This window comes from Gossypium hirsutum, chromosome D13, assembly GCF_007990345.1.
Source record: "Gossypium hirsutum isolate 1008001.06 chromosome D13, Gossypium_hirsutum_v2.1, whole genome shotgun sequence".
Lineage (NCBI taxonomy): Eukaryota > Viridiplantae > Streptophyta > Magnoliopsida > Malvales > Malvaceae > Gossypium > Gossypium hirsutum.
The window spans coordinates 9,389,753-9,461,841 of record NC_053449.1 but is presented as its reverse complement, the minus strand read 5'-3'; the positions used below and the strand labels follow the sequence as shown (position 1 = coordinate 9,461,841).

The 72,089-nt window shown below is 34.1% G+C and overlaps 4 protein-coding genes and 1 non-coding gene across 7 annotated transcripts; all 5 read right to left on the bottom strand.

Moving 5' to 3' along the window:
- Positions 1–20,575: 20,575 nt before the first annotated feature.
- LOC121225893 (small nucleolar RNA R71) lies at positions 20,576–20,682 on the bottom strand. The gene has a single exon (XR_005923796.1). It is a non-coding gene; the product is annotated as a small nucleolar RNA R71 (small nucleolar RNA).
- A 12,167-nt stretch (positions 20,683–32,849) lies between these two features.
- On the bottom strand, positions 32,850–33,693 carry LOC107918773 (calcium-binding protein KRP1). The gene has a single exon (XM_016848356.2). The coding sequence runs from the start codon at positions 33,414–33,416 to the stop codon at positions 33,054–33,056; it is 363 nt and encodes a 120-aa protein (XP_016703845.1). The 5' UTR covers positions 33,417–33,693; the 3' UTR covers positions 32,850–33,053.
- Positions 33,694–45,152: 11,459 nt separating this feature from the next.
- Positions 45,153–49,140, bottom strand: LOC107919425 (G-type lectin S-receptor-like serine/threonine-protein kinase At4g03230). Its single transcript, XM_041108582.1, has 8 exons — positions 47,793–49,140; positions 47,102–47,617; positions 46,895–47,033; positions 46,586–46,820; positions 46,229–46,439; positions 45,903–46,140; positions 45,664–45,817; positions 45,153–45,582 (listed from the first exon to the last, which is right to left on the bottom strand). Exons 1-8 carry the CDS (start codon positions 49,111–49,113, stop codon positions 45,277–45,279), a joined length of 3,120 nt encoding a protein of 1,039 aa, XP_040964516.1. The 5' UTR covers positions 49,114–49,140; the 3' UTR covers positions 45,153–45,276.
- A 1,816-nt stretch (positions 49,141–50,956) lies between these two features.
- On the bottom strand, positions 50,957–53,144 carry LOC107919609 (putative F-box/FBD/LRR-repeat protein At4g03220). Of its 3 annotated transcripts, none has more exons than XM_041110213.1 (3): positions 51,982–53,144; positions 51,489–51,674; positions 50,957–51,341 (listed from the first exon to the last, which is right to left on the bottom strand). In XM_041110213.1, the coding sequence occupies exons 1-3, from the start codon at positions 53,044–53,046 to the stop codon at positions 51,042–51,044; spliced, it is 1,551 nt and encodes a 516-aa protein (XP_040966147.1). In that variant the 5' UTR covers positions 53,047–53,144; the 3' UTR covers positions 50,957–51,041. The 3 variants fall into 3 exon arrangements, with proteins under 3 accessions (XP_040966147.1, XP_016704527.1, XP_040966149.1); XM_016849038.2 differs by having other exon boundaries at positions 51,489–51,671; XM_041110215.1 differs by lacking the exon at positions 51,489–51,674.
- A 4,001-nt stretch (positions 53,145–57,145) lies between these two features.
- LOC107920632 (xyloglucan endotransglucosylase/hydrolase protein 9) lies at positions 57,146–59,158 on the bottom strand. Its single transcript, XM_016850439.2, has 4 exons — positions 58,833–59,158; positions 58,577–58,677; positions 58,038–58,231; positions 57,146–57,739 (listed from the first exon to the last, which is right to left on the bottom strand). Exons 1-4 carry the CDS (start codon positions 58,999–59,001, stop codon positions 57,319–57,321), a joined length of 885 nt encoding a protein of 294 aa, XP_016705928.1. The 5' UTR covers positions 59,002–59,158; the 3' UTR covers positions 57,146–57,318.
- Positions 59,159–72,089: the final 12,931 nt, after the last annotated feature.

The following is a 72,089-nucleotide window of genomic DNA, read 5'->3' as shown; positions in this document are numbered from 1 at the left end:
AGATTTTATTTATTTATTTAATATATTTTTTGAAGTAGCAGTAGTGTAGGACTGTTCTTTGGTTTACTTGGGTTAACCGTGACGTGAGGCCACGTGGCATGAGTTGAGCGCCGAGATTCTGATTCTTCTTCCCCGTCCTTTAACAGTTGCAGGGTGGAGAGTAAGCCACGTGGCTTGGTGTTTGATTAGGATCCATGGCGTGTACTGTACGGCTGGTCTCCCGCTGTTTTCCCATTTATATTGGTGGACTCTCTTTATCTTGATAACCGCTGTTGATAAATAAGTGGACGTGATTTTAACATTTTGCACTCCACTCCCCCATTATCTATCTACTATAATACTAAATAATGTTATCATATCTCTTTGCTAGTTTTTTAGCTTGTATTTATTTTAAAAAAAAATTAATTTTTTTGAGTGAGTTATAAGAGAAAGATAAAGCTTTAATAACAACGCGATTAATGAGGTTCAAACCCAAGCTACACTTGAGGCGATGAATATTTTATCCATTAGCCCAACACACAGAGTTCCATACAGTTATTTATTTAAACATATTTGTAAAAGAATATAAATGAGGTTTTGGTTGAACTGATAAAATGAAAATATTGATAACAATGTTTTTCTTTTGGTAATGATATTTTAGGCTTAAATATCAAATATGTGTATTTTATATGAAAACACTTAGAGTAATATTTATTATTTTATAAAATGTAAATTTTATTTTTATAATTCATGATTGAATTAGAATTCGGTGGTTGATGAGTGATATTAATTCAGTAAAATATTTAAACAATAGTATAAATATATATTATTTTAATGATTTATTTTAAGTAATATTATATTTGTATTTATATGCTTAAGATGCCCTTATTTTGTTATAATAACTAAATAGAATAATTTGTTTATTCATATTTTTGGGTATTTGAGTTTCACAAATTAATATGTATGATTTTTTTAAATTAATACTTGAATTTAACAATTGTAATCACGAAGTGGAGTAATCAAGAACATCAATTGATTATATGGCATGTGTGCTATGTGGCTAAACTCAATTTGTACATGTCATCCAATTTTAAAAGATCAATCTAAAAAACCCAAAAATACTAATTTAAAACATTAAAATGAGCCTTGAATAAATCAAAATTCGAAATGAATTCCCTGGTGAAGCCCAAGACTCCCTAACAAATATAAATTCAATTAGTAGTCATTGGTCGGACGGTCCAATATCCAGAGGAGGGCTCATCACCGTCAATTCTTAATAAAAATCGATTTTACCGGTTTTTAAACAAAAATTTCAGTTGTCGATTCTTAATATTTTATTGCCTCTAATTCTCTAATTTTTGAGGATGCATCATTTGCAACCAACAAATTAAGTAAAGTGGGCGGAACAAATTTCAAGTATATATCGAACATTCAAACATATTAGTTTTCCTGCGCTTAAGAACACCAAATACCAGATGCAACTTGCATTCTATTTCGTGCTTTGAGATTACATACTACCAGACTCAGATTGTAGGAAATGAGGAATGAGGAATGACCAAGGTGCATGATAGACAAAGGAGTACTTAAAACCCTTTCTGCCATCTTATGTTGCAATACAATTTTGATTTTGTTTTCTGCTCTTCAAGGTTGCTTAGCTAGAGATAATATTACAATAAAAAGCTGCCTTACAGATGGACAAACTCTTGTTTCAGCTGGAAATAGGTTTGAATTGCGATTCTTTAGACCATCAAGAGGCTCTAATGTGAGCAGATATGTGGGGATGTGGTATGCTTCCAATCCACAAATAGTTTTTTGGGTTGCTAACAGAGAAACTCCAGTTTCAGATAGGACTGGAGTTTTATCTATTGCAGATGGCCAATTGAAGTTATCCGAAGCTTAACGATATTGGAAACTTCATTCTACTCGATGAACGGTTGAGGACAAATCTATGGCAAAGCTTTGATGATACCAACGTATACGTTTCTTTCTGTATGAAGATGGATGCAAAATTTTCATTAATTTCATGGAGTAGTGAAGAAGATCCATCACCAGGGAACTTCACGTTAAAGCAAAATCAAGGAGGAGGGGGCAGCTTGTTGTAATGGGAAAGAGTAGCGTTTACTGGAAACCAAGTAGAAATTGTGAGACTTATGGCACTGGACCAAAATGGGGTGATTATTGGAACATTTTCAAATATTTATAGTGTTCCAATACCTATAAATGAATGAGTGTAATTAATCAAAAGTTATATTAATATTAAATGAATAATTATGTGTTTATTTTAAAGATATTATTATTCAGAAAGACACTTATTGAAAGATGTCTCTATGAAGAGACATGAAAATTCTTATAAATAGGAATGTGATTTCATTTGGAAATCACACCAACAAGTTCTAATATTCTTTCTTTCCTTCCTTCATTTTCTAATATTATTAGATTATTCTATAAAGTATTACTGCAGAAATCCTTTGTAGAAATTGAGCTTCTTGTTATACATTATTCAGTGCATAGTGGACTATTCTCGTCAGTGCAAAACGCAAATAGTCATTGGCTTCATTGTATCATCGATATTAATTTGCTTGGAACTCATTTGCACACCGAAGTTAGGTGGGGCGAATATAACCTTAAAGATAGTGACTTGATACACGCCTTGGAGCATTGTCCTATTTCTTCTTTTTCTGTTCGAGTTCCGTTCGTGTGTTCGAGATTTTCCTCACCAAAGATTTGTACTAACAAATTTAAGATTACATTTCATGATGACTACTACAACACATAAAAGTGGAACATTAAGGGAGTTGGCTTCCAACTTTGTCAAACTTGATCGGTTTGATGGTGGCAATTTTCGACAATGGCAGAAAAAGATGCACTTCTTATTATCAAATTTGAATATTGCTTATGTTTTGGATACTCCAAGACCTGAAGAGAATGAAAATGAATCTGTTGCTGCAACCCAAGAAAGGAAAAAATGGGACAATGCTGATTACATGTGCATAGTCCACATATTGAATGGTTTATCTGATGGTTTGTTCGACACCTACCAAAACGAGCTCACCGCTAATGAATTATGGGACAAATTGGTGACAAGATACATGACCGAAGATGTTACAAGTAAAAAATTTCTTGTTAGTCGTTTCAATAATTATCAAATGGTTGATGATCGTTCTGTTATGGAACAATTTCGTGATATTGAAAAGATGCTAAATCAATTCAAGCAATATGATATGAAAGCGGATGAAATGATTGATGTATCCTCCATAATAGACAAGCTTCTTCCATTTTAGAAAGACTTTAAAAGAAGTTTAAAACATAAGAAAGATGAAATATCTCTTGAGGCTTTAGCAAATCATCTTCATATTGAAGAGGAATATAGAATGCAAGATCAGAACCTAAATTCTGAAAATGTCAAAGTTCATGTTATGGAGGAAGTACAAACTACTAAACCATTCAAGAGAAAGTTTAAACAGACTGATAGAGCACCTAAGTTCAAAAAGAAACAAAAGGGCTCATGCTATCATTGTGGTAAGCCAGGACATTTCAAGAATGAATGTCAATTTTTAAAGAAGAAATCATCTTCTAAGGCTGATAATAACAAAAAGTTCGTTGCAATGATATCTGAAATTAATATGGCACAAGATGATAATACAAGGTGGATTTATACCGGAGCGACCAAACATGTGTGCAAAGACAAAAGCATGTTTACAAAGTTCACACAATGTGAAAATGACAATGTCTTGTACATGGGAAATTCTTCCACCGCAACAATTAAAAGCAAAGGGTCTGTTGAACTACAATTCACTTCTGGAAAGGTTTTAACCTTAAATGATGTATATTATGTATCATAAGTTAGGAAGAATTTAGTGTCTGAAAGTTTGTTGAATAAGTTTGGTTTCAAACTTGTTTTTGAGATAGATAAATTTATTTTGTCTAATGGAGGAATTTTTACAGGGAAAGGGTATATGTATTAGAGTATATTCAAACTCAATATTATTAATAAGAATAAAAATACTATTTCTGCTTATATGGTTGAATCTTTTTGTTTATGGCATTATAGATTAGGTCATTTGAATTATAGAAAATTAAATGACATGTATAAGTTAGAATTAATTCCTATTTTTAATAATAATATTGAAAAATGCAATGCATGTATGTTGACTAAAATTACAAGAAACCCTTTCCGTAAGGTTAACAGGAAAACAAAATTGCTTGATTTGATACATAGTGATTTACGTGACATGCATAATACTCCTACATTAGGTGGAAATAAATATTTTGTTACTTTTATTGATGATTGTTCTAGATATTGTTATGTGTATTTATTGCATTCAAAAGATGAAGTGCTTGATAAATTTAAAGTTTATAAATCTGAAGTTAAACTTCAGTATGAATCATTTATCAAGTGCTTAAGATCGGATAGAGATGGAGAATACTATAATCCAAGTTATTTTGAATCCACAGGAATTTTCCATCAAGTTTCAGCCCCTTACACACCACAACAAAATGGTGTAGCTGAAAGGAAAAATAGAGTTTTGACTGAAATGTTAAATTTAATGTTATCATATTCATGTCTTGGACAATGTTTTTGGGGAGAAGTTGTTCTAACAACTTGTCATATATTGAATAGAGTTCCTAATAAGGAAACTTAAATAACCCCCTATAAACAATGGAAGAAAAGGAAACCAAACCTTAACTATTTGAAGGTTCGGCGTTGTAGAACTATTGTCAAAGTTCCAACACCTAAGCGTAAGAACTTATGTAAAAGATGAATGGAATGCATATATATAAGATATACATATAACAGCAAGGTATATAGGTTCATGATAATTGAACCAAATGATTAAATTTCAATTAATATTGTTTTTGAATCAAGAGATGTTATTTTTGATAAAAATAGATTTAATTCTATTTCAAAACAATTACAGCAACAACAATTGATTCATTCTTCAAATGAGAATGAGATTCCATTGGAACAAATTGATAATAATAATGAATCTTGTTAAGAACTAAGAAGTAAGAGGATTAAAAAAGTTAAAGATTTTGGACCAGATTTTATTATGTTTCTTGTAGAAGGAAAATGTGAAAGTATATGCAATAGAATACCTTATTTTTATAATATGGAACCTGATCCTATTACATTTGAAGAGTTAATAAAATCTCAAGACTCTATTTTTTGGAAAGAAGCAATAAATGATGAGATTGATTCAATAATAGGAAATCAAACTTGGATCTTAGTTGATCTTCCATCAAGTTCCAAACTAATAGGTTGTAAATGGATCTTCAAAAAGAAAATGAAGGTTGATAGAACCATTAATAAATTTAAAAGCAAGGTTTGTAGCCAAAGGTTTTACACAAAAACAAGGTATTGATTACTTTGATACCTATGCTCCAGTAGCAAGAATTGTTACAATTAGACTCTTAATATCACTTACCTCTACATATAATTTGGTTGTTCATCAAATGGATGTAAAAATTGCATTTTTAAATGGTGAATTGGAAGAGGAAGTGTACATGGAACAACTGGAAGGATTTTTTTATTCTAGGACAAGAGCATAAAGTATGTAAGCTTGTTAAATCTTTAAGCACCAAAATAATGGCACCAAAAGTTTGACAAGGTTGTTTTAGCTAATGACTATAAAATAAATGAATCCGGTAAGTGCATATATAGCAAATTTGAAAATGGAAAAGGTGTCATAATTTGCCTATATGTAGATGAAATGCTCATTTTTTGCACGGATTTGGAAGAAATAGAAAACACAAAGAAATTCTTGTCAAACAAATTTGCTATAAAGGATTTGGGTGTAGCAGATGTTATTCTTGAGATTAAAATAACCCGAGATAAAAGCACTAGCGCTTTATCACAATCACATTATATTGAAAAGGTGCTTAAAACGTTTGATCTTTTCAACTATATACCAACATCTACACCCATGGATCCTCAAATAAAATTAGTATCTAATGTTGGTAGGAAAATTGATCAATTGAAATATGCAAGTCTGATTGGTTGTCTTATGTACATAATGACTTGTACAAGACCAAATATTGCATATGTTGTTGGGAAATTGAGTAGGTACACAAGTAATCCAAGTAGTTTGCATTAGCAAACTTTGAATAGAGTACTTAGGTACTTAAAGAAAACTATTAACTATGGATTGTGTTATAATAGATATCCTCCAGTTTTAGAAGGGTACTTGGATGCTAGTTGGATTACAAGTTTGGAAGATCATGCATCTACTAGTGGATGGATCTTCATTCTTGGTGGATGAGTCATTTCTTGGGGTTCCAAGAAACAAACATGTATTACTGATTCCACCATGGCAACAGAATTTATTGCATTAGCCGCTGCATCTAAAGAAGCAGAATGGTTAAGAAATTTACTTTATGATGTACCTTTATCGCCTAACTCAATTTCACCTATTTCTATCCGTTGTGATAGTGAGGCTACTCTAGCAAAGTCATATAGCCAAGTATATAATGGAAAGTCTAGACATATTGGATTAAGACATAGCTATGTCCAACAATTAATCTCTGATGAAGTGATCACTATTAATTATGTGAGGTCAAGTGAAAATTTGGCTAATCCTTTGACAAAAAGTCTTGCTAGAGATGTAGTAAAAAGGATCTAAAAAGGGATACGACTCAAGCCCATTAATTAAAGTCACCCATGATGGAAACTCAACTCAAAGCTTGGTATAATGTCAAGTCTTAAGTTCAATGAGACAAAGTACACTATTAGTAAATGATTGTTATCACTATAAATAAATCCATCCTAAGATTAAATTGCTAGGTACCTGTAATGATAAGGAAAGGATGAGTAATGTACTCTTAATGGACCCATAACATAAATATGTAGAGTGTTATAATTACGGGAACACTCTTGATAGGATCTACCTATGTGAGTGGAAGTGTGGCCGCTTCTAAGAGCTCAAGTGTCTGGCTCTGACAACACTCATGAAAAGAGGGCATAGACATATGGCCATAATGGTGTCCCTAGATACTATGCATTGACTGATGTTGAAATCATTGTGTGAGATGTGTTCGGTTAATCAAATGGAATAGTTGGTTCAAAGCTTAGTCTACCATGCAATTTTGATTAACTTTAACATGTTTACACTAAGTGAAGGTTCAATCGTAAAATACCTTCATTTATGCAAATTGATTTTCAAGAACATCAAAATCTAAAATATTTTGAAAATGGGGGGAGATTGTTGGAACATTTTCAAATATTTATAGTGTTTCAATAACTATAAATGAATGGGTGTAATTAATCAAAAGTTATATTATTTGATTTTTTGAAAAAGAATTATAACTATTTAAATAATATTATTTGAATAGTTATAATATTAAATGAATAATTATGTGTTTATTTTAAAGATATTATTATTCAGAAAGACACCTATTGAAAGATGTCTCTATGAAGAGACATGAAATTTCCTATAAATAGGAATGGGATTTCATTTGGAAATCACACCAACAAGTTATAATATTCTTTCTTTCCTTCTTTCATTTTCTAATATTATTAGATTATTCTATAAAGTATTACTGCAGAAATCCTTTGTAGAAATTGAGCTTCTTGTTATACATTATTCAGTGCATAGTGGACTATTCTCGTCAGTGCAAAACACAAATAGTCATTGGGTTCATTGTATCATTGAGGTTAATTTGCTTGGAACTCATTTGCACACCGAAGATAGGTGGGGCGAATATAACCTTAAAGATAGTGACGTGATACACGCCTTGGAACCTTGTCCTATTTCTTCTTTTTCTATTCGAGTTCCGTTTCTGTGTTCAAGATTTTCCTCACTGGAGATTTGTACTAACAGTGATTCAATGTACTTCAGTTTCAATTGTGATATTAATATAAGTGAACTAAGCTTGGTGACAACTAATGGCATCTATAGTGTTGTTAAAGTCGATCTAGAGGCTTGAACATTCGTCATCCAAGTGAAAGTAGAAAAGGAAGATAATTGTGCTGCTCTGCATTCATCAACGAACAAAATTCTACAGTTTAATCAAATATCACCATTCAATGTGACCAGCAACTTCAGTGGTGAACTTGGCAACATAACTTCACATTCGACTTGAAATGAAATTGGAAATGGACAAAGAATGTGCCTTTTCAATGACAACTATCATTGAGATGGTAGAGTCTTTTTATAAAAGCAAGCCACTCCCTTTGATCCTTAGAATATTACTGCCAATTGAGACGGCCTTTTTGTGTGCTGCAGTTTTGATTTACCTATGGAGAATAAAGGTGGTAAAGAGGTGAGGTAAGTGTTTAACATAAAAGAAACAATGCTTTTAACAATGATTATTGCTGCACTTGCCAAAATGATTGTTACTTTTGATGAATTAAGAAAAACAAAGTTGTTCTTCATATGTATGACACTAAAAGAGGGGTTAAAGAGTTAATAGACTTGAACCAATTCATGGAAGAAGATCATAGGACGGGCATAGACATACCTTTCTTTTACTTCGAAAGCATACTAGCTACAACAAACAATTTCTCAGAAGAAAACAAACTTGGAAAAGAAAGGTTTGGGCCTGTTTACTTGGTACTAACATTTCATTTATTGTTTAATGTTATGTTGCTCGAACTCTTATTTTTCTTGAAGTATTCAAGTCTAACACATCAAGACGAGGATATCATGAAAAAACATAAAAAAAGTCTAATCATAAATGGGTCAAACACATAGCCATATCTAACACTTGCATTCGAGCATGAGTAACTTAGCTTTGATGGTTCTCTTATCTTATAAAGGCTATGAAATGATCCCAAGGTAAATTTTCAGGTGGTGAAGAGGTCACTGTAGAGAGACTCTTGAGTGTTTCAGGACAAAGCTTGGAGGAATTTAAGAATGAAGTGATGTTGGTCGCTAAACTTCAACGTAGGAACCCTGTGAGACTATTGAGATATTGCATTAGCGGAGAGAAAAAGATTCTTCCCTATGAATATATGCCCAACGAAAGCTTAAGACTCTTTGCTATTTGGTATGTAGCTGTTGAAACCTTGATTGTTATCTTATTTAGATTATAGGGTGAATGATATGTGTTATGGTGTTTGATGAAAAACTTTTAAAGGTGAATCATCAAGTTAGCAATTGGATTTGGCAACACGTTTCTACATCATTTTGGGAATTGTTAGAGGAGTGCTTTATATTCACCAAGATTCGAGGTTAAGAATCATTCACATGGATTTGAAAACTAGTAACATACTATTAGAAGCAGAGATGAACTTGAAAATATCCAATTTCGGCCTTGCGAGGATGAACCAAGTATTGGTGTGTGAGAATAAAAATGAATTTATGAGAAATTAATGAAAGCTTCAAAGTGTCTATCAATGTTACTTTCTTTAAGGTTCTATTCGCCTCCACCTATATTATGGTGTGTAAAAGAGTTACTGGCAAATAAACCTCGAGAATACAATGAAGCCCAATGACTTCTACATTTTGCACTGACGGAAACAGTCTATTGAACACTAAGCGGAGCATAGCAAGGATATCCCTTTTTATAAAAAAAAATTAATGCAGAAATTCTTTACAAAACAATCTAAGAATATAAAAGATGGTGGGAAAATAGAAAAAAACTTTTGATGTGTTTTTCTGGTGTGTCAGACAAATGAAATTTGGCTCCTATTTATAGGAGTTTTCATGTCTCTTTATTAGAACACAGCTATTTAAATGGATAGTAAAATCTTTTAACAATAATCATAATTATTCAATAGATGCAAGGGCGAAGCCATAAAATTTTTGTGGGGGGTCAAAATTAAATTGTATATTTTTACAATAGTAAAAATGCAATTTCACCATTTTAATATCTATATCTTTATAATTTTTAAAGGTTTAAATCAAATTTTTATCATTTTTAGGGGGTCAAAGTGTAATTTTATCTTTACTAATTTAAATTTTTATAAATTTTAAATGAGCCTAAATAGAAAATTTTCCATTTTAGGAGGGGTCGGGGCCCCTACTAGCCCCTGGCTACGCCCCTGAATGGATGTATCCCTATATAATCATGTTCATTGTTAATAATTAAGTAATATAATTTTTGAATTTAAGAGACATAATTCATCACTATGAAATGTGCTCACTCTTGGTTAATAACCAAGTATTGCGAGGATGAACCAAGTATTGGTGTGTGAGAATAAAAATGAATTTATGAGAAATTAACGAAAGCTTCAAAGTACATCAATGTCACTTTCTTTAAGGTTATATTCGCCCCTACCTATATTATGGTCTGCAAAAGACTTACTGATAAATGAAACTCAAGGATACAATGAAGCCCAATGACTGTTTACGTTTTGCACTAACGGAAACAATCCATTGAACACTGAATGGAGCATAGCAAAGATATCAATTTTTATAAAGAATTTATGCAATAATTCTTTATAGAAAAATCTAGGAATATAAAAGATAGTGAGAGAATAAAAAGAAACTTTGTATCTATGTTTTTGGGTGTATCATACAAATGAAATTTTACTACTATTTATAGTAGGCCTCATGTCTCTTCATAGGGATATAACTACCCAAATGGATAGTCATATTTTTAGCAATAAACATAATTATTCAAGAAAAAGTAAATATCTAATGAATAATTATGACTATTTGTTAATAATCAAGTGTCATAACTTTTGAATTTAAGAGACATAATTCATCATTATAAATAGTGACAACTTCTTTTTTGGTGGAAAAAATTACAACTAAAATAACAAACATTAAGAGTAAAACATCGAGATAAACATTAAGAGTAGAACATCGAGATAGGGTCCTCCATCAATCTTAAACCAGTTCTTCTGTCTTGTATTATTTTAATAATCTTGTCTGCGACTATATTCTCTTCTCAAGAAATATGTTTAATACTCTAGTGACTTAGGAGTTTCAATAATGAATGAATTCTCATTACCAAGGCCAAATTGGAGCTCTCGCGATCACTAACCTGAATGATGTTGACTGCTTCAAGACTATTTGTCTAAATTAAGACTTTCTTGCCATCTAGTGCAAGTTTCAATCCACCTGAAATGCCCGAGAGTTTAGAGTCAAGTACAACACAATTGTCTAAATATCTGTTAAAATCAATTATCCATCTCCTACTTTGGTCACGTAAAATCCCACTTGTTGCGGCGAACGCATCTTTTGCTCTAATCGAGCCATCTGTATTCAAGCTTATCCAACTATTAGGCAAATGAATAACAATCGATCTTGAAGGCTTGAGCGTATACGGGTTCGTCACAGAAACAAATTATTTTACCCAACTGAGAGACTTTGATAACTATGTCAACATTCCAAGACATACCCTAAAAGATGTAGAGGTTCCAATTCTTCTAAATGCGCCAGATAATGATCCCAAGCATTGCTAATTAACTCCTTCCATAAAAGCATCAGATTGTTTATTGCTGAGATTCTACTCCATCCATTCTTGGAAAGTACTTGAAAAAAAATTACCTGTTTGAATTAACTTATTCCAGATATCTCTAGCTGTATTGCAATATCGAAGAACATGCAACATATTTTCATACTCATGCCCACAAATTCTACAAGCAGGACCCGTTCATATTCCTCTTTTTGTCCTCTCTGCATTAGTTAGTAGTCGTTGCTTAAGGGACAACCATATGAATACTCTAACCCTTTGTGGACCTTTAAACTTCCATGATAGCTTCTAGGATGCTTCCTTCAAATTCCACTACCCTTCTTGTAGATTCTTATACACACTTTTAATAGAAAAATAACCAAATGGAGTACCCTCCCAAATAACCCTGTCTGTGCCAAAATTTGGTTGAGGTGGTGGAATCCCACAATTTGCTGAATGACCTCTTCTGAAACCCAAAACTGAATAAATTCTAAATTCCAGTCACCATTCTCTATAGTCACATCACTAAGAGTATATTTCATATCTAGATTAGAATTAAGAACTATTTTTCTACACATAAGCCCAATATTTGGAGCCCAAGGATCATTTTAACAGTTAATACTCCTACCATCTCCAATAGACCAATGAAGGTTTTCCTGAATAAGAGGTCAAACTTGTGAAAGCGATATCCATAAAAAAAACTTTGTCCTCTCGATAATGTCTCTAGTAAACCAATTTAAACCCTATAGTTTGATCGTAGGACACTAACCTACAGAGCAAAAGAATTAGACACAATTTTAAAACGCAATTTCATCATAAATGAAGTATTATGATCACAGAATGACTTTATACCAAGCCCACCATGTAATTTGGGTTGGCAAACCGAATCCCAACCAACCAAGGCTATCTTTTTAGAACCACTAGAAGAACCCCAGATGAATTGTCTAATAATAAATTCAATCTCATTGCACAAACCTTTTGGAATTATCATCGATTGCATAAACTAGTGGGGTATTGAGAGTAAAACTGACTACGCTAAAGTTATTCTGCTAGCTAGAGAAAGCTATCTAGCATCTCAACTACACAATTTTCTGTGCATCTTGTCCACCATAAAGTGCACAATTTTATTAGTTACCTTGTTATGGAAGAGGAGAATTCCTAAATACGAACCGAGATTCTGAATAGTCTAAAACCCAAGTGAATTGCTAATGCACCTTTTAAGAACTTCCTCAACCCCTCTAGAAAAGAAAATTCTTGATTTTTGCATGTTAACCTTATGACCCGAATAAACATAAAACATATTCAACACTTCTTTAAGGACTCTCACTTGATTTTCTTCCACCTTTCCAAAGAAGATGAAGTTATCTTAAAAAAAAGATGAAAAAGAGATGAAACTATGATAACTCTTGAAAAGAGTTATATTTCATGCCTTTAGACTTAACTAATTGCCTGTACTTAAGTACATTTAGTTGCACTTTAGGACATTTCATTAGTATTTTTCCTTAATCATCGCATTAGGAGCTTGGACTATTTTTAAATGTTATTTGTTACTTTTAATTGCCTGTGGAAGGGCTGTGTTTGGTGGATTTACAGGTGTAGGATAAGAAACAAGAAATAAATGAGTGAAGGTTTGTCGGGGTAAAAGGGTGGACAGTTTGTCAACTTGTATGCCGTGGAAATTCGTGATTCCAAGAGGAAGACCGATTCAACACTCAATGCATACCAGTTTTAGCCCAACTGTATTTGTACTAGAAAAATTTGCCCAGAAAAAATGAGACGATAAATCATGAGCTGTTGGTTTTTATCCTAGAAAAATAATTTAAAAAGAGGAAAAAGATCATGAGATCATGAGTTGATAACCACCTATCTTAAAGGTAGGGATTTTAAACCAAAAAGAAAATCTAAAAAAGAGGAAAGTATAATATTTGGTTGTTGGATTTATCCTAGGGAAAAGCCTATGAAAAGCCAAATGAGGAAACCTAAAAAGACAAATAGAATAAGAGGGGAGCAAGAAAAAAATGAGAGATCCTTGGGCAAAAATAGAGGGTAGTGGCTGAGTAGAGAAGGAAAGAGAAAGACGAAGGCAATCCCTCTCAGCCACCATAGGACATTACGCCTTTGGAGTGTGAACTAGACACGCGAAAGCTATCTTTCTGAAGTCTTTCAAATTTCTTACTTTGTTCTTCCGTGAATTGAATGATGAAAATGGTGTTGGATAATATTTTGGTGTTGAATTTTATTTGCCAACCCATGAGCTAAATCTCATAGGGTTGGGATTACTATGATAAAACCTTTATTTTTCTTTAATGGATGAAGCATAAATCTGCATTAGGTTACTATTTTATTCAAGTTATCTTATTTCTAAATTGTAAGTGTGCAATCGCTAGACATAGTCGACTGTGCAGCATATCCTTAAATTAATCTAATTCTGGAAAGGTTGGATTAGTCAGACCGTGGTTCAATGATATAAACAACTACTCGACAGATACTTGTAGTGGATTCTAGACATAGAGCAACGATCATATAGAAGAAAACAATATAGGATGCTATGCTAAAGGCCTATAGACATATATCGTCACCAGTAAGGTAACTTGAGGTTTTTGCTCTCGAAAGAAGCATACCACTTTAGAAATCTCTGAGCAGCAGATTAAGTACGATTTTGCTGATGCATTATTAATGGTAAGGGTAGATTTCTAGTAATCCCGACAGTCTAAATCAACATCGTATATCCCTAAACCTTTGTTGTAGTATCTTTACCATAGCATTCTTAGTTGTTTATTTGTTCATTTATATATTATTTTATTTACGTAATCATTCTTGTAATTGTCATTGTATTTTTACTCTTGAAATTGCCATTGCATTCTTATTACTAATTTGCCATAGCATTTCATTATAATAACTTAACCATCTTTGTGCCTAAATCCGATCCTCGTGGGAACGATACTCACTCATCACTTTATTACTTGAATCGACACGTACACTTGCATAAAATAGCACATAATTTTACACGTGACAAACTGTTCTAGACAATCAAATAGGAGACCATCTACTAGTGTCCATAGTTGTACAAATACCATGCCCCAACCACTCCATGCATAAAAAAAGGTACGCGAAAGTAGGCATCTTGATGAACTTCTCTTACCGACCTGAACTTCTGAGTTGCCACACCATTCTAAAGAATCTGCATAGAGGAACTAGACATAGCTAACATAATAACATTACAAAGTAAAATAGGAATACATGCAGCCTAGAAGGAATCATCTATGAAATCTTAGTGGACATAATTGTAAGCTTTCTCGAGTTTGATTTTGATGGCCATCTACATTTTATTCTTCTGCTTACTTCTCATGGAATGAATGACCTCTTGAGTAATAATGATATTATCATTTATATTCCTCCCTACTATAAAACCAGTTTGTTCAGCCCCAATAATATTCGGAAACACAACCTTAAATCTATTAGCAATGACATTCATCATCAATTTGTAGAGGACAGAGCAAAGACTGATAAGTTGCAAATGGGTGAAGCATTTTGGATTTTGGACCTTAGGAAAGAACAATAAGGGAATTATTAAGATCAGGATCATTGTTATCCCCGAGAGAAGATTCTTTTAACCCAATCACAAATAGAAGGACCAACATACTCCCACTGACTCTGATAGAACAAAGCATGAAACCCATCACTTCCCAAGGCCTTTAAGGGGGCTATATCAAAGAGAGCCACATTGATTTCCTCATCAGAAGTTGGTTTGCTAAGAAATTGAACACACACGGCTCTGAAGTTGGAAAGGAACCAAGATGTAAATTGCACATGCTACCTGGATGCTTACCGTAAAGACTCTTATAAAAATTAACTGCCCCTTGTTTCAACTCTTCTTTATCCAAAATCCAGTCCCTCGATTCATTTTTCAAAGTATCAATATGATTATGCTTTCTCTTCTACAATGTTCTTCTGTGGAAGAATTTAGTATTTCGATCTTTGAAGGATAGCCAATTGCACCTAGCTTTTTTGCACCATAAGAGTTCCTCAGTATGTAATACAAATTCCTGTTCTTCTCTAACCTTAAGTTCCACTTGATCCAAATAAATCGAACTCCCGTGATCAAGAACTTTTTGGATGTTACACAATTTCCCGATCAGCTGATTTTTATGAGAAATAATGTGACCATACACCACCTTATTCTAAAACTTGACTTGACCAATGAATGTAGAATGGGCTTCCGACATGTTTCTAGAGAATGACCGTTTCTCCTTAACAAGGTTAGAAAAGGTCGGGTGTTTAACCCAACCTGCTAAGAAGTGAAAGGGCCGCCTAAAAGTGGATTGATGATGTGGCATCAGATATAATCTCATAGGTCTGTGGCCTGATTTGAGCCCTGGTAAATGGGTAACTCTAGAATATGGAAACCTAATATTCCAAACATAATTGCAAATTGCTCTATCTAACCTTTTAAAGACTCATTCTCTATGCCATATGAAATTCAGACCACTAAACCCCAAATCATGAAAGTGCATAGAATCCATGAAGTCATCAGAGAGGAAGCATATTTTCCTAATGACCCGCCCCCTCTCTTCTCACAAGAAGAAAGAATGACGTTAAAGTCTCCATTAGCTTACTATGGAGTCCCATCCATCAGAATAGTACTTTTCAGATCGTCCCATAATTGTCTACTTTTTCTACTATCTAGGTTCCCATAAACAAAGGTAACAAGGAATGATCATTTAAATGAATTACCAAAACTCTAAGTAAAATGAATTGAGGGTGATTTTTTAGAATTTCTACGAAATCTAAATCTCTCCACCCAACCCAAATACCACTAGAAAAACTAATTACTTCCACACGATAGGAATATTAAACACCAAGTTTAGCTATAAATGAATCCGCTTACCCTTGTTTCCAATAGACCAATTAAATCTGGCTTATGCTCCCTATTATACTCCCAAAAAATACGAGGGAACTTTACACTGGCACACCTCTGACAATTCCAACAAAAAAAATATAATTCATAAACACATTGACAAAAAGTAAGGAATCAACTATTAATGCACTATGGTAGACCCAACGCTGCCATTATGCCCCTCAGAATTTCGAAGATCAACAGTATCTCCAAGCGGAACTTTAGAATTAATAAGGTTTATCAGGGAATTCATGGCCTCCGGTAAAGGGATTTGTGAATTTTTAAAACTTTTGAAATGACCTCCATTTTCTCAGATGGTACGATTAAACGAAACTTCAACTTTGCTACTCCCACTTTTACTCTCCAAACCACGACTTTTGGAAGCAAGATTAGGTTTGTTACCATCACCCGCACAACCTCTATTATTACCTTTAGGGGTCCGAGTTATTTTTTTTGAAAACCATAGCCGAGTGGCACTTGGGATCAAGAGAATTTGCATCTAAAATGACCATTGATTCATTGGGACCATTAAACACGGGATTATTGTGAACAGAGTTAAATCCCATGGCTTCTATAGAGCTTGTATCAACATTAAAAATTTCCTACCCAGGGAGAGTGCTAGTAAAAAATTCATTGCAATTAACAAAAGGTGTACATGATTTAAAGTTTTTGTCCTGCTTTTGATCCACTAAAGCGCAAGGGGAAGGTCCAATAGTGAGAGGAGTAAATGGTTTACAAATTTAATATTGTTATTCTACTCCCAACCCTTTCACTATCAGCCCTTTTTCCTTCAAGACCCGATTTTTTAAAAACAACTTGCAGTCCACTTGAACCAAATGGGTTTACAAATTTTGGGTTGTTAGAATCCTTAACCAAGGCCTCCTTCTTGATCCCATTTCCCTTGGCCTTTAATGCCCTAAAGAATTCCTTTTGTTGAAACCTAACCCCTATTTCTTCAATTTGAGCCATATCCTCCAGATTCTTTCCAAAATCCATCATTGTTAACGACTCAAATCAAGAGCTTGACTATTTGTTTGTCGAAATTAACGCCTTATTTCCATTGTTGTCCATTTTATTTTGCTTAGCCCACCGTTCAATGATCATCCAGTGGCCATAGGGAGACTCTTACACGATCATCATCGCATCTGCTTTCTCCACTTCCACCATCACCGTGTTTAATTTTTTCGTCAAAGGGGTATTTTCATTTTCCTTACTAGTAAAGATGTTAAACTCAGCCATTGCAAAAGGGCATAGATTTTTAACCTGACCATAACGACACATGCAAAACAAACCACCGGTAAGGCTTCAAACTCCACCCTTTAGATTCTATCGTTAACCAACACCTATGATATAAGTGGTTTATCTAGATCTACATGCACAACCATCCTTGTGAATCTACCCCTGGTTCTGTTATCTATTTTCAAATCTAAATGAGCCACCTTACCAACCGGACTCCCAATTTCTCCAGAATCCTTCTCTTGTATAAAAAGCCTCACAAACTAGGAAATTAGATCTAAGTCAAAACCATACTTGAAAAGTTTTTTGAGGGATTAAAGTTTGTTGTCTAAGGCTAGACAGTGACATAGTGCCCAAACACCACCTAAGGTCCCTAAGACAGCACCATATCATAATCTCTCTTGTTTTGGAATTTAACAAGGAAATACCCATTTTCCACGTCATTAGATGAAATGGTTGGGATGGTTTTCAAAGGATTGAAATCCAAATGAGAAGTGTATGGTGTTCAATGTTTCTCCCTAATAATTTCACTACTACAGTAGTGGCCATATCCTTAACTAGAAGGTGTTGAATTTGCTCCAAGAAATCAATTGTCGGAGTACCATTAACATTGGATTGCATATCTCTTTCTACAAATTCAAAGTTCTTATTGTCTAATATGTCAGAGCCTAAAAAGGTCATCAAACTAGGAGACCTTCCGTTTAAGAATTTATCCTTCTAAGAGGAGCCTGCCACCGGGATCGGATCTACAACCATATTTCCATCAAGATCTTCTCCAATATCCTTAAATTTGAATTTTTTGTATTACTATCATCATTGGCACCAACACCACCCCCTCATTCATTAGACAAAACTAGATCGTTCATAAAAAAAAAACAAAAAGAAATTATTTAATTATAACCTTAATAGTTTAGTAGACTTTTTCTTTTAGTATTTGGATCAAGTTCGCAAAAAGTAATATTGACAACTTTGGGTTAGTAACCAAGTGATAACTTTTGGTTACTTATAACTTTTCATTTGCAGCTATTGGAACACCATATATATTTTGCAAATGTTCTAACAATCTCTCATCCCCTACTTTCAAAATATTCTAGATTTTGATAATATTGGAAATCAATTGCATAAATTAAGGTGTCTTATGATTGAATCATCACTTAGTGAAAACATGTTAAACTTAATCGAAATTGCATGGTTGATAAACGATAAAACTAACATATTTTCATCCCATTTTTAATGTATTTTTGGATTATTATTTATTCAAATTGGTGAATTTGATGCTCCTAATCCCTTTAATTCATGTTTTTTTATACTTAAGTGAACATTTTGGAGCAAAAGAAGGGAAAATCGGAGAAAAAGAGCATATTTCAAGAGCCATACGGGCTAGACACACGCCCATGTGCCAGCCTATGTCAATTTCGCACATTGCTTCCTAAACACGCGAAAAAATACAATTTTTAGGCTTTTTAAGCATTCTAAAGTCTATAAATATCAAATATAATAGGAGATATGGGGGCCATCAGAGAAGATCGAAGAAAACACTCAAGGAACACCATTAAAGCCACTTTTGAAGCAGATTTCCATCAAGATCGAAGACCTCCTTTTAATTTCTTCTGAATTTTTTATGAGTTTCTATGTTTCTTGTGGTTTTTTTGACTTTGAGATATTTTTATTCAGAATTATAAACTAATCCCGTAAATACCTAGGGGGATGAAACCTATGACGAATTCTATTATTTAATTTCTATTTTACATGATAAATACTTGATTATTGTTCTCAATTATGTGTGCTTATTTCTTGTTTTAATATTTTTGGGATATTAATTCATGCTTAATGTGCTTAATTCAGTGAAGCAAAAGTCTCTGTTTCAGAGTAGATCTAGCATAACTGAGTAGAGTTGCATGCAATCTTAGAAATAGGACGACATAAATCTATTGAATTAGAGTCAAATCTAATAAGGGAATCTATAGATTGAGTTAATGCGACAATAGGAGTTTTAATTAGAAAGTGATTTTAATTAATCAACCTAGAGTCCATTGTTTTTACTCTCGAAAGAGATATTAGCATAATTTAGGAATTTCTACGGATCAAGACACCAAGTGAATAAATCATTTAAATCAAATTAATAATAATAGAAGGAGTCTAGGTGGATTATTTCCTAGGTTATTGTCTCTCTCATTAGTTATATTTCGATTATTTTCTTGATTCGTTCTCTATTGCGTTCTTAGTTAAATTAGTTTAGTAATTTTAGATGAAAACTCATTGCTCCAAACTATCGACTAAATAATAAGAAAACATTAATTACTAATAATTTTAGTCATCGTGAATATGATATCTCTACTCACCGTAGCTATATTATTGTTCGATAGGTGCGCTTGCCTTTGTCGTAAATTTTAGTTAGTACGGAATATGATATCTCCCATTCATCAAGTTTCTGGTGCCGTTACCGGGGACTAAAATATTAGGAACACTTTATTTTTATTAATTTAGCCATTTTTTATATTTTTATTTTTATTTTTATTTTTATTTTTACATTATAATTTTTCTTTTGTTTGCTTCTAGTAGGTTCCTTTAGTTTATGACTAGAAGAAACTATTACTTTTCAATACTGAAATTGAAAGAACTGCTCGTAGAAATTGTAGAGAAGTAAGACAAAGTCGACAAATTATAGTAGACGAATAGGAGGACATCATTATTAATATAGAGATGGGTGATAATCAGAATATTCGGCTACCTCTTGTAGTTGAAGAAGCTCTTGTTGCTTATACTATGTACGATTATGCCAAGCCCACTCTGACTGGCGCTGAATCGAGTATTGTGAGACCCACCATTATTGCAAATAATTTTGAACTAAAGCCGAACACTATTCACATGGTACAACAGGTTGTATAGTTTGATGGTTTGCTAGACGAAGATCCAAATACTCATTTGGCTAATTTCTTGGAAATCTGCGACACTTTTCAGATAAATGGCGCCACTGATGACGCCATTCATTATGGTTATTCCCTTTCTCGTTGAGGAACAAAGCTAAATAGTGGTAACTCTTTACCACGAGATTCTATCACTACAAGGGCTCAAATAACCGAGAAATTATTGCTAAATTTCTTCCCATCGGCTAAAACATTTAAGTTGAGGAATGACATCTCTACCTTTGTGCAGATCGATTTAAAGACTTTATATGATACACGGGAGAGATGCAAGGACTTATTGAGAAGGTGCCCTCATCATGGGTTATCTTTATGGCTACAAGTTCAAACCTTTTTATAACGGTTTGAATCCTTCAACTAGGTAGTTAATCGACGTAGTAGCCGGTGGAACACTTAACAATAAAACACCCGAAACGACTTATGAATTTATTGAAGAGATGGCACTGAATAATTATCAATGGCAAGTCATAAGGACAAAACCGATGAAAGCAACCGGTGTCTTTAATTTAGAGGAAGTCATCATGTTATCAAATCAGGTAAATGTACTTAATAAGAAAATTGATGGTTTATATATTTCTACACAGGTATATCTAGTGATGCAATCCAATACAAATGGAGATGGAATAAAAAATCCAGAATGTTTACCCTTCACCCTTAGAACAGGGAACGAACAAATCAATTATATGGGTAATAATTATAGGTCTCAAAATAACTCTTATAGTAATAAATATAATGCAGGTCAAAGAAACCATCGCAATTTCTCTTAGGATGGTCAAGGAAATAAGATAGCACAACCCCTTCCAGGATTCCAACAACCACCTTATCAGCAAGAGAAGAAGCCAAACCTTGAGGAGATGTTGACAAAGTTTATTTCAATGTCAGAAACACATTTTCAAAACACTGATACAACATTGAAAAATCAACAAGCATCGATTCAAGGGCTCGAGAACCAAATAGGTCAGCTTGCTAAGTCAATTTCAGAAAGACCACAAGGTAGCTACTTCATGCAATTACTGTTTGAGATGAATAAGGGTTAGTTGAATCTAAATAAGAACCAAGGCAAGAAATTATGGTGAATAACTATAAGGTTGAGGTAAGTCAGAAAAAACAAAAGCCGGTTGCCAATGAATATAAACCTCGAGTGCCATATCCTAACGTGACAAAGAGAGACCACACAAACGAACAATTTGGTAAATTTCTTAAACTCTTAAAAAAATTACATATCAACTTACCATTTGTTGAAGTTTTTTCGTAGATGCCCAATTATGTCAAATTTTTAAAGAAGCTGTTAGCGAAAAAATGGAATTTAGACGATTTGTTGACTATAGGGCTTAATGCAGTTTGCTTGGCCATCTTACAAAATAAACTACCGAACAAACTGAAAGATCCAAAGAGTTTTACTATTCATTGTTTAATTGGTAGTTTAAATATTGATAATGCTTTGGTTGATTTAGGGGCTAGTATTAATGTCATGCCCTATAAAATGTTTAAACAACTAGGTCTTGGAAAACCCAAAAAAACTAGGATTAGTATTCAATTAGCGGATAGAAACATTAGATATCTTAGGGGTGTTACAGAGGATGTGCTTGTAAAAATCGATATATTTATATTTCCTGTTAACTTTGTTGTATTAGACATGGATGAGGATAGTGAGATACCCTTAATCTTAAGTCACCCCTTTTTAACCACTGCCAGGACTATTATTGATGTTGGAACAAGTGAATTAGTACTTCGTGTAGGTGACAAAATGATTACTCTCCAAGCACGTGATTCTGTGAGAACATTTAGTGATCGAGATGATTTTAAATGTTATGTTAATGTTAGTGACTATGTGGCTCAACCTTCTTTGTAGGAAATTCCTCAAGAAAACATAATGGAGCCATGGTACAATCAAGGTGACGGAAATCGAACAACTTATGAAGAGAAAATGTTGCAAATCGATAAACTAGATGAATGGTGGATGCATGCTAAGGACATGATGAAGAGCCAAAGTGACGCCATGATAAGCACATGATGAGAACAAACAAAGTTAAGGTTAGGGAAAAAGTACTGCTGGACAAAACGACCGATGAATCTCCCAGTTGTAGCTTGAATCAAACAGACCAAACCCATTTACGGTATTGAACATCTTCTTATACGCCACAGTCGAGGTAACTCATTCTAAATTCGGCACATTTAAGGTAAACAGTACTCAACTTAAACCTTATTTTGGTAATAACATTGTTGACGAGAAAGAGGAGCTTCGGCTCTATGAACCACCATAACCGTGTGAATATAAGGTAAGTTGAGCTTAGACTCTAAAAAAAGCAGTTCTCGGGAGACAACCCGAGTTTTAACTTTTGCTAATCCTTTTAATTCCACTGCATGCTAATTTAAAATCTTAAATAAAAAAATAAAAAAATGTGTTTTTGACCCACACGGCTTGGATACATAGGCGTGTCCCAAGATGTGTGCACAAATAAGGGGATCAATAGTGAATCACACAACATGGTGACATGGTCATGTAACCCACACAGCTTGGAAACAAGGGCGTGTCTTTGGCCGTGTGAGTCTTGGGAAATTATTTTTTCCAAATTTTGAAGATAACATGGCCTGAAGACACGGCTGTGTGGCACACACGACCTGGACACACGGGTGTGTCCCAGACCGTGTACTAGAGTTATTTTTCAATTTTAATTTAAAGTCAGTGAGTTACACGAGAAAGAGACACAACTGGGACATACAAGCGTTTGTGAGACGGTATGCCCTACACGACCTCGCATATGGGTGTGGGAGAAGCGAAAAAAATTACACACGGTTTTGTAAAGATTAGGTTGGAATTTTGAGTCGCACACGGACGTGCGACACGGTCGTGTGGCCCAACACGGACCTCTACATGACCGTGTCACCCTTTAAAACCCTAATTCCCTCTTCTTTTTGTTTTTGTCTTCTTCTCTCCCAACCTATTCGTCGCTCGCCCAAAACTCCTCATCACCATTGTGGCCATTGTCCGAACGCCTCCTTCACCCATCGTCGCCCTAACCCTTTTCCCCTAACCCTAGCCCCCACGACCTCTCCACTTCTGACTGTCGCTCCCCGATTCCCTTCTTCTTTCCCCTTCACTTTCTTTATTCCTCTTCTATCTCTCATTTTTCCCCCTCGTCGAGCCACACACAAACCAGTTACCCCATTCCGACCCTCTCTTCTCTTTTGAACCGTGCCCTTCCCCTTTGTTGGAGCTCCACATTCTTGTCATTGATCCACGCTTGTCCTGCCGTGACCACCATCGTACCACTATCGGTCCTTCCCTTTTGCCCTATATTTTTATTATTTTCTTTAATTTATTTATTAATATGTTTATTTATTTTATTCTTATAATTAATTTTATTTTTTATTTTACCTTTGGTTTTATTATTACTTTTATTTTTAGTTTGGTAAAGTCTGTTTAAGTAATTATTTATTATTATTATTTTTGTACTATTATTTTTTGTTCAGAAATTTATTAGTTTCGTTTAATTATTTCAATCATATTCTTATTTTTAATACTGCTTATTCTTAATTGTTTAATATTACGTCATTTTTTTGGTATTCTTTTAGGATTATTGTTTACATTATTTTCGTTATCGATTTATTTTCTTTCGTCGACTTATCAATTTTGACTTTGATCATTGCATGAGTTATTAGATTGCCCTTACTATGTTGATTCGTCCATTTACTTCATGTGATATTGATATTTGGTCATTTCATTGAAGATTTTTCATGACAAACATTAGAGGGAAACCCAAGGTCGTCGTCCCCGTTTCAAAAAAGCGAAAGACCCCAGACACGACATCTTCGTCAGGCGCTTTCACCGATGCCCGCTATCTAATCTTATGATTTTCACAAGGTCCCCAGGAGGACTTATATCAGCATATTCGACAAAGGCCATTTGGATTAGGTCGATGTATTGATTGGGCCACTTTGGAGCAGGATCAGTTAGCTGATCAAGTTCGAGCCATCATTGTTACAACTCCTTGGGACCTATTCTTCTTCATCGTCGAGCCCAGCTATTTGGAGCTGACCTTAGAGTTTTGTTTGACATTTCTCTTACAACAGGTGATGTCGACCCATGACGAGCTGCGCACTATTACTTTCTGACGCGATGGTACGACGCGACATATGAGTGTTCCAAAGTTTGGAGCTACATTAAGACTCTACACTACAAAATTCATGAGTGCCGAGGGGTTTCTTTGATTATACCAGCACATCCACTACTCACCATCTCTTTATTGGGTAGGCCTCATGGCAAGTACGATGCCTTATGCCCAAGTCGATTGAAGGTGACTTCTCTTCCTCTAGCCTTGCGCTACATTCATGCCATCTTGGCTCACACATTGACCAGTAGGAGAGAGAGCACTGGAGTCGTCGGTACAACCGGCGCATATTTTTTGTGGAGCATGGCCACTGGGCACACATTTGATCTTTGCTTATTTCAACGCCCTAGCTATCCGCCATCAGACAGAGCACATTAAAAATGGTCCTATCTACTTAGGTCCTTACATGACTCGACTTGCATGTCACTTCGGTCTCCTCGACATATCGGAGCAGTCCTCTTCCTTTACACTAGTTGGACAGATGTCCCCGTAGGGATTATCCAGTATGAGTCACATGAGAATGACCGAGCGACTGCATGGAGTGGATCCTCCTCAATACCGATTATCTCATTCTGACCCTCAGAATGAGCATGCGGACTTCACCTATGATGTCCTTTTCCACTGTGAGGATTCACATCATTCTCCATCTTAGAGTCACCATCCTACTACATCTACTGCGACCTTAGCAGACCTCTCTGAGTGGTTCACTCACTTCAAGCAGCACTGCTTTCAAACGATTTGACAGTATTGATGCGACCTTGCAGCAAATCTGTTAGCACCTCTACATTTCCTCTTCAACGTCAGTGACTTACGATACCGATGCCTTTGACGATGAGGATCATTGATTTTATTTGTTTTATTTCTCTTTTTCTTTTTATGTTTATGTTTATTTTTATTTTTAGTTGTTTTATTTTTATTTTCTTAGACTTGTTTTTTTAATTATCTTTTGAACTATATTTTTATTTTTATGGTTGTTTCTAATCGAGTTTGTAACCTCTTAATCTTCTTTATTATTTATGTTTATTTTCTTATTAGTTTGCTCAGAATCTTGCACTACATTTAGATTTGCCTACAATTTCGCTTTTCACCATTCTGGTGATTTCATCCAATATTCAGGGCAGTTTCAGTTTTCTCCATCTCTTATGATATTCTGTTTATATTATGATTATATCTATTTCCACATTGAGGACAATGTACATCTTAAGTGCGGGGAGGTTATTTATATAATTATTAGAAAATCCTTGAATTATTTCTTGTGTTTAAGTAATTTTCTCATACTTCCATTAAAATGAATTTTTGTCGATTTGGGATTTTTGTTAATTTTTTTTGGATTAATTTGTAGATATTAGTGAATTGGTTGATTTAAAATTTAAAACATGAGAGAATCAAGCATGATAATTTATTTTCCAGAAATTAAAAAATTTTAGGTTGTTTCCTTAAATTGAAGTATTATCTTGAAGCTTGAGATTTGCAAGTTTGACATCAAAATCATAATTTTTTGTGAGATTTTGAGCCTTTAGAGCATAATTTTTCCTGTTCATTCTATTATTGGTTATGAGTGTGTCAACTTGATTTGTTATTCTAGAACTTGCTTTAATTATGCATGTCGAGACCACACCTTTGATTTGATTACTAAGTTGATAAAGACACTTAGGTTTTAACTCACTTATCCCATAAAAAGCCTCCCTTTTTAAATTAACCCTTAGTGAACCCCGTTGAGCCTAACATCCCTTTTCTTGATTAACTTGTGATTTTTACCCCATGACCTATTTTTTTCGTTGTGATTTTTTCTCGTTTTATTAACTCTTTTTTTGTCGAGATTTGATTTGGTTAATTGTCTAGCTATGTTCTTCTGTTTGATGTGCTGAATTATTTCTTATTGTTCTTAAAAAAAAGAAAAAAAGATCGAAAAAATATTAATTTTTAATTAGTTATTTGTTAATTGAGCTTGAACAATTAAATTCATATTTTGAGAAGAAGCTCATTTTTTTGTTCTTGAATAGTTCGTGATTGATGCACTTGTTTTTAATTCAAAATTTGTTTATTTTTTCTAGTTTGGTAATTTATCGACTCGATCACGACCATAACCAACTTTTTTTTTGTTTTTCTCCACACCCTTAACTTAAGCCCCATTACAACCTCTTAAAGATATTTTGATTGGTGTGTCATATCATCTTTTTTTATGGTGGAGATTTGATTTTCAAGCAAGCTTATGGTAATGACATTTCTTGTTCGACTGTTGAGTGCTTATTCTTGAACCTTAAACACTTTGAGTGATTTGAGTGAATCTTTAGTGAGGATGTAAATTCTTGTCGATTTTGAATTAAAGGTAATTACTTAGATAAGGGGAGATACCTGTGTTTTTGTGCTTTAAAAATTTTGACTTGGATTGTTTGAATATTTAGTGCCCTTTTAGTTGAATTGTTAATGCATGATTATTTGCGAATTATTTCGAAACATTATTGATGAGAGTTATAAGTTGAGAAAGATTAATTTTAATATTAGTTAAGGATTTTACTTGAGGACAAGCAAACGCTTAAGTACGGGGATATTTGATAAACTATAAAACTAACATATTTTAGTTTTATTCTTAATGCGTTTTTGGATGATTATTTATACAAGTTGGTGAATTTGATGCTCCTAATCCCTTTAATTCATTTTTTTATACTTAGGTGAGCATTTGGGAGCAAAAGAAGCAAAAATCAGAGAAAAAGAGTAAATTTCAAGAGCCACATGGGCTAGACACACGCTCATGTGATACACATGGGATGGACACATGCCCATGTGCCAGCCCATGCTGATTTCGCACCTTGCTTCCCAAACACATAGAAAAACACAATTTTTCGACTTTCTGAGCATTTTAAAATCTATAAATATCAAATAGAATAAGAGATATGGGGGCCATCAGAGAAGATCGAAGAAAACACTTATGGAACACCATTGGAGCCACTTCCAAAGTAGATTTCCATCAAGATCGAAGGCCTCCTTTTAATTTCTTCTGAAGTTTTTATAAGTTTCTTTGTTTCTTGTGATTTTTTTGACTTTGAAATGTTTTTATTCAGAATTATGAACTAATTCCTTAGATACCTAGGGAGGATGAAACATATGGTGAATTATATTATTTAATTTCTATTTTACATGATAAATACTTGATTCATGTTCTCAATTATGTGTGCTTATTTCTTTTTTTAATATTTTCGAGATATTAATTCATGTTTAATGTGCTTATTTCAGTGGAGCAAAAGTCCCTATTTAAGAGTAGGTCTAATATAATTGAGTGGAGTTGCATGCAATATTAGAAATAGGATGACATAAATCTACCGGATTAGAGTCAAATCTAATAAAGGAACCCATAGATCGAGTTAATACGACAATAGGGGTTTTAATTAGAAAGAGATTTCAATTAATCAACCTAGAGTCAATTGTTCTACTCTCGAAAAAGATATTAGCATAATTTAGGGATTTCTACGGATCAAGACACCAAGTGAATAAATCGTTTAAATCAAATTAATAATAATAGAAGGAGTCTAGGTGGATTATTTCCTGGGTATTGTCTCTCTCATTAGTTATCTTTCGATTATTTTCCTGATTCGTTCTTTATTGCGTTCTCAGTTAAATTAGTTTAGTAATTTTAGATTAAAACTCATCACTCCAAATTGTCGGCTAAATAATAAGAAAATAGTAGTTACTAATAATTTTAGTCCTCGTGGATACGATATCTCTACTCACCGTAGCTATACTATTGTTCAATAGGTGCGCTTGCCTTTACGACAATGCTTTGAACCAACTATTCCATTTGATTAAACAAACACATCTCGCACAATAATTTCAACACCAATCAATGCATAGTATCCAGGGAAATTATTATGATCATGTGTCTGTAACCTCTTTTCATGAATATTGTCAGAGCCAAGCCCTTGAGCTCCTAAAAGAAGTCACACTTCCACTTACAAAGGTAGATCCCATCAAGAGTGTTCTCGTAATTAGAACACTCTCAAATATTTATGTTATGGGTCTATTAAGAATATAATACTTTTATCATTTCCTTATCATTACAAGTACCTAACACTTTTTACCTTGGGATAATGTATTATATATTATTTTATAGTGCTAGCGGTCACATACTGATGATGTACTTTTTTCTCATTGGACTCAATAATTGACGTTATACCAAACATTGAGTTGAGTTTTCATCATTGGTGGCTCAAATATTATAGGCTTGTACCTCATCCCTAAATTTTAAATTTTTAACACAGCTATGTTAATTATCTATATCACATGGTGAAACTTTATATTTATTTGTGTCTTGAAAATTCACAAGACTAACATCTCCACCATGTTCAATTACCCATTCTTTCGTAAAAGAATGCTATCAATGATATCCTTTCTTCTATTGTCAAATTACAGTGATCACTTTATCTTTTCTTATCATGAAAATTTCATATTTGGCTACTTTATTTATGTTTGTAATATCCAAGAAATTAATTTCACAATCACCAAATATATGAAACCATGCATCATGTCTTTTTCACCAAGTTGTTGTAAAGAGGCCTCGAATCCCTTGGTGAAACTAGACAACATATTTGCTATTTGTCATAGCTTCTTTTCAAAGTCAATACATGACTTTAAAACTTTTTGTATTTATAGTCAAATAACATTATTTTTCTTAACACACCATATATATATATAAGGGTGTAACATATTAAATTACCATAAATTGTCCAATCAAGTGAATATAAAATCACACATTTACTCACCCTTCACCATAGACATTATCAATTATGTTTTACTGTGATCAAAGTCATATCTATCACATAAATTAGTCAAATAGCATTCATATTATTATTTCCATACTCACGAGATTTTTGATTCACGGCTTCCAAAGTAAATTTCAAAATTTACTAAATCTCAAAATTTTAAAGAACTACAAGATTGTAGATCATATCCAAGCCATATATAAAAAATGACATGCACCATTGTAAATATGCACAGTATGGTCTCGATTTCAAATATATGATTATCATGTTATATATTCTCATTAGAAGATTTCATACCAGAATAGTAATCTTATTTTATAAGTCAATGTTTTCCACTATTCTACATTGACTAGAAAAATATGCTTATGACTTATTTAATTTCTAGTTAAAACCACTTCTAGTCCAAACTTTATAACATAGAATAAGAAAAATGTGCAATCATATATAAAATTAATTTAATTTAAGGTTATTTATAAAAACAACAACCAAATTATTTATATTATATGATAATCTACAAACTTTCATTTTTAGCAATGAAACTGATGTCTCATCAATAACATCCAAACGATAGTTATTAATATCATGATTTAAATAAATAAATAACTTCATATCTCAAATTAAATATATGCCATAAAAAAGAAAGAATGCTTTTGTACTAAAAATTTCACTGACAAATTGGATGGAACAAATTAAATTTCAATTCTCCAAATTTATTGTCTATTTATAATGCACCAATAGGTGCCTAAATGACTCTTTAAAACGATATCACTTTTCAAGTTGCACTTTTTTTTATTCCAGGAAATCATTTCAACCCAACATTTTGAAAGTAATCATTGGATTCAATAACACAACTTTTTGGTTTGGGAAAGCTCTCTCAATTTGGTCATAATGCTTCTATTGGATAGAAGATTGTTCAACTAATATTAGAATAACGTCATCACCATTCAAACTAAAAGTATTATTTCGATCCATTAATAGATCTTTTCCCAACCGTGCATTTTCATTCCATCCATCTTTCTTCTTTCTAGCATGATATATAATATATATTATATAATTTTATGCCAATAATAATCATGCATCTTAAAAGGTCATGCATACAATGAACTAGCATTTGATTATTTTTTTCAAGTAATTGATGCAAGAGACAACCACATCTTTTGCATAATGAAATTCAATAAACACATAACAATTGAAATCTAAATCACGCAATAAGAGTAAAACAATAAATTTGATATACCTTTTCTTGCGATAAAGATTTCTTCTAAATCAAAATTTCACAAAATCACTGACCTTGATGCAATCACAATTGCCAATATCCATCCTTATAGTACCATATTTGTAGTGGCATGTGAATGCGCGGTGAACAGACAAGCCTTTTTTAATTTATCATAAATTGCAAAATTAAAACCTTAAAATTGTTGGTGTGGGGACAAAAAATAAATTTATGAGAAATTAACGAAAGCTTTAAAAGTGGGAATAAAAATGAATATATGATAAATTAACGAAGGCTTCAATTTAAGGTTCTATTCACCCTACCTATATTATGACGTGCAAAAGATTTACTGGTAAATGAACCTCGAGGATACAATAAGCCCAATTGCTGTTTACGTTTTGCACTAATAGAAATAGTCTACTAAACACAGAGTGGAGCATAGCAAGGATATTAATTTCTATAAAGAATTTCAGCAATAATTCTGTATAGAAAAATCTAGGAATATAAAATATGATGGAAGAATAGAAAGAAACTTTGTTTCTATGTTTTTTGGTGTATCATACAAATGAAATTTCACTCCTATTTATAAGATGCTTCGTGTCTCTTCATAGGGACATAACTACCCAATTGGATAGTCGTATATTTTGCAATAAACACAATTATTCAAGGAAATATCTATTGAATAATTATGATTATTTGTTAATAATCAAGTGACATAACTTTTAGATTTAAGAGACATAATTCATCACTGGAAATAGTGAAAACTTTTGTTTAATAATCATGTGACATGAGTTTTAGCTACTTATAACTTTTCATTTGAAACTATTGCAACACTATATATATTTTGAAAATGTTCCAACACCAAGGAAAACAAACCGAAGCAAACATAGTAAGAGTAATTGAAACACAGTGAGTTAACTGCAGAATTTCATGTTTAGAGCGACTAAAATTTGTATATGTTTCTAATCATAATAATAAGTGTTATAACATGCGATGGATACATGGCGCCAGAATATGTATTAGATGGACTTTTCTCAGTAAAATCTAATGTTTTTAGCTTTGGCATAATGATGCACGTAGCGGAAAAAAGAAACATGAGATTCTATCAGGTGGAAGATGATGCCCCAAGCCTAGTTGGTTATGTAAGTAGAGATTATTTAAAAAAGTACCTAGTTTCCTTATCCCTATGTCACTGCCAAAGCATTGCAATTTTGATTATTTTGTTTTAGGGATGGAGACTGTGGAAAGAAGGCAGGGCATACGAGAGAGTAGGGTCAAGTTGTAATGGAACCGAATTTATGACGTGTGTCAATGTTGGGCTATATTATGCATGCAGGAAGATCTCAGTGAGCGATCCAACATGGGAGATGTTGTTTTAATACTTGGTGGTATCCAAGGTTCAACGCTTCCCATACCTAAACAACCAGCCTACCTTACGAGGAGACCCCTTTCTGTCGCAGCTTCGTCATATAGTAATGCAGAAATTAATACTGAAATTACTTCTTTTATCAAAAAAGGTCGATAGTTTGTGAAGGCTCTTGTATTGTTTTCTTTTTCAGGGCCTAACTCTTTTAAAAATTAAGATAAAATTTCTCCCCAAGCCTATTTTCTAATCTCACATTCTTGTTCGAACCATTTAAAATAATAGACGAGGGTTTAGGCTAGAGAAATAAGCCAACCTTTGGATAAGTTTGTTGTATATTTTCAGTGAGATACTTCCCAATTGGATTTGGACATCTTCTTCGAAGAAGATGAAATGAGCTCATACGTTTTCGTATTGTTGCAAAATAAGCGTGAGTTTAAGAGGCATTGAAATTTGTTATTCAAGATAATCTCTTATGCTTATGATAAATATAGGTAGCTTTCACTTAACGAATAAGATGAATGAGAGAGAAAAGGCCCTTAAGGGTAAATTGCCTACGAATTCCTTCAATCCAAAGGTTTCTCATCATTTGTTCCTGTTTGTAGAGAGGCTTCACATAATGGGCTGGTTTGTATTAGGCTAGTGTTATTTTCTGAAAAATAAACATAGATAGAAATTGTTCAAGTGAAATGACTTGATTGATTTTTTTTTTTTGGTATTGGTTCAACAATTTGATAAATTAATAAAACTTTTCAATTTAGAATTGATTGGGGGTGAGAAAGTTAGGGAAATTTTTAAGTTTTTGATGGAAGGAAAAAAGTAAAGAGGGAAAATAAAATAAAGTAACAAAAACAAAAAGATAAAGAGGCACATGAGGACGTCATATGGTGGCGCGCGATTACCCAGCGTTGTCATGCCAGCAAAAATTTAATATTGTTAGTCTCATGTACTAATATAGTGGACGAAAAGAAAATTTGGATACCAATTTGAAAAAAAAACCATAAATACTAATCTAAAAAAAGTAGATAAGTTTGAATACAAATTTTATATTTAACCCAAAATAAAATTCATAAACAATTTAAAATTTTGAGCCAACTTTTGAGGATGTGTGGTGGTATTAAAAAATATTGTATTAAATAGAAAAAAAAACTCTAACGAAATATTAATTGAGTATTGTAGTACCCTATTGTTATGTATGAGTAATAAAAGGGTGGAAACAACATAAGACGATGTTAGAATCCAGCAGTTTTGAGCTGGTCTTCAAGCATCTCTTCCAGCAATAATCGGGACTCTTCCATCAACCCAGGGCTTAATCTGAACATCAACACACAAAATTCCATTTCACTGAGAGCCCCATCGCCGTCGAGATCACCTTCCCTTACCATGCTCGCCAGCTCATCGTCTCTCAAATCTTGCAACCCCAGCACGGTAGCGTTCCTCTTCAAGCTCGCCGCAGTGATCACCCCTGTCTCCTCGTCCATCAACAGCTTGAACCCATTACACAACTCCCTCATCAGCCCGTCTCCCCCCAGCTTCTCCGCCATCGCCGGCAATAAGTCCTCAAAATCTGGAGCCGTTTTACCAATCCCTGCCATCGAATCCTAATAACAATATACGATGTTTTTCAAAGAAATTTAAAAGTTTGTATGAATGTTGAGATGCACTGGGGAATTTATAAATAGGAGGGAGAAGATGGATGAGGTAAGGAGGTTTTTTCTTGGAAAGGAGGGGGTCATGTTTTCCCTATGTATGACAGCAAAGGAACAAGAAATCTTTATGGCGGATCAGCTGATTCTTGTAGAGCTGGAAAATACAGCCCCTGTTTCGGAGAAGCTGTTGCCCCCGCTTTTTCTTTTTTTATTAATGTTTGCCTTCTCTGCTTTTGACTTGGAGACACAATTACCCAACTTATATTTTTTATTTTATTAAATTCAAATTTATTTTATTATAAGGTTATTTTTTAATCACATGACTATTAAGTATAAGTTTTTTCTCTTCAAAATATGGTTTAACCAAAAAAATAAAAAAAATATTAATAATTAGACTTAAATTTTGAAATATAAAAAAATAGAAACTAAATTTTAACACATTTTTTAATCGAAATATGTCTATATTTTTTTATTACTGACTTACTATTATAAATATTAAACTAGTCATTAATTAACTTGTCACATATAATTTATTGAAACGGGATTTGGAGTATCTAAAACGTCACCTTTACTATTAAACCAAAACTTGATTTGATGAACAGTGATAATCCATCACTACCACTTGATTCTATTTTTGAAATTGTTGTATGTTATGCGATTATTTTGTTTAATTAAGAAAATATCTTATAAAAAATTGAATTTAAATATTAAAAAAATAATTGTAAAAAATTATGAGGTTGAATAGTAAGATTCAACAGGAGAAGCTAAAAAATAATTTGGTTACAACTTATCATGTAAAATTATTGCTATTGCAGACCAAATAAATTTAGCAGTCGGTGGCTTCCTTTCCTTGACAAAATTGGGTGTTTTGTGAAATTTCATGGGCAATTTAAGGACTTTCTTCTTCTGAATAATTTGCGAGATCTTTCTTTTGGACAATGTATCAAAAATCATGAGAATCTTTCTTTTTTCCTTGCAAATTGCCTTTGTAATAATAGGGTAAATGGTTACTCAATTATTTCTGCTTTCCTGACTAACTAGTATAATAACGCATTTAGTCATCACTACTTACACATTTATTCAATTTGGTCCTAATTCTAAATAATTTAATAAATTTAACTCTTCGCATTTATAAATTCTATCAATTTGATCCTTACACTTTCTAGCCAAAGCTTTCAGAAAGCTTTGACAACAAAGGCATTCTAAAACCCCAAAAAGAAAAAAAAAAGAACTTCTCCAACCGTGCAAATATAACATACTTTACGAGTTTTATTGAGAATTGAACTATACATGAATTTTAGTTTCTGGGTCATTTAAATTTCTACTTTTTCTTGTATTTAACGGTTACCCAATTTAATCCTTACCTCAAAAATAGGTTCTTTGCTGCTAGAAGAACTAAAAAAAATAGAATTTTTGGTTATTAATTGATTTTATTTTGTCTACCAGATCATTCATAAAGAAGAATTGCAACTTTGATGTTAATTATTCTGGATTTTATTAAATTAATTAGTACCTATTGCTAGATTTTATTAAGTTTTTTTTCTTTTTGGGGTTTTACAAATTTATAGATGTGGAATGTCTCAAATCTAAAAGCTGAAAGCTTCAGTTAGGAACTTTGAGGATCAAATTAATAGAATTTGTAAATGTGAAGAGTTAAATTATTGAATTATTTAGAATTAGGATCAACTTGATAGAATATGCAAGTATTACGGGCTAAATATGTTATTATACCAATTAAAAAATATTATGTCACTATTTCTATTATCAATTTAACAACGAGTGATTAAAATAAGAATGAATACAAAATTTTGAGAATCTAAACTAAAAAATTTCAAAGTTGAGTGAGTAAAACAACAACAAATACTTAGTTCCACTAAAAATATCCAATTCCTTAGCACATCAAGAATGCATGTGAACAATTTAATATTCTTTATTTTCGTCAAATAGAGATGAAGAGAGAATATATATATATATATATAAAACAGTAGATGTATGAACATAAATTTAAAATTGGAATATAAAATATAAAGGTTATGGAGAGCTTGTCTTTCCTTATCCATACCCAACTTTCCTTTGAGCATCCCTTCATATTCCTTTCCTTATTCTATTTTCTTTCCCGAGAAGGAACTAAGCAGGCCACTAGGTTTGAAACAAAATTTGGTAGTCCTAGTCCATGTATTTGAGCGCTGTCCAGGTATAAACACACTCATAACATAAAACCTATAACTTGCCATGTAAGTAACATAATAATTCCCAAAGCAGCACTTGATGTATAAATATTAAAGTCAGAATCGAATGCTTTCACATTTCCCATAATTGAGGAAGTACTATCGAAGCTTATGTGAAGACGTAATAACATTCAATTTTTTTATTAAAGGTTTAGGCAAGCGAATGATGATTCTTCTTCGAGGAAGGAAGAGCCCGTGACAAGAAAAATTGGCTTTCAAATGTACGAAATTGTATCATCAATACTCAACCCATGTAAGCTAATTTATACCTATATTCAACATATGCGATTGAATTTTAAAACACAGCATTCATTGAGTATAATTTGTTTAAAGGGTTAAGATGGTAGCAGAGAATCTTTATATTGTCCAATTTGCAAATTTAGAAGTTAGAGATTGGGTTTTGGAGCATGGACCATGGCTTCATAGAGATGGATTATTAGATGTTGAACTAACCAGATGGATAGAAGGAGGAAATGGAAGTTTGAAATACTCTGATAATATGAATTCTGATGCACTTGATTGAATGAATAATGAAACCTTTATATAGGCTGAATTACAACTGAAAAATCACTGAAAATAGGAACAAACTTGATTCATAATCACTAGAAAATATCAACTAATATGATACTCCTAAAGTCTAGCAACAATAAGTTTTGACTGAATCAATAACTTTATTCAAACCAGTAAACTAACAAATTTAACTCTAACATGCCCTCCCTTAAACTGATACTATAAGTGATCAGTTCGATCAAAGTGCAAACACCAAGCATTTTTCTGAACTTTACAAATGATGCCAATTTGAGGGGATTGGTAAATACATCAGCAACCCGATCTTCACTTCTGCAATAAATGAAGTCAATTACCCCATCTTTTGTGAGGTCTCTTAGGAAATGAAACTTCACGTCAATGTGTTTACTTCTACCATGTAGTACTGGATTTTTGGACAACTTTATGGTTGAATTGTTGTCGCAATAAACTGTTGTTGCTCCTTGTTGTTTGAACTGCAATCCAGCAAGAATATTTCTTAGCCAAATGGCTTGAGAAGCACATGAAGTAGCAACTACAAATTCAACTTCAGTTGTTGATAAGGTGACAATTGGTTTTTTTTTTATGACCATGAGACTGCACTCGAACCCATCATAAAGACATAACCTAAAGTACTCTTCCGGTCATCTAAATTTCCAGCATAATCGCTGTCAGTGAACCCAATCAAGCTTGACTTTTCTCTCTTTTTGTAGAACAACCCAAAATCAGAAGTACCTTTAAAGTATCGAAAGATCCTCTTTGCAGCTAGAAAATGTAATTATTTTGGGTTCTCCATGTATCTGCTAATAATGCTAACTGCATACATGATATCTGGCCTTGTTGCTGTCACATACATCAAACTCCCTATAATTTGCTTGAAGAGAGTACCATCAATCTTCTTTCCTTCAAGATTCTTTGTAAGCTTCAATCCAACATCTGAAGGTGTGTTGACGTGATTGCAATTACTCATTTAAAACCTGTCTAAAATTTCTTGAACACACTTCCTTTGCGAAATAAATATTCCATCAACAGATTGTACTATTTCTATGCCAAGAAAATAATGCAACTTTCCAAGATCATACATATCAAACTCAGTCATCATTGACCTTTTAAAATCTTCAAACATGGCTCTATCATTTTCCATATAAATTAAATCATCAACATATAAGCATACTATAAACATTTCCCCCCATATGCACACTTTGTATATAGAGTATACTCATATGGACATTTTTGAAAACCTTCCCTTTGAAAGTAAGCATCAATACGACTATACCAAGCTCTAGGTGCTTGTTTTAGTCTGTATAAAGACTTTTTCAATTTATAAACATTGTGCTCATCACCAAATTTAACATAGCCAGGAGGTTGTTCAATAAATGCCTGTTCTTGTAAGTCTCCATGAAAAAAGGTCAACTACACATCTAATTGGTACATGGGCCATGAGTTTTGAGCAGCTAGTGCAATCACAATTCTAATTGTATCAAGCCTTGCAACAGGAGCAAAGACTTCTTTGTAATCAACACCAAATTCTTGTTTGTAACCCTTTGCCACCAACCGTGCTTTATACTTGTCGATGTCCCCATTCTCCTTCAATTTCGTTTTATAGACCCATTTTACAGTGATCTTTTTGTGCCCTTCAGGAAGATCAGAAAGTTCCCATCTATCCCTATAATTCTTTGATCAGTGGGTACTGCAAGTTAGGGAATTTGTGTTTAGCAGAGTCTTTTTTCGATAAGATGATTAACAACAGATTGCAGCCAACTGTGATTACTTACACATCGTTGTTGAGTGGATATTGCTGTTGGGTATGGGTCCCACTATGTGGGAAACCCATATTTTATGCTATAATGTTTTGTCCCTTCTTTGGTTTTGTCAAAAAGCCACTTTGGGGTTTTTTTTAACGGGTGTTGGGCAAAAATTTTAGCAGGAGAGCAAAAAAAAAAATATCTCAAATTAAAACAGAGAGAAAGAGAGAAGAAAATTTCAGTTTTTCAAGCTTGGTGCAGCAGTGATCAACTCTTCGGTCGAAGGTCCATCCGTGGTTCGATTGAGCTGATTTTTGGACAGCAGCTAGGTGATAAGGTGTTCTTGACTTTGTACGGTCGGATTTTTCATCCGAGTCTTGTAGCGTCGGAAATACCCATTTTTTAGCAGCTACGTTTTTGGTGATGTTCTCTCATTTTTCTCTCTTTTGCTAAAGATTACATATTGTTAGCCTTGTCGGAGTTGAATGCTTGTTGTAGGCTTGATATTGTGATCTTGTAGTCGAACATTTGATGATAGTAGAGCTCTTTATCGGACTCTAAAGTCCCGTGGTTTTTTACCCTTGATTTAAAGGGGTTTTCCACGTAAAAATATCGGTGTCTCTATTTATTTTTGTTGTGGTTGCATTAGTTGATTTGTGGTTGATTAAGGTTGCTAGAGAACATATCTTGTGCTATTGTGCTTGCCATAATTTTTGACAGGAGTTATAAGGAGAGAAAGAACACCGGTTGTGCTTTCGCTTTGTTTCGGTTGTTCGGTTTCTTCCCAACAAACTGGTACCAGAGCTTGGTTATTGTGTCAGATAATTATGGAAATTAATACGAGCAAGATGATTATGTTGAATGGCACAAATTATCAACTTTGGCGGAATAAAATGAAGGACTTGTTGTTTGTGAAGGCTTTGCATCTTCCGGTCTTTACTACTCAAAAACCCGATTCGAAAAGTGATGAAGAATGGGAATTTGAGCATCAACAAGTGTGTGGCTTTATTCGGCAATTTGTTGAAGAAAATGTTTACAATCACATTGATCAGGAGACACATGCTCGAACATTGTGGGAGAAGCTTGAAAGCTTGTATGCTTCGAGGTCGGGCAATAACAAGTTATTTTTGCTGAAGAAAATGATGGCGCTGAAATATAAAGAAGGAATGTCTATAGCTGACCATGTTAGTGAATTTCAGAGTATGATGAATCAGTTGCTTGGTATGGGTGTCAAATTTGATGACGAGATTTTAGGACTTTGGTTGCTTGCTACTCTACCAGACTCTTGGGAGACCTTTCGAGTCTCACTCATTAATTCTGCCCCACAGGGTATTATTACTTTGGATTTGGCTAAGAGTGGTGTGTTGAATGAAGAGGTTAGAAGAAGATCTCAGGGTTCTACATCACAGTCCGAGGTGTTGGTTATCGAGAACAGGGGGAGAAACAGAGACAAAGATGGAAAGGGTAGAGATAAAAGCCGAAGCAAGTCAAGATCGAGATACAAGAATCTTGAGTGTCATCATTGTGGTAAGAAAGGTCATATCAAGAAATATTGCTTCAAGTGGAAGAAAGAAAACAAAGGTGGTGGTGATAAACACGACCGGAATGACGATGAAAAATCCGAGCGTGTTGCTACTGTTACTCGTGAAGATTTGTTAGTTATTTGTGATCAGAATTTGGTCAACCTAGCATGCGACGAGACTAGTTGGGTGATTGATACTGGTGCATCACTTCATGTCACGTCGAGGAAGGAATTCTTCACATCTTATACTCCTGGTGATTTTGGGGTATTGAAGATGGGTAATGATGGTTTGGTTTCGGTTATTGGTATGGGAGATGTTAGCTTGGTAAGTAACAATGGAACAAAGTTAACTCTCAAGGATGTCAGACATGCACCGGATGTCCGTTTGAATTTGATTTCTGCAGGAAAACTTGATGATGAGGGATTCTGTAACACTTTCAGTGAAGGGCAGTGGAAGCTGACTAAAGGCTCCTTGGTTGTGGCTCGAGGAAAGAAGAGCTCAAATTTGTACTTGATGCAAGCTTTGACTTCTCGAGAGACGGTGAATGTGACACTGAATGACAACTCAACTGAGTTGTGGCATAAACGACTCAGTCACATGAGTGAGAAGGGGCTTAGCTGTTTAGCGAAGAAGAATCAACTTTCGGGTTTAAAGAATGCTACACTGAAGAATTGTGCTCATTGTCTAGCAGGAAAGCAGAATAGAGTTTCATTTAGAAGCCATCCTCCTCATAGGAAATCAGAGTTGCTAGAGTTGGTCCATTCAGATGTTTGTGGTCCGATAAAAGTAAGATCACATGGTGGTGCACTTTACTTTGTGACTTTCATTGATGATTGTTCAAGAAAGCTATGGGTTTACACTTTAAAGTCTAAAAATCAAGTCTTTGAGGTGTTTAAACAGTTTCAAGCATCAGTTGAAAGGGAAACTGGGAAGAAGTTGAAGTGCATTCGTACTGATAATGGTGGCGAGTACACAGGGTCGTTTCATGAGTATTGTCTGCGACAGGGAATCAGACATCAGAGAACACCACCAAAGACTCCACAGTTAAATGGGTTAGCTGAAAGAATGAACCGAACATTGATTGAGAGAGTCAGATGTTTGTTGTCAGATGCAAAGTTACCAAGATCGTTTTGGGCTGAAGCTTTGAATACAGTGACACATGTGATAAATCTGTCTCCTAGTGTTCCTTTGAAAGGTGATGTGCCAGATAGAGTTTGGTTTGGTAAAGACGTGTCATATGATCACCTACGTGTGTTCGGTTGTAAAGCATTTGTTCATGTTCCAAAGGATGAAAGATCCAAGTTGGATGCCAAGGCTCGACAATGCATTTTTATTGGTTATGGTCTAGATGGTGAGTTTGGTTATAGACTCTATGATCCAGTTCAGAAGAAACTCGTGAGAAGCAGAGATGTTGTCTTCATTGAGGATCAGACCATTGATGACATTGATAAGACGGAGAAAGTGGATTCACAAGGTAGTGGTGACTTGATCGATGTGAATCCGGTTCCCCTAGACTCTTCACCAGATCCTATCCAGGATGATGTGCATGGTGATGTTAGTGGTGACCATCAGACTATAGGTGACTTTGATACTCCCATGGATGATGTTGTGAATGATCAACAACAAGCACCTATAGCTCCACCAGCAGTTCCACTTCGAAGGTCTTCCAGAGATCGACGATCTTCTGTCAGGTATTCTCCTGATGAATATGTTCTTTTGACTGACGGGGGAGAACCTGAATGTTATGAAGAGGCTATGGAGAGTGAATGCAAAGATCAGTGGGTTGAAGCGATGAAAGACGAACTTCAATCCTTGCATGAGAACCATACTTTTGAATTGGTGAAACTGCCTAAGGGCAAAAGAGCTTTGAAGAATCGGTGGGTTTACAGGTTGAAGCAAGAAGAGAAGTCTTCATCTCCACGATACAAAGCTAGATTGGTCGTCAAGGGTTATACTCAGAAAAAGGGGGTTGATTTTGAAGAAATATTTTCTCCGGTTGTGAAGATGTCCTCTATCAGAACTATACTGAGTTTGGTAGCTTGTTATGACCTAGAGGTTGAACAAATGGATGTGAAAACTGCTTTTCTTCATGGTGACTTGGAAGAAGAGCTTTACATGGAGCAGCCAGAGGGTTTTGTTGCACAAGGGAAAGAGGACTATGTGTGCAGATTGAAGAAGAGCTTGTATGGTTTGAAGCAAGCTCCAAGGCAATGGTACAAGAAGTTTGAGTCTGTTATGGGGGAGCAAGGCTACAAGAAGACTACTTCTGATCATTGTGTGTTTGTTAAGAGATTCTCTGGTGATGATTTTATTATTCTTTTGCTCTATGTTGATGATATGCTTATTGTTGGTCAGAATGCTTCTAGAATTGAGAAGTTGAAACAAGAGTTGAGTAAATCCTTTGCAATGAAGGATTTGGGGCCAGCAAAGCAAATTCTTGGCATAAGACTGACACGTGATAGAAAGGCCAAGAAATTATGGTTATCACAAGAGAGGTACATTGAGAAAGTACTTCAAAGGTTTAGTATGGACAAAGCTAAAGCGGTGAATACTCCCTTTGCTATGCACTTTAGATTGAGTGTTAAGCATAGTCCTTCCACAGAAAAGGAGAAGGAAGAGATGCAGAAAATTCCTTACTCTTCAGCCGTGGGTAGTTTGATGTACGCAATGGTTTGCACGAGACCAGACTTGGCTTATGCCGTTGGTACAGTTAGTCGGTTTCTTTCTAATCCAGGCAGAGAGCATTGGAATGCAGTGAAGTGGATTATGAGATATCTTCGTGGCACTTCCAACATGAAACTTTGTTTCGGCAATGAGAAACCTGTTCTTGTTGGGTATACAGATTCAGACATGGCCGGAGACATTGACTCGAGGAGATCTACTTCAGGTTACTTAATCACTTATGCAGGGGGAGCTGTGGCATGGCAATCGAGACTGCAAAAGTGTGTTGCATTGTCCACCACCGAATCAGAGTTCATTGCAGCAACCGAAGCGTGTAAGGAGATGCTTTGGATGAAGAAGTTTATGCATGAGCTTGGTTTTACTCAGGAGAAGTATGTCCTGTACTGTGATAGCCAGAGTGCTATTCATCTTGGTAAGAACTCAACTTTTCATGCTAGATCTAAGCATATTGATGTGAGGTACCATTGGATACGAGATGTTCTTGAAGCTAAGCTGTTAGAGCTTGAGAAGATACACACTAATGATAATGGTGCTGATATGTTGACGAAGGCCTTACCAAGAGGAAAGTTTGAAGCATGTTGTTTGACCTCAGGTATGGAGGCATTCCCCACATAGTTGGAGGGGGAGATTTGTTGGGTATGGGTCCCACTATGTGGGAAACCCATATTTTATGCTATAATGTTTTGTCCCTTCTTTGGTTTTGTCAAAAAGCCACTTTGGGGTTTTTTTTAACGGGTGTTGGGCAAAAATTTTAGCAGGAGAGCAAAAAAAAAATATCTCAAATTAAAACAGAGAGAAAGAGAGAAGAAAATTTCAGTTTTTCAAGCTTGGTGCAGCAGTGATCAACTCTTCGATCGAAGGTCCATCCGTGGTTCGATTGAGCTGATTTTTGGACAGCAGCTAGGTGATAAGGTGTTCTTGACTTTGTACGGTCGGATTTTTCATCCGAGTCTTGTAGCGTCGGAAATACCCATTTTTCAGCAGCTACGTTTTTGGTGATGTTCTCTCATTTTTCTCTCTTTGCTAAAGATTACATATTGTTAGCCTTGTCGGAGTTGAATGCTTGTTGTAGGCTTGATATTGTGATCTTGTAGTCGAACATTTGATGATAGTAGAGCTCTTTATCGGACTCTAAAGTCCCGTGGTTTTTTACCCTTGATTTAAAGGGGTTTTCCACGTAAAATATCTGTGTCTCTATTTATTTTTGTTGTGGTTGCATTAGTTGATTTGTGGTTGATTAAGGTTGCTAGAGAACATATCTTGTGCTATTGTGCTTGCCATAATTTTTGACAGGAGTTATAAGGAGAGAAAGAACACCGGTTGTGCTTTCGCTTTGTTTCGATTGTTCGGTTTCTTCCCAACAATTGCAATGAAGGAAAATTGCATAAGGCGTTTAGGCTATATCATTAGATGACAGGGAAGGCAGTTACTCCGAACAATTATACATATACTGCTCTTATATCCAGTCTTTGTCGAGCAAATATGATGGTGGAGGCAGTTAGATTATTTGGTCAAATGGTAGAGAGAAACATTATGCCAAATGAGGTGACATATAATGTCCTAATTGAGGGATACTGCAAGGACGGTAACATGTTAAAAGCCTTTGAATTGTTCGGCGAAATGGTGGACAAAGGTCTTGTGCCTGATACGTATATTTATAGATCTTTAATAAGTGGTCTTTGTTCTATTGGTAGAGTGTCGGAAGCCAAAGAGTTCCTGGATGGTTTTCATAGAGATCACCGTAAGTTGAATGAGATGTGTTGTAGTGCACTATTACATGGTTATTGCAAAGAAGGGAAAATAGAGGATGCATTAAGGGCTTGTTGTGAGATGGTTGCACGAGGCATTGATATCTCGTGTGTGATGGCATACTTATTGATGGAACTCTAAAACAACATGATACAATAAGGTTACTTGTGCTCCTAAAGGAGATGGATGATCAAGGATTGAGCCTTGACAATGTGATATACACAAGCATGATAGATGCAAACAGTAAAGTGGAAAATCTTAAGGAGGCTTTCGAGCTCTGGGATATTATGATCGGTGAAGGATGCGTCCCTAATGTTGTTAAATATACTGCTCTGATACCAATGTTGAATTAAACAGATGGAAAGGAGGAAATAAAAGTTTGAAATACTTTAATAATATGAATTCTGATGCACTTTATTGAATGAATAATGAAACATTTATATAGGCTGAATTACAACTGAAAAATCACTAAAAAATAGGAACAAACCTGGTACGTAAATCATTAGAAAATATAAACTAATATTAGATACCAAGTGTGTTAACAACTTAATATCATAAAGTTCTTTATTTGTTTGTTTATTTCACATTACTGCCTTGTTTTATTTCTTGTTATAATAACAAATGCAATATTAATATTATAACAAACGCAAATTGGGACATTTCCAGCTTCACCCTCACCAACAATGGTTTTGTTTAGTGGCTTGGTCTATGGCAGACGAAAGTAGAGGTGTCCAGCTTTTGTTTGTAATGCCTTCGACAGCTTCGTTTCCTTGTTTCTTTGCTATCTTTTTTTTTTCAGGTTTCACTTGTGCTCCTTGGCAAGCTATTGTCTTTGTCCGAGCAAGAGTGTTGCTGTCTCCAATGTTTGGGCTTGGCTTTCGGTCGAACCATCGCATTGGTATGAGTGGCTCCTCCTGTTTTTTAAGCCTTCAATTTTGTTTAGGTAACAGTTCCCTTGCTTTATTTTGGCAAACTGTGCTGGATCGGTTTGCAAATAGATTTGTTTTCATTTTAGTTTGGTTTGGTTTGGTTTGGGTCTTTGATTTCAAGCTTTATGCCTTTATCCCTTATTGTATTGTTGCTCTTTCTATTTGTTGATCTTAGGTTTAGGCCTTATTGTATTGTTTCACTTTACAAATGTACAAAATCCCAATTTTTTGCACAGTAAAGGTAGGGATGGAAGTAGAAAACATTTTGAACAAAATTTTCTAAGATAAATTTTATCATTATATAAAGTTATTATCTTACAATTTTCAAAAAGATTATAAAACAATTTTGACATTTGGGGAGGCCTATGTCTGCCCCTTGGTGCGGCATATGAAAAACAAAAAAACAATGATGACGAGCGCTTTCACTATCGACCTTCTTCAATAGAAGAAGTGATTTCAGTATTAGTTTCTGCATTACTATACAAAGAAGCTGTGGCAGAAAGGGGTCTCCTAATAACGTAGGCTGGCTGTTTAGGTATGGGAAGCTTTGAACTTTGGGTACCACTAAGCATTAAAACAATATCACCCATTGTGGGTCGCTCACTGGGATCTTCCTGTATGCATAACAGCCCAACATGTACGCATCTAATGAACTCACTTTCATTGCAATTTGACCCTGCTCTCTCGTTCATTAAATCCAATGCCTTGCCTTCTTGCCACAGTCTCCATCCCTGCAACCAAATATTCAAAATTGCAATACTTGGCAATGCCATATGGAGAAGGAAACCAATCTTAAAATCATCTCTACTTACATAACCTACTAGGCTTGGGGCATCATCTTTCACTTGATAGAATCTCATGTTCCTTTTTCCACTAATGATCTCAAGCACCACTATACCAAAGCTAAAAACATCGGATTTTACTGAGAAAAGTCCATCTAATGCATATTCTGGCGCCATATATCCACTGCATTTTACAACGCTCATTATTATGGTTAGAAATATATACATATCTTGGTTGCTTTAAACATGAAATTCTGCAGTTAACTTACTATGTGCCAATTACTCTAAGCGTGTTTGCTTCGGTCTGTTTTCCTTGGATCATCCTCGCAAGACCGAAATCGGATATTTTCGGATTCATCTCTGCATCCAGCAGTATGTTACTAGTTTTCAAATCCCTGTGAATGATTCTCAACCTGGAATCTTGGTGAAGATAAAGCAATCCTCTGGCAATTCCCAAAATGATGTTGAAGCGTGTCGCCCAGTCCAATTGCTGACTTGATGATTCACCTTTAAAAGTTTTTCATCAAACACTATAACCCATCATTCACCCTATAAACTAAAAAAGATAACAGTTGAGGTTTGAGCGGCTAATTACCAAATAACAAAGAGTCTAAGCTTTTGTTGGGCATATATTCATAGAGAAGAATCTTTTCCTCTCCTCTAATGCAATATCCCAAAAGTCTCACAAGGTTCCTATGTTGAAGTTTAGCAATCAACACCACCTCATTCTTAAATTCCTCCAAGCCCTGTCCTGAAACACTGGAGAGCCTCTTTACAGCAACTTCTTCACCACCTGGAAATTTACCCTGTGATCATTTCATAGCCCTTTTAAGATGATAAAACCATCAAAGCTAAGTTACTTATACTCGGGTGTGAGTGTTTGATATGTATACTTCATGAAAAATAGGAGTCCGAGCAACATAACAGTAAAGAATAAATGAAGTGTGAATACCATGTAAACAGGCCCAAACCCTCCTTTTCCAAGTTTGTTTTCTTCTGAGAAATTGTTCGTTGCAGCTCGCATGCTTTCAAAATCAAAGAAAGGCACGTCTATGCCCGTCCCATGATCTTTTTCCTCGAATGGGGTCAAGTCTATTAACTCTTTAACCCCTTTCTCAGTGTCATACATATGAAGAACAGCTTGTCTTTGTTTTTCTGAATTCAAAAGAAACATACATTTGGGCAAGCTTTGTTAAATGCTAACTGCGTTTTTAAATCCCAAAAGCATCGTTTGTTTTACGTTAAAGTTAAACACTTACCTCACCTCTTTACCACCTTTTCTCTCCACACATAAATCGAAACTGCAGCACACAAAAAGGCTGACCCAATTGGCAAAGATATTCCTAGAATCAAAGCGAGTGGCTTGCTTTTATCGGAAGACTCTCCCAACTGTCCAGCTTCTGCAAGAACAGGTTAGATGGTAATTGCTATAGATACCATACTTTTATACATCAAATTTAGCACTGACCTCGAGTACAGTTTAAAACCAAGCCATCCCAATGATAGGTGGAATTGCAAAGGCACCTTCTTTGTCCATTTTTGTTTTCATTGCAAGTCGAATGTGGCCAATCTTTGCAGTCCGCAGATGAAGAACACATTGGCTCTAGCGGTGGCTTCCAACTGATTTCTACTTCAACCGTACCTTCTAGTGTAGAATCCGACGTTAAGTTGCCAAGTTCACCACTGCAGCTGCTGGTCACATTGAATGGTGATGATTGATTGAACTGCAAAATTCTGCTTGCTGAAGCATGCAGAGCTGCGCAATTATTTGCCTCTTCGGCTTTCATTTGGATGACAAATGTTCTCGTATCTGGATTGACTGCAACAACACTATATCGGCCATTAGGCGCCATGAAGCTTAATTTGCCGGTATCGTTATTACAATGGAAACTGAAGTACATTGGATCACCACATTTTGGCCCTGTGCTTAGGGGATAAGGTACTGAGTTTGTGCCACAAGTCTCACAATTTCTAGTTGATGCTTCTGCAAAGTAGAATAGATATAGTTAAATCAAGCTTTTGCTTCATATTGCTGCAAATTGCCTTATGAAATCTTTACAGTACTCTTTGAATGCTGCTATTTCAACATCAGGCTAGAGATAAATAGCTAGCAACAGTTTTTGCGTTTTTTTCTTGCTCATTTGTACGGAGTAAAATACCTATATCGGACAATGCTACCCGTATGTTGAGATCGTAGCCATCGTCTTCATCCTCCTGAAGATCTTTGAGATCCTCTGACCAAATCAAGCATGAAGTAGTGTAGTCTCTCTGGCCTTCAAATGAATAAGCCTGGCACTGACAGTTCTTGAGGCACTCCCCTCTGCAATCTGTTTCATCCTTGGCCTCGTACGATGAGTCTGAATTTTCTGCTTTCATTCTTTTCAAGCTCAAGAAGTAATTGCCACATGATGATGTATGGTTTCTGGAGCAACTGTCCGAAAACTCTCCGGCTTTCCATTTGTCCATGAATTTAGGTTGGAAACCCGGTAAGCACTTGCATGGCAACCCGCTGTTGGTATTACAGGTGCCAAAGTTGCCACAAAAATTGAACACACTACAATTATTGTTTGGCTCCGACCATATCGAGGACCAACTGTTCATGTCTGCATCGAAATCCCAATACTGTAATTTTCCATTGAAAGTCATTACCATTCTTTTATCTTGGTAAACTCTTGGGTTGTTACTCTGGCTAAAAGTCAAGAAGTTGACTATTGTAGGAGGCAGTTCATCCGATTTAATGATTTTACCTGCATCTGGCCTACTTGATTTCCAGTGAATGGTACTCTTTTCCATTACAACAAGCTGCTCCACTCCTTGATCTTGCTTAAATATGAAGTTCCCTGATGATGGATCTTCTTCACTGCTCCATGAAGTTAATAAAAACTTTGCGTCCATCTTCATACCGAAAAGAAACGTATCTGTTGGTTCAGTAAAGCTTTCCCATAGATTGACCCTCAACCGTTCATCGAGTAGAATGAAGTTACCGGTATCGTTAAGCTTCGCCACAAGTTTCGAACGCTTAGCTCCACGCTGTGTGGACCAGTAAATTTTCCCTCTCTCATCGGATAACTTCAGTTGGTCATTTGCAATAGATAAAACTCCAGTCCTATCTAAAATTGGATTGTCTCTATTAGCAACCCAAACCACTATCTGTGAATTGGAAGCATACCATATCCCCACATATCTCTTCACATTAGAGCCTCTTGATGGACCAAAGAACCCCAATTGAAATCTATTTCCAGCTGAAACAAGAGTTTGTCCATCTGCAAGCCCGCTTTCAATAGTAATATTATCCCTAGCAAAGCAGGCCTGAAGAGCAGAAAACAGTATGAAAATTGTGTAGCAAGATAAGATGGAAGAAAGGGTGTTAAGAACTGACCACCGACAACTTGTTCTCATCTTCTCTTGAACACAAATTTTCTCCAAACAGAAGAAACTTTCTTCTTTATGGAAAATGAGTGGGCAGCTGGTAAAGTCCATGTTAACTTCATTAAAAATAAAGTAAATATTCAGGAATCTTAAAAGGGGATGGGTGGAGTACTAGTTTATTCTTATTCCCTAATGCATGCGTTCTGGAAAATTAATAAAATATATGGTATGAAATGTCAAAGCTGGTGTCCGCTTTTTTTAATCCCACGAAAATTGATGTCTTGTGTCATTGAATTTTAATTATATATTTACCTATAAAATACGGACGAAAAGTAGTTGATTGATGAAAATTTTATGTAATAAATAATTAAATATGATGTTAGTTGAAGTAGTAAAAAGTTATAAATATGATGTTTTGAGTTCACGTACAAATATTTTTCTAAATTTCATATAAAAAATAAAATTACTCTCAAAATCTTATGCTTTGTAAAGTTAAAGGATTTTTTTATAAATTCTCCACTAATTAAATTGAACAATAAATAATCATAAATATTAGTAAGTATAGATTATTTGAATTTTGCTTTCAATGAGAAATCCAACACCATAACACCATATTTTTATATAGGTTTTGAATTTACTAAAAAAAGTCAGTTTTTTCCATTAAATTTGACTCGTTTTTATATTTTCTTGTTCGACCCGATTCTCCTAAAAACCTAAATTTAAAGAAGAGTTGAGGAGTTGATTGTATACAAACAGAAATTGGCAGACTCTACCGAGATATTTGGAAACCTAAGTGGCTGGTTGAGAATAATTGGATTTTAATTTTGGTTTAGTTAGCTTCAAACCAGCCAATTCCGTAGTGGGAGACAAAATGATTAGGAATGAGTGATTGTATTGGTCTGTGGCGGCCTTGCCAATGGAGTATATATATAGGTGTGCGTGGAAACAGAATTCTTCTCAATTCTGTTTACCAATTTTTCTCTCTATAGCATCGTCTTCTTCGGTCGCTCCGAAGAAGAAGAGGATGTAGCTAAAGGAAGCTCTGCATGTTGCAACCGTCGCATGAATTGAAGTCTGGAAGTAGAAAATTGGAAAACTGATAAACTCGCTTATCTCTCTATCCTCGTGGATTGAAGGAAGAACTAGAGTATCTTTAAAGTTTCTATATAATTATGGACACTAGGTTTTTAATGTTTGAACACCTTTAAGTTAACCGATAAATGGTTGTTATGCTTAACTAACATGACAAAAGAGTCTCTAGTGTTGGGCAAGCTATGTTGTCGAGGATTAAGAAAGCAATGTGAGTTTTTGTACTTTGCCCTTGGGTGATCGTTGATAATGTTTGTTTGAATGGTTTGTGTCTGAGTTATCTAGAATTGTGGCTGTGTATAGAAAAGGGTAAATGGGCATGCTGAATAATGAATGATACCATGAAAGTGTGTACACTGGATGCAAGAGTAAATGATTTGTCTAAGTAATCAATGGCGTATTGTGTGATATGGTGATAAGTGTAATGTCTTGAGAGATATATTTATATATATAATATGTATACGGAGTAAGGAGGGAAATTTCCTTGACTGGGTAGATGAAGATAAGAATAATTGGTGGAATGGATGAATGAGCGGACTGAATAGGAAATCAAGAGAGTTTAATTAATTGAATCAGTGAGTTTATAGACTTAATTGAATCAGAGATTTGACCATTTGTAATTGACCAACAATTAATTAAAGTAATTTGAGAGAATTAATTAAAGTAATTAAAGTAATTAAAGAGTTTAATTAATTGAATCAGAGAATTTATAGACTAATTAATTAAATGTGTATTTCAAGTATTTTTTTTTCCTTAAATTTTAGGACTTATATACCCTTTAGCTTGCCAAAGCTGAGAAACTGTGTCAGTTACTTAATACCAAATGTAATTAAGGAAGGAACCTGGTATCTAGAGAGTCACCATAAAAATTGTATCTAGAGAAAGTCACCATAAAAACTGTCACCATTGATGTTGCAAATTTACATTAAAAAATATTCTGCAAATGAAGTTTAGAGAAACTCAATCTTTGCATTAGAAGATGCCCTGGAAAACCCCATCATTTGTGACCTAATCTTTTGTCGTCGTAGGGAATCTCTATAGTTGCAGTGCCCGGAGAAAAATGTCATCTCTTGTAATGCTTTCCCATGCTTCAACAAGAACTTTGCTAGGCTAACTTCATTCTCACATTCTAAGAATCCATGTATTTTCACTACACTAAGGTTGTTAAGCAATGGCTTCAATGCCTGGCTTTGAGATTCCCAGAATTGTTCTTCTGAGCTAGGTATGTCCCACAAGTCCTTGTTCCATTTCTGAAAATAAGTTCAAATAAAACAATCACCAAGTAAATTAAATTTAAACATGACAACTTATATATAATGTAAAAAAAAGAACTGTGGGTACATTCTCTTCGTTTATAATGTAAATGTAAATATATATACATATATATGGGTACATACTCTTCGTTCAATCTTATAATCATTGAGGATCTTGAGAATTAGAGTGTGTAATGCAGGAGAGCACTTGAAGAGATAAGCTAATCCGGGGAGATTGTGTTTGTTGAAGCCAGTTTGTAGCTCTAGGGATTTTAGTTGGTCGAATGGATGCATTAGATTTGCAATATAATTCCTGCTTGACAACACCTGCTATATTTTGTGATTTAATGTTTAAAATGATAATAAAGAAAAATAAAAAAAATTAAAATAGAAGGGCAATTGAAGGGATTTTAAGGACAAAATTTCATTATTCATGGATCCCATTAGGACTTTTAGGGACAAATATCAATATGATTAATGTGCAAGAAATCTTTTTTATTCGAGATTTTTAGTGTTTTATAATTAAATTGAATTGAATTCCAAATTTCTTAATATTATTTTCTCCACCTTGCAAGACTTTTACAAACAGCAAAGGGCAGTAAAGCAATGCATGAATTGAGAAGTAAAAAAAATGTACCTCAACGCATTGGCCTTCAAGCGTTAAGGTGTGGAGTCTGGAGAGAGCAGATAAAAGATTGGACACACTCCGAATCTTCGTCACACTGAAATCTTCATTAAGCACAAAGAAACCAATGGAAGCCTCATGAGCCGATACCAAGTTCTCCAACGAGCTGTTCTCGGTGATGGCATTATATTCCCATACCATGACTCTCAAGCTCGGTGCATTAATCTTCACCCAACTCTTATCACAATACGCATCGAAACAGCTCGCAACTTGCAATGTCTTCAATTTAGCCCCCGAGACATCCAATCCATGTAATTGGAAGCAATTTTCAAGCGTGAATTCCTCTAGTGCCAAGCAACTAACCTTAAGCTGTTTCAACCCAAAACAAGCATCGAGGTTCAATTTCTTGAGCCGAGGAAACGATGAATCCGTAAACAAATCGGAAAGTGTGGGCTGATCGTATAAAATAACGAGAGATAAAGATAAGGTGTGGAGGGATTGGAAACCACGTTTCATGACCGACGGAGGTAGTAAACGGAAACCGGGGTATCGAGATCGCAACTTGAAGACACGCAATGATTCACTGGTGAGAACACTTCGTGGGAAATTAAAGTAATCGTCGGTGGCGACTTCAACGTCTAATTCCTGCACATTTTGCCTTACGGCGAGACGGATCAAGCCATTTAGACGTGAAAAGCTCAAAGGAGCACGGAAACGAAGGATCCTTAGATCGGATTGCTTGTCGCGGAGAGCTAATACCTGGCTAATGAAGTCCAGTCGTTTAACGGAAAAAGAATGCGGACATAATAATAATCTTTTATTTTTTATACTCGGCTTCGTATTTGGAGCATTCGTTGAAGCAACACCGATTGGATTAATAGAGGTGAAGTCAAGATCAGGGAATGAAATCCACAACGATCTCCATCTTTTCGATAACACGCTGGTTTGCGCTATGGATTTGATGGGTAAATGAAAAAGAATTTGATGAAGAACAACGTCTGGGAGATCACTAATTCTATCGATTCCATTCTCGCCTTCCAACCAATACTTCTTTCGTTTTGCGGATCTGGTTTCCATGAAAATTATGATAATAATTTTGTTTCTAATCACTGAAAATCGGTCGAAATTGCAGAGGTTAGGGTTTGAATTTTTCAAAAGAGTGAAGTCACGAGGAACGAGAATAGCATTTGAGTTTGTTTTTTTATTAAAAACAAGTCAAATAAAAAATTAATTATTTAGCTACATGTTAGTGCTACCGTTTGTTTTAAACTGTATTAAGGTAATTTTTTTAGTTTTCATTCACTCCATTTATTTATATATTATTAAGTTTAATTTTTATCCTAATACACTTAATAATTAATCAAAATATGCAATTCCCTAATAAAAATACAGTTGCTATTAGTATTATTGCCAATGTAGGAGGATATGAGTTCAAGCGTGCTTAAGTTCGTTTTATCCTAAAATTACGTATTACCTTTATTTAGATGTCTAATTTCATATACTGTCTCAGTTGGTAACGGTATTGTTACTATTGCAAGAAAACATCGGTTCCAGCACACTCAAGCTCGATTTATCCCTCTTATTCATGTGTTGGGGACGAGTTAGTTTTAGATGTTGTATCAAAAAAATGTCTAATTTCATATAAAATTTTGTTTGGGAATACTTTTACTTATATTTCCGCCGACAATCGTGACAAATCCTCTCGCCGACATATTGCATTCTTAAAGGGGAATTAAGGTTCAAATCTTAAAGACAATATTGTTGAAAGGAATAATCACGAACCTTAAACATAAGCCATAAAAGGAACATGGTAAATAAAAGAAAAATACTAAGAGTGTTAATTTATTGGTCATAATTCATTGAATTCTTGTTTGAAATAAGGGTATGGATAGAAGTTGTCCAGGGATCTTAATCAAGATTGGTGTCAATTAAAAATTTAAACGTAAAACTTTTACCAATCCTATTGTCGGTAAGAATGTAACTGCCCAACTTTCAGTGATACTGGAAAATGTAGTTTCAAATTTTGATTTTTCTAAATTGAATCTGTAAATATTAAATATGATATTTACGAGGATAATATAAAAATATATTGAAGATTGGGCAAGTAATTTTATTAAATTAATTGTTAATTAAGGCTCAGGGACTAAATTGTAAAAGTTTAATCCTCATAGAGTTTTAATTGACCAAAAACTTGAGGACTTAAATAGTAATTAACAAAGGGTCAAAATTATTATTAGACTATTTTGTAGATAAGAGATAGTTGATGATGATAGCAAAACCCATTAAGATTGATTAATGTTGAATTAAGTTAATTAAATTATGTTTATGTTAATTAAGTTAATTTAATTAAGCTTTAATCCAACTATTTTAGAAGGGTCAGATAAGGATTCAAAAAAAAAAAATTAGCCCTTTAAATTTTATAAATTTATATGTTTACATATAATAAAATTATAATTTAACTTCCTAAATAGCAAAATTTCTATCTAATTATTTTAAAAGTTCTAAAAAAGGAGATCCCAATCAGCATCATCAGAGAAATATCATAATGAAACGTGATACAATCAATATTCTCTCTTTAGGAACTTTCTCTTCCTTCTCTCTGGAAATCTCTTTTCTTATTTCCTCCAAACCTTTGGGTTCAACGACCAGCCGGTCGTTCACATCGTTAACTATCATCTACAGGTTTTTACTTTGCCTATTGTTTTTCGGCATAATAACTCAAGGCCTGATCGTTCCTCCATTGCCGGCCTTAGTCTGCCAAGGAGAGGCCATGTCTTGCTTCTCCATGGGTCCGCCTGTTTTGCTTTCGGCCACCACTCTGGCATCTAGGATGTTTTATTTTCTTTTTCATCCAAATTGTGAAGCCTTGCCTAGTATGTTGCAACGCCGACATTTCTCGAGACTTTTTGTCGGTCCTGTTTCATGATGGTTAATGGAGTCATCGCACCAATGCTTTCCCTGACGCTTGTTTATGCCCAATAGCTCTAAAGGTCTATTCAACCCACCAATTGGTTTTCTATGTTGTTGGTGAATTCGACATCTTTGACTTTCCATGGCTTCACGTCGGCTTGGCCTCCTTACGGAGGCGAGCATGCTATCAAGGCCAGTTTGGCAACCTCTTGACAGTCTCCCGGTGTTTGCTTCCCCACTCATCCATGCATGGCGGCAGCGGCCCTATTAAAAATTAAGGTGTTTTGTAGGGTTGTTATGCCTTTGGGCTCGACCTTTGGTCTTGAATTGTCGTATCTTCTGAGCTTTGGGCCCATGAATGACGTACTAACCCTTTTTTATGGCATAATTCATGATTTAGCCCTTAAAAGTATACTTATTTTTCTATTTTGGTACTAAAACTTCTTTGTTCCAATTTGGTATCTAAAGTATCAATTTTCTTTGTTTTTGGTCCATTTAGCAACAGGCGTTAAAAAATTATTAGCCAACTTTGGCCAATAAAAATGTCATGTGGCAATTAGGTTTTTTTAAAAATTAAAAAATAGAAAATTATAATAGTAAATATTTAAATATTAAAAACACATTTAACTTTGACTAACCATTGATTAGTGTTAATAGGTATTGCCCAGTCGTTGACCAACCATGTGGCACTATTAGAACACACCACGTGTTTTTTTAAAAAATAATATTTTATATTATATTGATTAAAAAAAAATTCAGGTACTAAAAAGGAAAATGGATATACTTTAAGAACCAAATCGTGAATTAAGCTATTTTTTATTAATGATATTTATCATTTGAAAAAAAGAAAGAAAAATACTAATAATTTGGCAATACCAGTTCAATTTGAATGAACCAGGAATGCCGGTAAAGTCGAAAATTTACAGTTTGGAAATTCTGGAAATGTGGCCATAATTTCCTAGTGTTAAAAATGGTGGTGGCTAAAATGCAGATTGAAGGTTCATCACTGGGATGGACAGCAACCCTCACGAGATTCGATAGTGCACTGATTCTGGATCGCTGTGTTTAATTATTTTCCGTAGCTTTAGGTGGGTTGCTATGTACTTTAACATTTAGTGCCCAATTTTCAGTATCATACGAGACCATCAATAAGGGTCCCCCTATTGACTCCGCATCAATCCTATCCCATTCCCACGAATAAAGAGTTGGGCTTTTCTTTTTTACATAAAGTTTCATGCATTGAAGAGAAGTTTCTCTTAAAATAAAATCCGTGACTCTCAATCGATAATTTTAAATTACCCATCAATCATTAACAATGACCCAGATGTAGATAGCCATCATATTGTCCTATGTCCTACCTCTTTTTTCCTTCTTCGGGATCAGTGCTTTGAATTATTGAGATTAAAAAGCATAATGTAAAGGTGATTCTTGGTCAATTTAAACAAAGATGAAGTCCCTGACCCCCTATATTGAAGCTCTGTTTCTCCGACTTTAGGACCCATTACAGCAAATCTTATTCTTAACGAGTTAATCGTTCAACTTTTTGACAATTATTATCATTTTCATCATGCTTGATCATGGGGAAGGCCTACCATAATTACTCTCGGGATACATGTCCTATGTCGTGATTGTGCGCGCACGTTTGCTCGGCTTATGCCTTGCGTGATTCCCGTATGTGCAGCCTTTCATCTTTCATCCTACATCACAATTTGTATTTGATGCTTTATTTTATATATTTAGTGCACATAATAATTATCATTTTAATAAATCCCATGAGTTTAAGAGCATCAAAACTTAGACTTGCTTTGCTTATTGTCTCGTAGATCATGGAGTTAATAATTGTACAAGAAATGGTATAAAAGAATAATTTGGACGTATATGATGATCAATGAGGCTTGTTGAAATGGGTGGGTGAAAGAGTCAGTGAGAAACAGCAATTGAACTGACTTTGCTAAATGATTCCAAAAACATGTGTTACCATCGCCAACCCTACTTCATTCATTTTGTGTTCTAATTTTCTCCATTTATCCCTTCCAAAAGAACTGATTCAACGCCGGCTTTTAGCCCTTTCTTTTGTCTCTAGTTTCTGTGTAGGATTGACAACTCCGATACCATCAACCCACATATTTTACTATGCTCTGGGGTCCATAACGCCAGACTTCATCAACATCCGCTTCTTGGTCCCGCGTGACATCCCGTGAGTATTGTACACTTATATAAAAAGTCAGAATGCATGTCCCATTGGAGCAACTAATGTCTGAACAAGTTTACGCAACACAAAACAAGAGCTTTATATACCAATTATATCATACAAAGTGGAAACAAAGCCAGAACCAAAACATGCGAGTACATGTTATATATGACTACAATTCATCATCATCATCAACCCCCCAACATATTTTACAATGTACCCCAACAAACCCTCGTAGGCCGCCACCACTAGTGGTGGTGATGCTCACACTCCACAGGCATGACAGGGAACCTAGCAATGTCGGTACAATAGTCATACACCAAGTGGTTGGCCCTCACCCACACCAGCTGGTGGCTCTGGTGCACGCTTAGCTCCGACATTGTCGGTTCATCCCACCAGAACCTCTTCTCGCCGCTGCTCCTACATTTATCGGCAATTTCATTGGCGGCTACCGAAACCGGGCACTCGCACGCGTCGATTTCAAACCCTTTGTAGGAGGCAATGAATGGTGCATGGCTCCAATCGGTCTTCACTAGGCCACCCTGTGTGGCCCAGTCATCGGCATTCCATATTGAACTATATACGCCCATGGCTTGGTCTTTGGGAAAAGGAATCCCTTTGTGTTCCATGTTGGTGTGCACTCTTATTGGGGTCTCATCCACTAAAAATCTGATATTTAAAAAAAGAAACCAAAAAAAAACAAATATATACGTCAAAATAATTCCCAGCACCAAGAATGTAAAAATCCAAAACGCACAAAAATCAATATATACCCACCAACATTTTAATTTCATGTCTTAGAACATAAAATAATCATTGAATGCCCTTTTCTAAAAAGAATGTAGACTTTTGACACTAATTACAACTCTTCATAAATCCTACACTTGTTAAGTGTTTCTCTTTAACTTTTAACTTGTAAAAATAAGCACCCACATGTATTTAAGTATGCCATTGTAACAATACTCACACAACTTGGCGCTGGTTCCAGAGGATGGAATAAGAGTGAAAGTCTTTGGTAGGGTCAAACCAAAGGTTCATCCTTTGCTCTCTGTTGCCTACACCATTGACGTACACATTGGTCTGAACGAGGTAAGGTTCACCTGTGGTATTGCCTAGAAACTCGAAATCGAACTCGTTGTGATTTGGACCGTCCGATGACATCTATGTCCCCAAAAAACATCATCAAACCAAATAACACATCATTATCACAGCACCTAAAATTGGGTAAAAGGTAAATTAATGATGGGATGATCAATGACACTAATTTCAATCAAATGACGGGAGGAAAACAAAGCTCCTTTACCAAAATCGTGATTGATAGACATTAAAGAGAAAAAGAAGACCAAAAAATTGTTCATTGCAAGGGCTCCCCTGTCATGATTCCATAAAGTACACAGCTGAGCTGTTGTCCACCATTTGTACAAGCTCGGAACATTTTTTTATTATCATTTTCAGGCATGTTTTAATTAAAATAAAAACATTGATTAATAGTCTAATAATACTCACATAATAAGCAGTTACAGTCCCAGCAGAGTCGCCTTCTACAAGCTTAATCTGCATGGTCACTTTTCCAAATAGATACTTGCTTTTTGATGCAAAGCCAGCACCTGATATCACCAAAACCCACCATTTTCATTAATCTATAAGCTGGCATGTTTACAACGAAGAAAAAAAGTTGGAAGTACCATATTGTAATGAAAAACGGGGAGTCAATGAACATATGTAGGTGGGTATTTGGAGAGCAAGAAAGGGTGAAAATTACCCGAATAGTTGTCGAGTTTGAGCTTAAGGAGCTCTCCTTCATAGATGAAATGATCCATAGCCCAACCAGGTTGGAAAAGCTCATCGAACTTAGCTGAGCTTACCAGACCCAGCATCATAAGACCCACAAATAGACCGAAACTCGCGCACATTTTAAAAGAGACGGCCATGGAGGGAAATGGGAGAGAGAGAGAGAGAGAGAGAGAGAGAGAGAGAGAGCTCAGTGAAGCTTTTGCTCCGAATAATAGTCTGTAGAAGCAGAGACTGGGTTCTCATTTTTATAGCCAAAAAAATTCCATTGGCTGCATGTCACGAGAGGGATCGGATATGAGGGGAGGGGCACTATCCCCTCATTTCAATGGCCACATCAGAAGCCACGTCACCCTACTTTATTTTTTATCCACGCGAGATATTCCCAAAATAAATATCGTGTTAATTTGAATGGTCCTCCCCAAACTATCCATTAAATTCTAATTTAGTATTTAATTTTTCAAGAACACCTAATTGAGTATTTAAGGTATCAATCCTGTATTTAAAGCAATAATTGCAATCCTTTTGAATACCTCAAGGTTCAAACTCTATTAATATAACTCTCATTCTCTAGATATCGAGAGAGAATATCTGTGCAGGAAAAATCTACAACTGGAGGACCTGTTAACGAATTAACCCAAACATTTTTGAAAAATGTAACCGTTACTATTGGCAAAGGCTGAAGTTGGGACCAAAGGTAGGCAATGTGGTAGGACATGTGTCTGTTTCGAAAGGGAGGGTTTGCAGATTTTGATGCAATAAAAGGAAGCCACGGCGACAAGTACAGCTGTTTGTCTTAGCAGTCCAGTTGGGACTGGCAGTATGAGTTAAGAAAAAAGCTACCCTCTTTGTTCCCAACTATTGGATTTTCACCTTTTACAAAGATCTAATCCAACCCAATGTATAGGTTAATTACAATTAAAACAGTTGATGTTAAAATTGTATACAATATTTACATTTTAATTGATCTGCTTCAATATTTTAAATATTTTTTGACTAATTTAAAAATGTAGGGTCGTATTTTTAATGCAACTTGCAGTTAATCATTTCCCTTTTTTGTATTTTTTTCACTGCCAGCTGGACATATTACATTTCCATATTTTTTAAAAACATTAAAAGTTGTGGTGTAGGGGCAATTTAATTCCAAGAAAATATGATATTTTCAGCCTTGATGTGTGTGCCATTTAAAAAAAATTAATTAATGAGAAAAAGATAGCAGCGATAATAGATTGGATGATATAGAAAAAATTGGAGTGGGTAAGTAAATGAAGGCAGATATGTCATTAACTTTTGGGGTCCAGAAGTAACATTAATTAATCATTTATTTTTTACTTTGGTCACAAGTGTTGGGATAAGATGGGTTCAATTTAAGAACTTCGATATCGTCATCTTAATAATGTTATATGTGCAACAAAGAATGTAAATAGATTTTACCCAAAATAGATTAGAGAAAAACTCACCAAGATATTTATGCATATTCAAACTCCTAATACCTGTGCTTTCAGCAATAGTGTTATGTTACACATGGTTTAAGGAAACCAAATGGGGAAAGAGCCCCATAATGGTACGGCAAACAAATGTACCTATACTCTACTCCTTTAACAAGAAAAAGAAAACAGTGGGGAGCAGCAGACGCTCCAATTCAAGACTCCCATGTGGCAACATACTGTGTATACACCCTGCCCTTGGGAGAGTGGGTCCTAGTACAAGCTATGATTATGAACGAAAGATAAGACATGGGCAACCTTTATTGCACCAAAATGGCGATTGCTGATTTGGCACTTATTAGGATTAGATGAGAGGACTGGAATTATATCACCTATGGAGTAGGAGCTGCAATGATGATACGCTACTATTATTGAGGTCAGGTCTGTAACGTACAGTCTTCTTTTCTTTCCTTGTATGCAGTAAGCGCAGATATTTTAGCCACGTCTCTGCCTCTTCTGCTACTCCTTTTTTCTTCTTTTTTTTCACTTTTATGACCACGAAACTGTAAAAACACCTAACCATAACGTCAACTTTTGATTTCCACTTATTAATTATTATAATCATATTCATTTCAATTGTACTATTGTAGCTATATCTACTATTATAACACCATTGCTGTAAACTCAAACTTTAACAATCAAAAATAAAAAAAATTGTAATTTAAGGAATCATATTATATAATTTAGTCATTTTGATCCTTTTCGTTAAAATTACAAACAACAATCTACATGACAATTAAAATATCGATATAATAATAAATTTAACCCTCAATATTTACATATATATATATAAATCGTTTTATCATAAATTTCAAAAATTAACTCTTAAAGTTTATAAATATTATCAATTTAATCCTAATTTAAAATCCTTACCCCGTCCCTCTCCCCCTTTCCCACCGGATCTCCCCCACCACTGTCCTCTCCTTTTCATTCTTTGCTGCTGCTTTTGGAGACAAATTATTTAGCTAATAAAATAAATAAAACTTAATAAATATAATATTAGACTCATACTACATATAAACACCACTCGTATTACACATATTTTTTTTGTTAACTAACTAACAGAGAGGCAACGAAGCCCTTACAAAACCTTTTTCTTATTGAAAAATGGTTGGAGTGCAAGCAAAAAGGAAAAAAAATAGCTAAATCACCTTTAATGGTCAAGAGTTATTGTTAAACCAATTTGATATTGTTTAATTTGTGCTATTTTGGTAAAAAATTCATGAAATATATTAATTTGATAATTTTTCATTTTTGTATTATCTTTTTTTTAAATATATTCAACATGCCAGTTGAGTCTTAGTGTGATTAGCATGGGCATTGTCGCCAAAGCAGGAGGACGTAGGTTCAAGTGTGTTGAAATGTATTATCTTCTTATTTATGGGTAAGAATGGGGATATGGGTAGTTCTAAGCATTGTGTCAAAAAGAGCAGATACAGAACCCATAATGAGATTGTTCAAAAAATATTAAACATATCATCTTTATAACTTCAATTTTTGCATTCTAAAGAGAATATTCATTAGTTTAATTAATTTGTCAATTTTGATTTGAATAAAACAATTTGATTCAATTATTTTTGTTGATATTAGTGTTCAACAAGAAGAAAGATGTAACAACTCAAACTTCAGTGGTGTCGGAAACAGTGGTTTGGGATCATTAAATCTGACAAGTAGGCTTAAAAATTTAATAAATTAATAATTATGGGTCAAGTGTGAATTTAGAAGAATTTTTGAATTAGTGAATTTTGTGATTTAAAAAGAATTTAATTGGTAAATTGGGTCTAAAACGAGGTATTGAGACCTCAAATTCATAAGTCGAGCCATAAATATTTTTATAAATATTTAAGGATAAGGTAGTGTTAAAGTTTCGTCAGAAAATTTTAACGTTTCGGCAGTCAATTAATTAAAAAGGACTAAATTGAAAAGATGCAAAACTTGCTAAAGTGATTAAATAACTCAAGTAATTAAATAAGGAAGGACTAAAAGAGTAAATAGACCAATTTAAGTGTATGAGGTGGCATACTGTTAAAAAAATCAAAGATTTTTATGTATTTAAGGAAAAATTAGAATTACAATAAAGTTTATGTGGCCAAAATTTATTTTAAGGATTTCAAGACCATTTCTTCTTCAACTTTCGGTCAAAAACAGCCATGGAAGAGGGTTTTGAACTGGTCTTCCATATTCTAGCTTCAATTGAGTTCAATTCTTGCTTTTTTTCTTGAAATTTTTATATTTTTGGACTTTTACAATTAGGTCCAACTTGGTATTCTATTAGTTTTTGATTTTGTTGAAATTTTTGGAAGACACCATTGATAATTTCATATTAATTTTGTTATTTGATGATGAATTTGAGATGTTAATGAATGTTTAAAGGTGTTTTATTAAAGAATTTTGGATGAAAACATGTTTTAGGGATTAAATTGAATTTGTGAAAAAATTCTGAAATTTCATGGAATTCATGGGCTGTTATTGACATGTATGAGAATGATTAGGCTTGGAACAAGGATTAAATTGCAATAATTTCATTTTTCGAGCTTAGGGACGAAATTGTCTTGTATTAAAAGTTTAGGGTTAAAATGGTCATCAATATTTTGCAGTAAAACAGTTTTGGACAGCAGCAGTAGTCTAATTTTGAAGAATCACAAAAAATTGTGGGAATCGAATTAGAAGATGAATAAAATATGAAATTAAAGCTTAATGAGTTTAGTTTCTCATAGAAGAAAGTGTGTAAGCAATGGAGTTGTAAATCATGAGATATAATAAATTTTGTGAGACAAGGCAGAATGATTTCGAGTTCCTCTGTTCTGATTTTGGAAAATCATCAAAAATTGAGAAAAATAGTTAGGGGCTTAAATTTATATGTTTAAATTCTTAATGAGTCTAATTTCAAGAGAAATAAACGGGAACATCATCCAAATTTTTTGCTAAGAGATAATTAATTTTTAGTAAGCAAATGTCAAAGCTGTCAAACAACAGAACAAGGATAAATTTGAAGATTTTATTGTACTAATTGGCTAAACTACAAATTCTAAAATTTTTATGGTAGAAAGATATATGAATCTAGTTTGAAAAACATCAAGCGGATCTTAATTTTGAGTTCTGTAGCTTAAGATAAAGATAATTTAGTGACTATGACACGGATGAATAGCTTTGAATATATATATATATAAGTAAATAGTGAGATTATAGATAATGTTACTTATAAGCGTGTTATATACATTAGGGATGTGGAATGGAGAGGAGGAGGAAAACATATGAATGACTTGTGTATAAATTGGTCATATGCCCGATTATAACCGATAAATGTTGAATTAGAAATGATATAATGTTTTATTTCAAATAGTTAATATGAAATTATGATTATCGTTATGTTATAAAAATCAAATTGTAAGTTCAAATTAAGGGGAACGCAGGAATGAGTACTTTCGTCTAGTGATATGTGATGAATTGACGGAAAAGACCATGGTTTGACCATGGCAACATGTGAAAATGTGATTATGTGCTTCCGTGTAAGACCATAGCTGGGCTATGGCTTCAGTGTGTGATATGTGATGATGTGCAACACCATAGTGGTACTATGACAATGTGAAAACGAAGTACTCAATTCTGTAAAACGTTCTCTAATTTGACAAATTGTGGTAAGTGTTAAGCAAATTTTATGTGATAAAACATATTGAATGGTGGAATTGAGCTCAATTATGTGATCCCTTCATTCAGAGGTTATGTTTGACAGGTTATGTTAATAAATTATGTGTATGTGAATTTAAGTGACAAAAATTAAACAGCTAATGATTTTGAGCTCATTTACGTGAATCTATCATTTGAAATTGTGATTGACAAGAAGAATACTGAATTGCATGCTTATGCATGGATATATGTATTTATCTGAAATACAAGAAAGTGATGGTTATTGATATGGCTATGAAATGAACAAATGGTTATACAAATGGTGATAACTATAAGGCTTGGTTGAATATCTTATATTGGTACTTGAATGTATTAAAATACTGGTGAAGATAAACGATCAAATGGGTGAGAAATAAATCTTGGAAAATAGCATGATTTTTGTCCACACGGGTAGACACATAGGTGTGTGACCCCTATATGTGAGAAAAAAATTTAAATTTTGTGAAAAATTTCCTGAGAATCCGGTTTAGTCCCGACCCAGTTCTAATGCATGATTTGGGCCTCGAAGGTCCATTTAATGGACTTTACGGATAAACACGAAAAGTGAATTGTAAATGACTCAAATTATCTGAAAATGTTCTGTAATCTTCGGTAATGCCTCGAAACCTTATTCTGGCGATGGATACGGGTTAGGAGTGTTACAGAAGAAATGGTGTAACACCCCTAACTCGTCTCTATCGTCGGATTAAGGTTACGAGGCATTACCATACAAATCTGAACAATTAACATTAAAACCTATCAATTCAATCAACCTATTTCTTCTAACCAATATGTCATTCAAAGGCACCACATTTATACCAAACATCTTCAATCAAAATAATGCTATAATTCCACATCTCAAGCCCAAAACATAGACAATTTAGCTACTTGATGACATCAATTATCAAACTATTCATCTTCCACAAAAACATGCCAAAATAACCATATTCATATGGCTTTTAACATATACAAGCCAACTATGTCATATGTACATATAAACATTTATAAAAGTAACCAAAACGTAACAAAAGTATAAATGACAATAAACCCTATACATGCCATTTATAACCATAACTAAGATAACCAAAAACTACCAAGTGATTGCTGGATAGTGTGATAGAACTTCGACAAGCTTCCAATAATCTATGAAACGGATGAAAATAACTACGTAAGCAACTAGTGCTTAGTAAGCTCGTATAAATTCAAACATAAACTTACCCTTCTTAAACTCATTTTATGAAATATGCATAACATCTTTACCTTACTCATAAGCTTAATACAATTCTCTAAGCACCATCAAACTCACAAATTATTAAGCTCATGTATAAGACATATAGACAATCAACCATTACACCAATGAATCTTCATGAACATATCATTCTTCACATAATCATTTCGTTTACTTCTATTCATTTGCAATCATCAAACTTACCTTTCGTAAGATTATGAACAAATATCCATTTGAATACATGCATTCCCATTTACTTTTTCTTACCTGTTGAACTATCTAGAATTACATTGGATACTCGGGATGCTCATAAATAGTATGCCTTTCCATATAATCGTAACCTTTCCTTTTTAATAATGCTCACACGAGCTGTGAAATGGGCCTACTCACACGAGCTATAGGTCGAAAAGTTAGTTATATGATACTGCTCACATGAGTTGTAGAAATCCGTAACAAATATAGGACCTCAGCCATCGGTAAGACATTCAAGACGAGCACCCGAAACATGAAATCCCTAACGGCATGTCATTTTTATTCTAAAAAATTTTAAGGTTTAAACGGGATTATTTAACCGTCAATTATTCAAAACATTGATATATATATCATTTTTATCATAATTTTCAAAAATTAATTCTTAAAATTTGTAAATATTATCAATTTGATCCTAATTTTAAAATCCTTACCCCCATTCCTCTCCCCCTTTCCCACCAGATCTCCCCTGTTGCTGTCCCTCTCCTTTTCCTTCTATGTTGCTACTTTTGGAGACGAGAATTATTTAACTGTTCAACAAAATTCTTCTACCCCATACTTACGTATTTTTTCAACCGAAGGCTTGCTTACACGTACTTGTTCCAGACCTTGAGGAATAGAGGGGATAGGTTGGGGTACGGGAGGGGGTGGAGGTCATTGAGCCATTGGGTTTGTTCTAGCAAATTCAGAGAACCATTCGGACATCATATTGAAGAAAGTTTCTTTCCCGTTACTTTCCTGGCCCTCAACTACGGGTCCACCACTAAATGTTCCTTGAACGAAGGCTTGTGCATTACTTTCAACTTCATCGGAATCAGTTTGGTTGGATGACATCTTTTATCTATAGGAAAACATAATTCAATTTGAGTCATGAGATATCACACTATCATAGGTTATATAATGGCATGTATTCCATACTCCTTACTAGCTACGTTCAGTCCGAGAACCTACTAAACTTGGCTCTGATACCACTAAATATAACACCCCTAACCCATCTCCGTCATCAGATTAGAGTTACGAAACATTACCATGTAAAATTGAACAATTAACTTTATACCATAATTACTTAACTTTCATTACAAATGTAGCAAACATTTATACGTTTGGGCCTTAAATCGGGGATTCAAAACCCTAAAAATAATCCAGGATCAATCTAGGACTAAATCGAAACAAATAATAAAATTTGGGAAAAAGTTAAAAATTTTGAAAACAGAGGTCACACGGCCGTGTGGTCAGGCAATGTGACATAGCCTAAACCGTGTAACAATCGAATAAAGGGACACACGGTTGTGTCTCAGCCCGTGTTTTAAAATGTGTAACTCTCTGAGTTAGGTCACACGGCCGTGTGCCAGATCATGTAACTCTCTGGCTTGATACACACGGCCGTGTGAAATTTACACCAAAAATAATAAGTAACACATGGCCATGGCAGCCTGTGTCCCAGGCTGTGTACTCCAGAATTTGACCCTAAAAACAAGTCATTTCAAGATCAAAACATACCCAATCATCCTCTCCAATTGTGCATACATTCAATAGACATAAACATCATTCAAACACATTTAAATATACCAATCAAACAACTTATTTCATCTAACCAATATGTCATTCAAAGGCACCACATTTATACCAAAACAACTTCAATCAAACAAGTCTATAATGCCACATATCAAACACAAAACATAGTCACTTTAGTTCCCTAATGACATCAATTATAACCATTCACATTTCATAAAAAAATAACATACCAAAAGAACCATATATTACATGTACCTAAAGTGACCAAAGAACATAAATTTGTTAAGGCACTAAAAATCCATCAAACAAGATATATTCTCCAAAAGCATATTCATACCAAAATGATCATTAACACATTCAAGAACTACCGTTATAAAAAGGTCCTATACATGTCATTTATAACCTTGGCAAAAGTAACTCAAAAACTATCAAAGTGATTGCTGGATAGTGTGATAGATCTCCAACAAGCTTTCAACCGATCGAGATTCTGATAACCTACGAAACAAAGGAAAATAATTACGTAAGCAACCAGTGCTTAGTAAGTTCGTATAAACTCAAACATAACTTACCATTCTTAAGCTCAATTTATAAAATATGCATAACATCATTACCATGCTCATAAGCTAAATAAATTCCTATAAACACCACCAAACTCACAAGTTAGTAAGTTCATACATGGTACATATAAGTTCAACCATATCATAAGTAGATTTTCATGTACACATCATTTATCCCATTAACCTTTTCATAAGACCATGAACCACTATCCAATTGTATACATACCTTATGATTAACCTTTACTTACCCATTGAACCATCTAGAATTACATTGAATACTTGGGAATGCTTACACATAGTGTGCCTTTGCATATAACTGTAACGTTTCCTGTTCAATAGTGCTCACACGAGCTATGAAATGAGCTTGCTCACACAAGCTATAGGTTGGAATGTTAATTACACAATGCTACTCACACGAGTTATGGAGAATCTACAACAAATGCAAGACCTCGACCATCGGTAGGACATTCAAGACCAACACCCAAAACATGAAATCCCTAATGGCATGTCATTCGTATCCTAAGAATTCTTAAGGTTCAAACGTGATTATTTATCTGTCAATTACTCAAAGCATCGATATATATATTTTCAAGTCAGTTTATAACTAACATAATATAATAGATAATCAATCAAATTATATTTAGTAAGATTATAATTCATACGAATTTACCTCAAAAACTATAGTCGTAAAAGTAGAGTTGGAGACTAAGCCGAAGTATTTACCTTTCCCTAATTTAAGTCTGGTTCTTGTTTATCTTGATCTAAATAAATAATTTCATTCAAATATTATAATTCCAAAATTCTAATAAGTAATTTTATGCAATTAAACCCTTCCATCATCAATTTACAAATTTACCCCAATACTTTAACTTTCTTACAATTTGGTCCCTAAATTCTTAACTTGCAATTTCACCATTTTTCTAACTAAAACATGCTAGCTGATTTTACTAGGGATCTTGAACAACCCATAATTACCTACATTTCACATTAAAACTAATGAGTTTTACACTTTCAACAATTTAATCCTTAACCCTAAATTCATAAAAAAATCACTTAACAAAACAAGTTTATTTAACAACCAATTTTAATAATCTATCAATTAACATCACAAATTCAATTTTAGTTCTAACATAACCATCAACCTTTAACAGTTTTGCAATTAACCCCGGGCTAACTAGTTTAAGCTAAAACGAGCTCAAAAACATAAAAATCACTAAAAACAGGACTTGAGTACATACCATGTAACACCCCTAACCCATATCCGTCACCGAAAAGGATTACGAGGCATTACCGAACTCAACCCAGTCTAACACAGTTCTTTATTACAACTCATGCTCTGAAATCTAACCAAATCGTAACCATTTAATTATTCAAATTTTGACACAACTAACATCCATTGGAACATATTATATATGCTTTAAATTTATATAGATTCAATAGCAGAAACATATGATCAATAATCAAATCATTCGAATAACCAATTATTCACTTATAGATCATACCAATTTCAAACAAAAACTCAACTAGGTACCATTACTTAACTAAACAACAATTTTAAACGCAACACATTTTACTTGCTTAAGTGACTGGTTAAACTTCTATAAAACATAGTCATCTTTTACCATCACCAACCGTACCTAACAATCAATATATGAAACAATCTCTTATACATATCTTAGCTTACGGGATCTTATATATTATAGTAATAACACATCATCAACTAATTTGTTACTTAACCTAAACATATAACCAAAACACCATACATTTATATACCATGACCGAAAATACTCAACCATTTGTATCATTATCAAGCCATTTTCGCATGGCTATATATATACAAATCAAAATGAATCTTATCAAGACTAGCCTATACATGCCATAAGTTGAAAATACAAACTTTTAAAGTATCAAAATAGTGATCGATAGTGTGACGATGATCCTGGATGATCCCCGAACTTGAGCTAGCTTTCAAAATCTATAAAATAATAATAAAACATACAAAGTAAGCTTTAAAAAGCTCAATAAGTCATAAGTAATTATTTCAACACGAGAACATATTTAATTTAATCCAAAATAGGCCAAAATTTAACTAATAACATTCATATATAAAATCATTTATCTCTTATATTCCGAATTACCATAGTAAATCACTTCACTTACCTTATTTTCTAATGAACATGTAAACCTCATACGTACCTAAGTCATTCAGCTCAAATTCACATTCGAATTTGTTAAGTACACACAAAAATCATATAAAATTCGTACAATGCCATATCCCGGATATGGTCTTACATGTTAACGCATATCGATGCTACTGTCCCAGACAGAGTCTTATAGAATCATATACGATGCCAATGTCCCAGACATGATCTTACACGTTTTCTTACTTCGATGGCGATGTCCCAGACATGGTCTTACATGAAATCACACCTTTGAAGTACTAATATCATGTCAACTATATCAAATACATTTTCTAAGGTTCATCCTGAGTTATCGACTTCATAATTAAATCATTTCATACACGAAACCAGTCATCTAATGCTCCAATCAATTCAGCAATATATATATTCATATACGAATCAGATTCGACAATGAATATCGATATACCAAGCAATTCGGCAATATATAACCATATAAGAATCTAATTTGGCAATGTATAATCATATACAAATCAAATTCAGCATCCTATATTCATGAACAATTTAATTTCAACAATGTTGAACCATATACGAATCATTTCAACAGCTTATATACATATACAATTCAATTTCAACAATGAATAACCATATAAAAATTATTTTCAGCAATGTTCAACCATATACGAATCATTTCGGCAACTTATGTAATATACAATTCAATATCAACAATGTATAACCAAAAACAATTCGAATTTGGCAAAATATAAAACATTCAAATTCAGCAATGTATATCTATAATTAATCAAATTTGGAAATGTATAAAAAATTTATATTTAATTTCAAAACATTTATTTACTTACGAACTTACCTCGTATTCAGAATTGACGAATCAGATCGATTACTCGATAACTTTCGACTTTCCCTAATCTAACTCCAATTTCTTTCTTTCTTGATCTAAATCAATTCAAATTTAATTTATTTAAAAACATATCCATTCAATTTCATCCAAAAACACATAAATGGACATTTTGCACTTTAGCCCCTTAAGTTTCACATTTATTCAATTTAGTACCTATTTCACAAAATCACAAATTACATAAAATTTCAATACACCCATGCTTAGCCGAATTCATTAAGGGTCCCTAGTAGCCCGCAACTTGCATTTATTTCACATTTTAACCATTCAATTTACACATTTCACAATTTAATCCTTAATTTACATTTTTATCAAAAATCACTTTATAAAACATGATAATCTAACATCAAATATTTATTTTTCATCATCAGAAAAAAAAAACATCAAGCTATCATCAATGAAAACTCAAAAATTCATCAACCAATCCAAAAATTAAAGCATGGGCTAGCTAGAATACGAAGCAACGATCTTAAAAATGTAAAAATAATCAAAAACCGAGCTTAAAACATACCTAAATCAAGAATGCAAAGGGCTGAACCCTAAAATGCTTCAAATGGTCTTTCTTCTTTTGATGTTCGATGAGAAAGATGAATAATATCACTAATTTTTATGTTTTGTTTTATTAAATACACATTAATACATAATTTACTATTTTACCCTTAGTTATTAAACTATTTAATCATCAAATATAAGGCCATTAATGTCCATTAACCTTATCAATGGCATAATAACATCATAAGGGCCTTTGGTTTAATAAACCATAGCAATTAAGCACTTTAAACAAATAGTATGCAACTTTTGTATTTTACACGATTAAGTCCTTGTATCAAATTAAATAACCAATCGGTAAAATTAAATCACGAATTTTTCACACCTATTAAATAAAATAATGTAATTACCAAAAATAATTTTAAAATAATTTTACTACCTCAGATTTATGGTTCCAAAACCACTGTTCTAATTTAACTAAAACCGGGCTGTTACATACCATGTAAGAGAAATGAGCTTGGTCGAATGCTTAAGATGAACAACAATGGTGATTTCGACAATAGTAAAATGAAAATGAGAAAGATGATAGCTAATTCTCTCTTGTTTAAGCATTTATTTATTAAAGTACTTATTTACACTTACGATATAAACTTATAAAATCACTAGACCATGTCCATCATTGTCCACCATATTTATATATGGCATAATTACTAAATAAGTCCGTTAACTCACATTGTTAAAGCTATTTAATCCACTTAACTAATAGAACTCAACTTTTGCACATTTTTCAATTTAGTCATTTTTACTTAATTAACTATTTAAACCTCAAAATTTCCTAATAAAAATTTAATACTACCTTAAATTAACCCTATAGAAATTAAATAAATATTAAATTAATAACTCACTTGTTAGATTCATGGTCTCAAAACTATTGTTTTCGACACCACTAAAATTGGGTTGTTACAACTCTCCCCTTAAAAGAA

Excerpts from the sequence above, each read along its gene's own strand:
- LOC107918773 (XM_016848356.2), bottom strand. The coding sequence starts at position 33,416 with ATGGCAGGGATTGGTAAAACGGCTCCAGATTTTGAGGACTTATTGCCG.
- LOC107919609 (XM_041110213.1), bottom strand. The coding sequence starts at position 53,046 with ATGGAAACCAGATCCGCAAAACGAAAGAAGTATTGGTTGGAAGGCGAG. Across the intron at positions 51,675-51,981 it reads TTGAAGGCCAATGCGTTGAG|CAGGTGTTGTCAAGCAGGAA; the intron begins GTACATTTTTTT and ends CACAAAATATAG. Across the intron at positions 51,342-51,488 it reads ATTATAAGATTGAACGAAGA|AAATGGAACAAGGACTTGTG; the intron begins GTATGTACCCAT and ends ACTTATTTTCAG.
- LOC107919425 (XM_041108582.1), bottom strand. The coding sequence starts at position 49,113 with ATGGACTTTACCAGCTGCCCACTCATTTTCCATAAAGAAGAAAGTTTC. Across the intron at positions 47,034-47,101 it reads GGTTTTAAACTGTACTCGAG|AAGCTGGACAGTTGGGAGAG; the intron begins GTCAGTGCTAAA and ends CTGTTCTTGCAG. Across the intron at positions 45,818-45,902 it reads CTTAGAGTAATTGGCACATA|TGGATATATGGCGCCAGAAT; the intron begins GTAAGTTAACTG and ends TGTAAAATGCAG.
- LOC107920632 (XM_016850439.2), bottom strand. The coding sequence starts at position 59,001 with ATGGCCGTCTCTTTTAAAATGTGCGCGAGTTTCGGTCTATTTGTGGGT. Across the intron at positions 58,678-58,832 it reads CAAACTCGACAACTATTCGG|GTGCTGGCTTTGCATCAAAA; the intron begins GTAATTTTCACC and ends TGGTGATATCAG. Across the intron at positions 58,232-58,576 it reads GGACTGTAACTGCTTATTAT|ATGTCATCGGACGGTCCAAA; the intron begins GTGAGTATTATT and ends TTGGGGACATAG.